The 67,543-nt window shown below is 56.1% G+C and overlaps 4 protein-coding genes across 16 annotated transcripts in view; 3 read left to right on the forward strand and 1 right to left on the reverse strand.

Moving 5' to 3' along the window:
- The first annotated feature begins 1,627 nt into the window (after positions 1-1,627).
- RAD9A (RAD9 checkpoint clamp component A) lies at positions 1,628-8,550 on the forward strand. Of its 8 annotated transcripts, none has more exons than XM_050956334.1 (12): positions 1,628-1,727; positions 3,733-3,936; positions 4,196-4,266; positions 4,576-4,710; positions 5,197-5,311; positions 5,790-5,889; positions 6,617-6,726; positions 6,997-7,103; positions 7,207-7,271; positions 7,526-7,648; positions 7,892-8,111; positions 8,273-8,550. In XM_050956334.1, the coding sequence occupies exons 2-12, from the start codon at positions 3,903-3,905 to the stop codon at positions 8,375-8,377; spliced, it is 1,185 nt and encodes a 394-aa protein (XP_050812291.1). In that variant the 5' UTR covers positions 1,628-1,727; positions 3,733-3,902; the 3' UTR covers positions 8,378-8,550. The 8 variants fall into 8 exon arrangements, with proteins under 8 accessions (XP_050812291.1, XP_050812298.1, XP_050812299.1 ...); XM_050956338.1 differs by having other exon boundaries at positions 1,682-1,706; XM_050956337.1 differs by lacking the exon at positions 1,628-1,727 and adding an exon at positions 1,735-1,759.
- Positions 8,551-9,751: 1,201 nt separating this feature from the next.
- Positions 9,752-16,717, reverse strand: PPP1CA (protein phosphatase 1 catalytic subunit alpha). The gene is made up of 7 exons (XM_050956380.1): positions 16,625-16,717; positions 15,031-15,162; positions 14,528-14,758; positions 13,847-13,951; positions 11,644-11,867; positions 10,649-10,783; positions 9,752-10,180 (listed from the first exon to the last, which is right to left on the reverse strand). The coding sequence occupies exons 1-7, from the start codon at positions 16,677-16,679 to the stop codon at positions 10,070-10,072; spliced, it is 993 nt and encodes a 330-aa protein (XP_050812337.1). The 5' UTR covers positions 16,680-16,717; the 3' UTR covers positions 9,752-10,069.
- A 133-nt stretch (positions 16,718-16,850) lies between these two features.
- On the forward strand, positions 16,851-33,599 carry TBC1D10C (TBC1 domain family member 10C). 4 transcript variants are annotated; one of them, XM_050956218.1, is made up of 11 exons: positions 16,851-16,932; positions 17,494-17,670; positions 18,963-19,183; positions 24,578-24,677; positions 25,051-25,158; positions 26,635-26,741; positions 27,563-27,677; positions 28,263-28,328; positions 28,622-28,811; positions 31,793-31,947; positions 32,462-33,599. In XM_050956218.1, the coding sequence occupies exons 1-11, from the start codon at positions 16,930-16,932 to the stop codon at positions 32,954-32,956; spliced, it is 1,737 nt and encodes a 578-aa protein (XP_050812175.1). In that variant the 5' UTR covers positions 16,851-16,929; the 3' UTR covers positions 32,957-33,599. The 4 variants fall into 4 exon arrangements, with proteins under 4 accessions (XP_050812175.1, XP_050812174.1, XP_050812172.1 ...); XM_050956217.1 differs by lacking the exon at positions 16,851-16,932 and having other exon boundaries at positions 17,274-17,670; positions 18,966-19,183; XM_050956215.1 differs by lacking the exon at positions 16,851-16,932 and having other exon boundaries at positions 17,276-17,670.
- A 13,421-nt stretch (positions 33,600-47,020) lies between these two features.
- The window catches only part of CARNS1 (carnosine synthase 1), a 25,422-nt gene continuing 4,899 nt past the window's right edge, over positions 47,021-67,543 (forward strand). The window contains exons 1-9 of one of the 3 annotated variants that reach the window (XM_050956111.1): positions 47,021-47,110; positions 54,436-54,454; positions 55,796-56,048; positions 56,483-56,572; positions 62,340-62,827; positions 63,215-63,413; positions 64,081-64,166; positions 65,029-65,260; positions 66,748-67,019. In XM_050956111.1, the coding sequence (XP_050812068.1) occupies positions 54,452-54,454; positions 55,796-56,048; positions 56,483-56,572; positions 62,340-62,827; positions 63,215-63,413; positions 64,081-64,166; positions 65,029-65,260; positions 66,748-67,019 (1,623 nt within the window). In that variant the 5' untranslated portion in view covers positions 47,021-47,110; positions 54,436-54,451. Of the gene's footprint in view, positions 47,111-48,682; positions 48,894-54,435; positions 54,455-55,795; positions 56,049-56,482; positions 56,573-62,339; positions 62,828-63,214; positions 63,414-64,080; positions 64,167-65,028; positions 65,261-66,747; positions 67,020-67,543 lie in introns of those variants that run through there. The other 2 variants (XM_050956109.1, XM_050956112.1) reach the window with 2 other exon arrangements.

Genomic DNA, 67,543 nt, shown 5'->3' on the forward strand with positions numbered 1-67,543 from the left:
GCACTCCCAGAGTCTGGAAATGCTGAAAGCCAAGGGGCTGCTCAGCTAAAGGGAATCTTCATGTAGAGCTGCTGAGAGGGGGTATGGGATTACCAGGGCCCCAGAAGCCTGGCATCACAGAAAGGAGGGAAGAGATGTCAGCTCCATTTACCAGTTGCAGTTAGCAAAAGTACCTCTGGCATAACAGTCCCTTTGTGCTGCACAGAATGCCCGTTGGAGGTAACAGTCAGAGCTTCTGTTTCTCAGGGAAACAAAACTTCCTGTTAGCCCCATAGACTCAGCCCAGTGACAGGAGAAGGAATCAGAGGCTAGTCTGGCTCACACATCACCAGTAGGATGGTTAGATGAGCCAAGTGCTCTTGGTTATGCTTGAGCAATCTAATGAAGGTGAGGAGGGGGAGGGGAATGTGGCTGCACATTACTCACCTGAGGGTGTGTCCCAAAAGTCACAGGACAGTTTGGGTGGGGACCGCACAGAAGTCAGGATATGGCCTGCCGAATCATTCTTGCTGGTGATGCTACAAGGCGGGGAAGACCTTAGCATGGGTCCTAGCTTCTGGGGAGTTTGAGGCATTTGTGTCACTGAGATGATAAGTACAGGGCCTCACAAGGTGGGTTTGACAGTCACTCACCAAAACAGAGCTGCGCAGTGAATCATCATTCCCCTGTGCTGTGATGGGGAGGCTGTGAGGTCCTGCTCAGCTGGGGCACAGGGATGGTGCTTCAGCCCCTGACCTGACAGAGGATCCTGAGTTGGGAAGAGGCTAGGAAAGCCCTTGCAAAGGCTCCTCCTGGCCCCTTTGCTTCTTGTCCTCATCCTCGGCACGAGCAGCTTGTACCCAGATGAGGTGCCAGATGGGCTGCCACCTGGATCGTGTGCCACAAAGAGGCAGACTGTGGTTGCCCATGGAGACCACAGCTTCCAGCAAACCTGGGGTGGCAAGTTTGGAACCTGGGGAGGGAACTTGAGCCCAAAGTCTGCAAGAAGAGAATGATGGCAGCCCAGGGGGAGGGAAAGAGTTTGGACTCAGGGGAGGAGACTCGGGGGGGTGGGGGGAGGTGTGTGTTTGAATGGGGGCCAGAGAGACAGCCTTGGCCTCAGGGGATGGGATATCTCTGAGATGGGCAGAGAAAGGAGCCTGCGCCTAGTGAGGTGTGTTTCTGGGCTTGGGAGTGGGTCTCCGGGAGGAGAGTGGGTGACCGAGCTCGGGTGGGGGCTGTCTGGGCCCCAGGGAAGGTCTGTGAGGGCAGGCAGGCAGGGGCAGGACCTGAGCTGGGGAGGGGCCAGGAGCCTGCGCTGGGGGGGTTCTAAGGGGCACTCTGGGGAGTAGAGGAAGGAGCCTAAGTCGGGGTGAGGCTCTGGGCAGACCCCGACATTCTACCGCCTACATTCGAGGCCCGATTGTCTGGTAGTTCTGTCCCTCTGCCGTCCCAGCCAATCAGCGTCATTCGGCTCCTCCAACGGCAGGAGGAGACGAGCCCACCCGGCGAAGAGGTCTGGCTGACGCGAAGACGGCCAGACGAGGCTCCACCCAGGAAGCTCACGTGCTCGCTAGCCGGGCCAGCGCGGCTCCTCTCCGGAGACTTTGTCACGTGAAGAGAAGGCGACCCCCCCCCCTCCACGTAATCCATGAGCCAATAGGACGGGCTAAGAGGCGGCACCGAGGCAGGGCTCGGCCAATGGGAAGACGGCCGGGGCAGGGGAGGTGGGTTGTTCCAGAAGCAGGGTAAGGAGTGGGGCCGGGCGCGGCCATTGGGGGTGAGTGGCGGGGGTGCTGGACGAGACCATCAGGAAGAGGTGCTGTCTCTCCAGCAGCCCCGGCGCCCCGTGTCCGGGAGCCGCCCGGCGAGTGGGGGAGGGCGGGACGCTCCGCTCTGCGCTGGTAACCGGGCAGCACCGAGCATGAACGGGGATCGCTGCCCGGGGACATGTGTGATGGGGCGGGGCTAAGGTGGGCGGGGCGCGGTGGATGGGCGGGGCTAAGAGAGGTTGGGAGGGCGCTGGCAGGCATGGTGGCCCATGCATGGGGTGGCTTGGGATAGGATTTGGCAGGGCAGGGTGAAGGTAGGGGTAGGGCGTAATGCGGGGCCGGCAGGGTGGAGGGAAGGAGAGGGGAGGGGTACGACTGGGTGCAGCTGGATAGTGTGTGGTATGGGGATCGGATGGGTAAGGACTAGGGGAGCAGCATGGAATATGGGAGGTGGGATGGTGTGGGAGTGTGACAGGAAAGGGGTGGGGGACGGGGTAGGGTGCTGGAGATGGTGTAGAGGTCTGGTAGTGTGTAGTACATGGGTGGGGCAGGACAGGTTGCTGGGGGACAGTGTGTGGTCAGCAGGGACAGGACAGGTACCAAGGGGGGGTAGTGTGTGGTGGGAAGGACTGGGTGCTGCAGAGTCTGTTGATGCCCCCAGCAGTGGCACAACTGCACTGACAACAGCATCTGCCCCTTCAGCTTCTGTTTTCTTGGCTGAAAGGCTGCTCTTGTGTTGACATGATCAATAGGCCCTTCAGACCCATTTGGATGGGGATACAGATGGAGAGTAGCAAAAACTGACAGTAGGGCTGCAGGCTCCATGCTAACAAAGAGAGCTGTAGGGAGGGTTGGGCTGGGACCCTCATCATCTGTCTCCAATCCCAACCTCAGGCATCCCAGTTGAGTATGGCCTTGGTGACCAGTGTGGTTAGTGATCTGGACCATGTCCAGTCTAGGATTTAGGAAAAGGATGGTTTAAATGGCATTAGATTAGCTCAGTCTCACAAACCCAGGCATTACATTGACTGGCTCAGCGCATGCTAAACGTCTAAAGTACAGTTTATTTGCTCTTGGCTGGGTGTTTAGATGGCTAAATAACAGTGACTAAACCATCTCCCTACCCTGGTGTGGCCAGAGCCCAGGAAGAGGGCGCACCCAGCTCACTAAGGAGACCGGTGGCTGCTGTGAAAATGGCAGGAGTTGCAATCAGCACAGGACAGAAAGGCTCCCTGGGGAAGAAGGGGGCTGACTAAAAGAAGGGGAGAGGTTAGGAATGTGGGCAGTGACTTGCAAAATGAGGCGCTGAATGGGCAGGTGCAGCTGAGACACCTGGGAGGGGTGATCTGCCAGCCAGAACCTGGCTGGGAGATGGGACAGCCAGAGTGGCCAGAAGGGGCAGATGGCAAAGGAGACCACCTGGGTCTGTGATAGGATGTGGCTGCAGGAAAGGCTGGTGCAGGTTGATGCTATGTATGTGTCTACCACAGCAGGAATGAGCCTTGTTCTGTGCAAAGCTGAGGCAGTTGGGATGTTGTGTTTAGGATCTGGGCCTCTCGGAACCAGAAACGAATTGACAAACCCCAGGGCATGTGCAGGGGGCGGGAGGGGGAGACTCCAGGGAAGGTGGTTGGAGGAGGTAATTGGCCTAAGGGCAAGGGAATGAGGGAGGAAGAGGGGTAACATGCAGGGCAGGGGCAAGATTAGGAGCTCCAGCAGGGGACTAAGAAAGTGAATCTACTTCCCTTGATTCTTCTTGGAGCTTCAGTCTGACAGGGTTTCTCCTTCATTTTCTGCTAAGCACTCCTGTGTGGCTGTTCAACAGCTGCCCAGCCCCACCCCAGCAGTGGCTGCATGTTAGTGCTGGGTGAGGGATCCCTGTGCATACAGGGGAAGTGCTTTGGGATCCTTCAGGGGAAAGGAGTTGGAGATGTGTTGAGTTGATTATCTAGGGTGTGGTCTGTCTCCCGTTTCTTCCCAGCATGTTGTACTGATTAGACCCTGGCAGAGGACCCAGTGCAGCACCGAAGGCACAGACTCTCCCCACCACAGGGCTGGATTATCTCGGGGTTCACAGTGCTCTGACCGGGGTTGGGATTTGACACACCCCCCCCAAGAGTGGGGAGAGCCCAGCTGCATTACTCTGTGGCCATGAGGTGCCTTGTTACCGGGGGCAATGTCAAAGGTGCGTGCCGGGCTACCAGCTGGGCATGGGGGTGGGGAATAGGATGTGAGGCCTCTCCCCCAAGGGTCATTGGCTCCCATCTGGTCCCAGGGCAGAGGGACTGGGCTCAGCAGGGTGGGGAATGGGACACAGGACCATTCGCCTCTAGGGGGTGCAGCCTCCAAATGGCTGTTTTTCCTGCCTCAGAGAGCAGGAGTTGAGGGGAGTGGGGGTGGAATGGGTCTGGCCCTGGATCACTGTCTCTTTCCTTCCCCCCTAGTCATAGGGAAGGCCGTGCACTCTCTGTCCCGCATCGGAGACGAGCTCTACGTAGAGCCCACAGAGGATGGGGTAAGGGGGGGGTGTTGTTTTAACTGGGGGGGCACCCTTCTGATCTGAGGGGGGGGAGAACTGAAGGGGGTTGTCAGCAGAGAAAGGGGGGGTGGGTTTCCAAACAGGGTTTTGGAGCTATCATTGAGCTCCAAGAGGAGCAAGTTGGGTCACACCCTGGTTGGTGACGGGGCTGGCTCTCCCATGGGGGAGGCAGAGGGACTGGCTCTCCTGCCAGGGGGCTGGTCAATGATGGGTCTGGCTCTCCTGGGCGGGGGGGGGGGGACAGAGGGGGCTGGTCAGTGATGGGGCTGGCTTTCCTCTCCACAGCTCTCCCTGCGTGCTGTGAACTCTTCCCGCTCAGCCTATGCCTGCTTCCTGTTCGCCCCGCTCTTCTTCCAGCTTTATGAGGAGGGGAGCCTGGACCCCGATGGGGAGACCTTCCGCTGCAAGGTCCTCATGAAGGTGAGATTGCTGTGCCGGGGCGTCCAGGGTGGGCCTCAGAGGGATGCCCCAGGGCCCAGGGATATCTGGGATATGGGAAGCCAAGCAGAAGGCCCTGGCGCTATGGTGTGGGGTGGAGGGTGAAGAGGGGAGAGCTGGGCTCAGGGATGTATCTCTGGCTGCACCCTGGCCTGTGCTGTCTCCTCGCAGCCTATGTGCCCAGTCCCTGTGTCCCAGGGGCTCCCCTGCAGGGGGCAGGAGCTTGTGGCTTTCTTTTCCCTGGACAGTGAGTGTAGCTGGCACGGGGGTGGGGGGGATCAGGGCTTGGGACCACCCTGTTCCATGAGAAAGAATCTTGGTGTGAATCTGCAGGACTCTTGGGTTCCCTCCCTGGCTCTGGGAGGGGAATAGGCGTCTTGTGGTTACAGCAGGGGAGCTGGGAGCCATTTTCCTAGCTGCGTGATAGGAGGTGCAGGTGGTGACGAGGTGGTGTCTGTGGCCCCCTAGTCCTTCCTGGGTGTGTTCCGCTCGCTGCCCTCCCTGGAGAAGATGGTGGAGAAGTGTCTGATTTCCCTGAACCCCCGGGCCAGCCGGCTGGTCGTGCAGCTGCACTGCAAGTACGGTGAGTGCACTGCTGCTGGGGAGCCCCCTAGTGGGGCGGGAGGCGAGGATCTGGGTGGTCCTGCTGGGGCAAGAAGGGGCATCAAGGGAGCCCTATTAGCAGGGTGGAGGAGGGAGATTGGAAGGCTCCCTAATGGCAGGAGGCACCTCAGGGGTCCAGCAAAGGTAGCAGGGGCCTTGGATGGAGTGAGTTGGGTTGGAGGGCTGGGGCAGAGCTGGGAGCCAGGTGGGCAGAGGGGGCCCTGCAGTGAATGATACTGGAAAGCAGAAGAGGGGGAGGCGAGGGATGAGTGAAGCTGGGGGGGGGGGTGCAGTTTCCAAGGGTCAGACCCCCAGCCTGGTTCCATATTGAACATAGGGCCAGGCTGGTGAGGTGTACTGGGGAGGATCTGCAGGGGTGGGTCCTGGGCTGGTGATGGTCCTGATGCAGGGGCAAAGGCGGCCCCGGCCCTGAGCTGCTGTCCTGATGCCCTTAGCAGGAGTCACCAAGACCCACAACTTGTCATTCCAAGAGTGTGAGTTGCTGCAGGCTGTTTTCGACAAGGAGCTGTGTGCCAACACGCTGCGCGCCCCTGCCCGGTGAGTGAGCTTTGCAGAGTTGGGGGAGAGGAAGCAAAGCATGAAGTATAGCTGAGGAGTTCTCAGCTCATTTCTTCCTGAGGCCTCCCTGCATGCTATAAAAACTCCAGGGCCCAGTGGGGAGGCCTCCAGTCTTCAGCTGCCCGAGCAGGGGCTTCTTGTGGGTGGGAGAAACATTAGCCCTGTGGGGCTGGAGCTCAGGGGCTTCAGCTGCAGTGTGTGTGGGACCTTGGGACTCTGGGCTTCAGCCACTGGATGGGAAGAGGGGTTCAGGGGGGTTCTGCCTCATGGGGTGCCAGGGCTTGGGGCGCCAGGCTTCAGTCCTGCAGCTTCGCTTCTGGCTTCAGCCCCGTGGGGGAAAGGGACTTGAGGTTCCGGGCTTCAGCTCCAGGGCCCCATGGACTTTTGTAGACCCTTAATTGAGAACCATAGGTATAGATGAGGGGAGTGTGGACATATGCTGGCTCCCTTGGTTGCTAGTTTGGCATGGAGGGGGTGGGAAGATCAATGGGGCAGAAGCTGTCTCTCTGGGGTGCTAGGTTGGCACAGAAGAGGTGGGAGGATCGGGGGCACAGCTGGCTCTCTGGGGCACTAGGTTGGCGCACAGGGGGTGAGAGGATCGAGGGCACAGCTAGCTCTCTGGGGCACTGGATTGGCACAGAGGGGGTGGGAGGATGCAGCTGTATCTGTAGGGTGGGGCTTACAGCTCTCTCACCTCTGGTGGCAGGGTGCTGGTGGACGCTGTGGTCCATTTCCCGGTGACGCTGGCTGAGGTGACGCTGGGGGTCAGCCCTGCCGGGAAGGTGAGCTTCCGCAATTACCTGGATGAGGAGACAGGTGAGCCAGCTCCTCCCTCCATGGGCCTCATCCCAAAGAGACACAGCATGGGTCAGTCCCCCTGCCATGGGGCTGGATTGGAGCTGACACCCCCTAGAGGGGAAGGGCCCCATATCCCACTCGACAAGCTTTGGGGTCTGGGTTGGCTGGCATCTCTGAGGCGGGAGGTTTTCGCAGCAGTTTATAGAGAGTGGCCAGTAGGTCCTGGGGAATGGCTTGGCAGTGTGGGGACACCGGGGAGCTGATGCTTAGATCCCTCTCTGTCCCCAGAACCCAGCAGGACAATGGTGACCGAGCTGTGCCTCTCCGAGGACGAGTTCCAGGACGTCCAGGTGCAGCAGCAGTCCCATGTCACCTTCTGCCTCAAGGAGTTCAGGGTGAGCGAACAGAGCCAACCTGCCCCCCCACCCGTCCCCCCCAGCTCTTCTGCTCTAGGCCGAGGGTGGGGCTGCCTCACTGACCCTGTTTGTCTGCCCCTAGGGTCTCCTGAGCTTCGCCGAGTCCTCCAACCTGCCCCTCAACATCTACTTCGATTCCCCCGGCAGGTATGTCCAGGCCAGCCCCTTGTGAGGTGGGGATGCTCCCTTTACCTCAGTGTCCTGAGCTGGCTCTCCCCAGATGAGATCATGTGCTCACACTCCCTGGCCCTGGCTCTGACCCTCTGGATTGGTTGGGGTCCCATGTGGACTCCCTAGCCCTCTGCTGCAACTCTCTCTCTCTGTACACACCCTGTGCCGTCCTTGTAGAGTCCTGGACCTCCCCTCCCCATCTGTCTCATTCTCCTGTGATATCCCTGCAGGCCAGCCATCTTCACTCTGTCAGACCCCCTGCTGGAAGTGCACCTGGTCCTCGCCACCCTGTCAGACCCCAACAGCAGCTCACAAGTCCACTCCACAACCTTGCAGGCCCGTCCAGCCAATGGGTAAGCAGAGGCCTGAGAGTTTGACAGTTGCACTCACAGTTGTCATTAGAGGTCAGAGTGAACAGCTCCATTGGACTGGCTGGCTGCCACCTCCCTAATGGGCTGCTGTTGCAGGCTGTCTGCAGACTCAGGCAGCAGCAGCTTCTGTGGGATACTGGGCTGGCCACAGCGGGGAGGGGTAAGGACCCCATCTCCAGAGGCAGGTTTGACTCTGGCCCCAGCCCTGCTCCCTTCTTCCCACAGTGCCTTTCCCACGGCTACCCCTGATGATGACTTCACAGGTGATGACATTGACTCCTACATGATTGCCATGGAGACCACCTGTGAAGAGAGGCCAGGGCTGCCCTCCAGCCCCACCTTTCCCCAGAGACACCCCCATCCAGGCGCTGCCCTGGAGTCACAGAGCAGTGCCATGGAGAGTGACCTGGAGGGGGCTGTGCCAGGGACCCCCCCACAGAAAAAGGTATGTGCCGGGTGTGCGGGGAGAGGAGCTGTGTGGATTCCCAGCTGATGGTGGGGGATGGCAGGGCCTGTATTGAAACCTGAAGGGATTGGGACCATGTGGGTGGAGAGAGAAGCTGGGGAATTCTCCCCTCCTCCCACATCCTGCTGCATTTCTTTCAGTTCCGCTCCTTGTTCTTTGGGTCGGTGCTGACCCCATCTCAGGCTGGGACCCATCCAGGGCCCAGCCAGGATGTGCTGGCTGAGGACAGCGAGGGAGAGTCCTGAGAGGTCACCTTCTGCAGCCTGGCTCCAAGCCCCCTGCCCCCCAAGAGCCTGTGTGGAGAAGCTGGACTTTACAACCCTCTCAACTCTGCTGGAGCAGGGCAGGAAGAATAGGTGGGGCTGCTGCTTCTGAGCCACTGTGAATAAACATGGCCCAGTAAATAAAGCTTTTATAATAAGTCTGCTGCCTGCAGAGCTGCTGCTGGGGCTGGAGAAGCAGCTCAGCTCCCCCATCTCCCTGGGCAGAACACCCCCAGCCAGTTGGGGGGGGAAGGGGTGCTGCAGGCAGGATCCTTTCCCTCATGCACCTTGCATAGGCAGGGCCAGGAGTGGGAGGCAGGCTATTCCATCCCCCAAATGCCTCTTACTGTAGCCAAGCTCCCCGGGCTGGTGGGTTTGAGGCTGGGGCAGGGGGTGTATCTATCTCCCCCAGCTTGCCCTGTGGGGACTGTCCTCACTCAGAGTGAATTCCTGGGAACTGCTGGAGTTAGATATGGAGCTGGACTAGCAATGGCTGCAGGCTGAGTGGCTGGGGCACACAGTAACCCTCTTACTGCCCCAGGAGCACAATCCCACCCAGCCCTGAGGCCCAGTAACCAGTCGTCTCCCCCTCACCCCTTTTCCTTTGCTAGAGGCCAGGAAATCTGCAGCTGCCAGTGCTCAGGGCACCTACCTCAGCTGAGGGAAGCTGCCAGATTGTCCCCCTCTGCAGGGTGCACAAACTAGGCAGAGTGGGGGGCTGGGTCCCGCTCCTGGGCACCTGGCTGGTATCAGCCCTGCTGCTTCCCAGCCACACTGGAGGCAGGAAGAGCACCCCCCCCCCCTTGTAATGGCTGTGATACCCCCTCCCAGGCAGCTGAGTTCACCCCGAGGTCCTCTGCTACAGTGACCCCCACATTGCTGCCTCCTTCTCCCATCTTAAAGAGGGGGCAGTCTGGGCTCAGCTGCCTCTGACACCCTCAACATCCCCTTCCTGTCAGGGGCCCCTTAGCTCCTGGAGCCATCAAGGTCCCTGCAGGGGCTGTGGCCCCCTGCTCTCCTCCATCATACCAGGAAGGTAGATCACAGCATAGTTCAGGGCCCCACCATAACACTCCTCACTCATGGTGTAGGGGAAGTACAGCTCTCCCCAGAAGTGGCTGCACATCAGCACTTTGCCCCAGGTGGGGTCAGGAGATACTGGGGGCTGGAAGGCATGTGCCCAGGGCTAGGTCCCTGCTCACACGTCAGGCAGGAGTCTCCTGTGGCATTGGCTGCTGCAGGCAGGGGCTATGGGGAAATACCATTCCCCACTCCCAGGAGTATTAGAGCCTCAGCATGAGGCAGGACAGGGTATTCCCTGCATAGCCACAGGCTGGGGACAGGGAGGCAGCAGGGTAAGAATTTCTGGTAAATATTTATTCAAAAAGAAATCATCTCAGCATTAGGGGGGAGGGGTGGGGGGCTCAACTGGCAAAATAGACTTGATCCAAAAAGATTAAACCCACTCCCCCAAAATCAAGAGCCCTCCCTGGCCCCCTCTCCCCAGAGCAGGATTTTTGGTATCAAACTCCAGGAGTTTAAAAATAATAATTCAGCTCTGCCCCAGGCAGGCAGGGCAGGCACTGGACAGCAGAGACCCTCTGTGCAGAGAGCCAGGGGCAGGGCAGTGAGGGGGACCCCCAGTCCACGGGGTAGGGCAGGGGGAGTAGCCAGTTACTTCTTGGCCTTGGCCGAGTTGCGCGGGGGTGTGACAGGGCGGCCGCCAGGGTTCAGGCCGCTGAACTGCCCATACTTGCCCTTGTTCTTATCAGCCGGTTTCAGGATCTGCAGGAGGAGAGGCAGGTTGGATGTGCCGAAGGGGGACCCAGCCTGCTGTGCCCTGCCCTGACAAGAGCTGGGCCAGGGCCCATGCCAGCCCCCACAGCCCAGGGGCTGCTCTACTGCTCTTGAAATCAGAGCCCCGCCCCCTGTCTGAAGAAATGGCTGCCATGGGGACACCCCCCAGCTCCCCACACTCCTTCAGCCCCACGGAGCCCAGACTTGGGATCCCCACAGCTCCTCTAAGGCCCAGACCCTTCCCCATCTGGGCTGTTACTGGAATGGGGGTTGTCCTCTGCAGGAGGTTTCCTCCCCCACTTGCCATTATCCCATCTGAGGTCTAACACCCCTCTTAGCTTCCCCCACGTTCCCCCTGGCAGGCAGCTCAGGCTGCAGGGCCAGGGCTGCCCCATGGTGCTGGCTCCGCATGCCCTCTGCCCCAGCAGCCTGGGCACAGCACTGCCCTGGGCTCACCTGGAAGGAGCACATGAGCGTCTCGTCCACACTCATCATGGCTCCTGCGTTGTCAAACTCGCCGCAGTAGTTGGGGGCTGAGAAGAGCGTCACCAGCTGGCGCTTGGCAAAAAACTCGTAACCATCCTCCACCACCTGGGGCAGGGAGACAGGAGGTAGAGTCTGGCCCTACCCACCCCAGGCACCCCACTCCATGCCCCCAGCTCTGCCAGACACTGCCATCCCCAAACAGGCACAGCCTGGTACCACAGACTAACCCCTCTCTGTCACCCACATGGGACGCAGGGGTGTGGGAGGAGGTGCGGTCAGGGGCGGCTCCAGGCACCAGCATGCCAAGGGCGTGCCTACGGCGGCAAGCCACGGGGGGGGGGGCGCTCTGCCAGTCGCTGTGAGGGCAGCAGGCAGGTTGCCTTCGACAGCCTGCCTGCCGAGGGTCTGCTGGTCCCACGGCTTCGGCGAACCTCCCGGAGGCATGCCACTGAATCCGCGGGACCGGGGACCTCCCGCAGGCAAGCCGCCGAAGGCAGCCTGCCTGCCGTGCTTGGGGCAGCAAAATACCTAGAGCTGCTCCTGCGTGCGGTGTGCAGGAAGGGGCTCAGGGCAAGAGGGTGGGGTGCAGGAGGGGATGCGGAGTATGGGAGGGGTGCAGCAGGGGGTTGGGGTACAGGATGGGTGCGGCAGGGGGCTCAGGGCAAGGGGTTGGGGCACAGGAGGGGTGTGGGATGTACAAAGGGGCTCAGGGCAGGGGTGTGGGCTGGAGTGCAGGAAAGACTGACCCAAACAATGCAAACTACCCCCAGCCAGCAGGTTCCTGTACCTCAGCCAGGGGAACCCCACCAGCAGAGCACCCCACACAGCTCTGACGATGCCCTCCATCCAGACCCACAACCCCACCCATCCACTCTGACGATGCTTTAACATGACGACCCCCAGCTATCCCAGCCCTTCTGATGCCTCCCAGTCCCCCTAGTGCTGGGCTCCCCCCAGGCTGGTACCTGGTGTGCCCGACAGATAAGGTCCAGGTCGTGTTTGTGCAGGAATTTGGCGACCACCTCAGAGCCAAAGGTGAAGGAGACGCCGCGATCATTCTCGCCCCAGCCCTGGACATCCTTGTCGGGGTCGGACCAGAGGAGGTCGCACAGCAGGCCCTGATCTGGCACGTCCGTGGGGCGCATGATCCTGCGGATCTGCTCCATCGACTGCAGGTCTGGTGAGAGTCCTGAGGGGAGGAAGGAAATCAGTCTGTTAGATTCCGCCCCTCACAGAAGCTCCACCCGCTGTGGTAGCATATTAATAGGGCCCTTCGTTTTCAGTTTTTCTTTTATTTAATTTTCACCAGGAATTTATCAGTGTTTATTACCACAACAACGAAACCAGGTGAAAATCAGTGCAAAAATAATTTTTCTGGGTAAATATCGGTTTTATTTTGGTGGATGGAAGGATGGGGGGAAAGTATTAGTAGATTAATGCTGTGAATTCCATTCATCAATGTGGTTTGCTGTAGAACTAAAACAGAACTCAAAACACAATGCCACCTCTGAGTTTAAGAAAACAATTCTCTCTAATCCCCAAATAAAGCTTTTCATTCTAACAAACAGTTTACTGGTGTAGACTTGGAACTATTAACCTATAAATATTTATTTTTAATAATTGGGCCACGCAATTTGCAGCGCATACACTCAACTTCATCCTTTTCTCCTGTTTTTACTTTTGAAAACTTTTGAATACTTCTTTGTGTTCCAAAATGTATTCTGATACAGATTTTCATTTTCTTCCCATTTTACCGTCTCAGATCTTTAAACCGTTATTTGCTAACATCTTGAAACGTATACATGGTGAGCATGAGATTCATCAGTATGTTCAGATGTGCACACACTTCAGAGCTTGCATGCTGCCTGTTCGTTTCTTGTGTGTATCTTCTAGACCAGGGGTGGGCAAACTTTTTGGCCTGAGGGCCACATCTGGCTGGGGAAATTACATGCAGGGCCATGAATGTAGGGCTGGGGCAGGCGGTTGGGGTGTGGGACGGAATTCAGGGTGTGAGAGGGGCTCATCAGGGGGTTGGGGCGCAGGAGGGAGTGCGGAGTGTGGGAGGGGGCTCAGGTCAGGGACTGGGGTGCAGGAGGGGGTGCGGCAGAGGGTTGGAGCGCAGGATGTACAAGGGGGCTCAGGACAGGGGGTTGCGGTGCGGGCTCCGTCCTGGCGCTGTTTACCTGGAGCAGCTCCGGGATGGCAGCGGCACACAGTGAGGCTCAGGCAGGCTCCCTGCCTGCCCTGGCCCTGTGCCGCACCACTCCCAGAAGTGGCCGGCACCACATCCCAGCAGCCCCGGGGGGGAGGAGGCGGGGTGTCGGGGGGTAGAGGGCTCTGTGCACTGCCCTCCCCTGCAGGTACCTCCCCCGAAGCTCCCATTGGCCATGGTTCCCTGTTCCCAGCCAATGGGAGCTGCGGGGGGCGGTGCCTGGAGGCAAGGGCAGCGCACAGAGCCCTCTGCCCCCCCCCCCCCCCCCCCCCCCCCCCCCCCCGGGGCTGCAGGGACATGGTGCCGGACGCTTCCAGCAATGGCATCGGGCCTGTGGCGCCACGGGGGTGGCAATCTCGCGGGCCAGATCCAAAGCCCTGACAGGCCAGATCCAGCCCACGAGCCATAGTTTGCCCATCCCTGTTGTAGACCAAGAAATAGCCTTAGTTCAACAGGCAGCTTTGCATATACACACAGACTAATGTATTATCGTGATACATATAGCTCATGCAAAGCTTTGTATTTTACTAATCAAACAAGTTTTGTTATATATATTTGAATGATACAAAAAGTAGGGTGAAAATCTGAAAAAGAATACTTTTTGTAAAACCTAGGGATTTTTTGGTAAATCCCACCATACACAGCCCCTATAGCAACTCCCTGCCCCACCAATTTCTGCCTTGCAGCACCCCACCCCAGATGTGTCCTCCACAGCCCTCCCAGCATCCATTAGCCCTGCCCCAGCACCCCCTCATCCAATCCCCAGGACAACACCCTGTCCTGATCAAGTGCCCACAGCCCCATGATGCCTAGCACCCTCTGCCTTCCGCAGCAGCGCCCTCTACTGGACAAAGCCCACACTGGAATTCCTGAAACACCCCACTATGCTGTCTCCCTCCTTCCTGGGGACAGGGTCACAGAGCACTGGCCACCACACCCTGCGGCTCCTCCCAAACCTCCATGGCCGCAGAAGATCTTCTCGTCCACAATAGCGGCAATGGGCAGGCAGTTGAAGCAGTCAGTGAACGTCTTCCACAGCTTGATGTTGTAGCGCCTCTTGCCTGTGGGACACAATGGTGGGGGATGGGGGCCCAGCCACTGAGGGAGACACGTGAGAGGGGCCCGCCTCCAAGGCTGGGCCCTGACCTGCTGGGAGAGACCCAGGCCATATAGGGAGCCAAGTGAACTGTGCAGCAACAGCACACACGGCCTTCCTTTGTAGGGGGCGCCAGTCTGACTTTAGGGTTAGCTACTGGGCACATGGGATATGGAGCAGAGGCTGCTCTCTGCCATGGACACTGGCGCACTCATGGTTGGGCTGTAGGGGATATAGTGGTCAGGGCAGAGGGGATACAAGAGTATAGATGTGGGGCAGAGGAGGACATGGAGAGTACGCGGCAGAGCAATGCAGGCACATTCATCATAGAAGCCATAGATGTGGTTGATGCTGGCGCATTCGTGGTAGGGGTGAGAAGCAGGGTGGAGGGAGATTCGGGGGGCCAGGCGGTGGGCATTCGGGCAGGACCACACTCACTCTCATTGTAGAAGCTGTAGATGCGGTTGATGCTGGCGCCCTCATGGTAAGGGTGAGGGGAGCAGGGTTGGGGGGACTCGGGGCCGGGCGGGGGCACACTCACACTCATCATAGAAGCCGTAGATGCGGTTGATGCTGGCACACTCATGATTGCCGCGCAGCAGGAAGAAGTTCTCGGGGTACTTGATCTTGTAGGCCAGCAGGAGGCAGATGGTCTCCAGCGACTGCTTCCCCCGGTCCACATAGTCGCCCAGGAAGAGGTAGTTGCTCTCAGGTGGGAAGCCGCCGTACTCGAAGAGCCGCAGCAGGTCATAGTACTGCCCATGGATGTCACCTGGAGAGGGCGGGAGGTGAGTACAGTAGCTACCACAGCCAAGCCTAACCCACCTCCCCCACAGAACCAGGGTCCTCCCCGCACAGGCCCAGGAATCCCTCCCACCTCCGGAAACAGCCAGCAAGGGGGCCACAGAACCACTCCTGGCCTCTCCACCCAGTCTGAGCCAACGAACCCCCCCCAGAGTGAACAAGGGGTGCAGGGAATTCCCCCAGCCTCTCCCCCATGGCCACTGGGAGGAAGGTTCCAACCCCCTGACCTTGCTCACTCACCGCAGATCTTCAGTGGTGCTTCCAGTTCCAGCAGGATAGGCTGGCTCAGAAAGATCTCCCGTGACTTGAGGCAGAGGCCCCTGATCTCACTCTCTGTCAACTGCACATTCTTGCCAGGTCGGGACCCTTGCACTGCAACACAGAACAGTGGGCATCTCTGCCGGGCTGTGGTCATAGCCCCTGCACTGCTCACAGACCCACCCACAGCTCAGGGCAAGGCCCTGGCTCCAGCTAGAATGCTCCAAGGGGCTACAGGGCTGAACTGCCTGAGGCTTTTCTGGGCAGCCTGTGTACTACCACCACCCCTCCACCCACAAGGGCAGGTTAACAGGTGACTAAAGACCAGCAAAGGGGGAGGAGGCACCAAGCAGCCCTGGCCCAGCCTAGGTCCTCACCCGCTCTGTGCAGCTGGCTCAAGAGGCGCAGTGAGGCTGGACCTAGACCCAGCACAGACATCTCACACAGGACCTTTGGCTAGAACCCAGATGGGATCTTCAGACACTTTGCCAGTCAGAGGAGAGGTGGCACCCCCTACAGAGGAAAGGCCCCGCGTCCCATTCCCTCACCCCTCTCAGACAGCCAGTCCCCCCACCCTGGGGCAGGATTGGACCCACCACCCCTAGTGGAGAAAGACACCATGTCCCATTCCCTCATCCCTCTGAGCCAGCCAGTTCTCCCACCCTGGGGCAGGATCAGAGCTGGTGCCCACTAGGGGGAAAGGTCCTGTATCCCATTCCCCACCCCCCTGGCTCCTGGTCATACTAGAGTCCTTTTCAACATTGCAGGATGCAGAATACACATGCTTTAAGAAGCAGCGTGGCCTAGCAGCTGATACTGGACTGTTAGATCGGGCACCTGGGTTCTTTCCCCAGCTCTGAACTGTTCTGTAATCTTGGGCCACTCCCTTCCTCTGTGCCTCAATTTCCCCATATGATACACAGAACTGATGCTTTTGCTTTCCCTTTGTGATACACTGGGATGTGAGACCAGATAATCTGCCGCTCAGCAACTGCTCCCGTCCAGGGTTCAGCCCCAGGGGTCAACTACTCCCTAGAAAGCATAGCTAGGGTCGCCCCCCCAAACACCCCTAGTATTAGAAGTGTGCAGGGAAGTAACAGTTAATCTCCCCCTCTCTTTTGTTAGCAGCACTGGGAGAGCAGAGTTCACACTAGGACGACTGGGTCTCCCCTTCCAGCTGAGATCAAGTCCCCACCACGCCCCCGGGAATGGGAGAGTCCCTAGCTCCTCCCTGGGGCCTACGAACAGCGCGTCCCACCCGGGTTTGCCATGAAATGTACAAGCCCTGGGCCCGGCCGGCGTGGGGCGAGCAGCAAGCGGCCGGGCCGCTACCAGAGCCCGGGTCCCCCCGACCGCATAGGGCCAGCCCCGACCCCCGCCCAGGAGCGCGCTGCAGGCAGGGAGACCCGAGCGAAAACAAAGGAACCCAGAAAGTCAACACGGAACTTCCCGGAGCGCTCGCCCCCCGCCCCAGCCCAGCCTGTGCGGGAGGAGGGGGTAGGAGCCTCGCCCCCCGCCCCAGCACCACCACGCGCCCTCAGCTGTTCCCGCTCGGGCCCGGCCCGGCCCCCCGCACCTTCCAGCAGCCGCCCGATGATGGAGTCCAAGTTGAGTTTCTCGCCCTCCGACATGGCGGCTCTGCAGGGGGGAGACCCGGACTCCTGGGTTCCTCACGCTGCACTCTCCCCCCGCCCGCCTGCTTGGCTCCGCGAGGTCCGGCCCGAGAGCCTGGCTCTGACTGACTCACTGCCGCTTTCAGCCAGGAGGCGGGTCGCGAGCGCAGGCCCTCTAGAGGAGTGGAGGGATCATTAGCAGCCACCCGCCTAGAGCCCCGAGGGAGGGCGCGGCTCCGCAGCGCGGCATCTGCCAGCAGGGGGCGCTATGGTGAGCAGGGTGGGGGCACTGGCTGTGGGGGGAGCTCCCGGCTACTCCGGCCCCAGCCTCTCCCAGCAGGAGGCGCTATGGTGAGCAGGGTGGGGGCACTGGCTGTGGGGGGAGCTCCCGGCTACTCCGGCCCCAGCCTCTCCCAGCAGGGGGCGCTATGGTGAGCAGGGTGGGGGCACTGGCTGTAGGGGAAGCTCCTGGCTACTCCAGCCCCAGCCTCTCCCAGCAGGGGGCGCTATGGTGAGCAGGGTGGGGGCACTGGCTGTAGGGGAAGCTCCTGGCTACTCCAGCCCCAGCCTCTCCCAGCAGGGGGCGCTATGGTGAGCAGGGTGGGGGCACTGGCTGTGGGGGAAGCTCCCGGCTACTCCAGCCTCAGCCTCTCCCAGCAGGGGGCGCTATGGTGAGCAGGGTGGGGGCACTGGCTGTGGGGGGAGCTCCCGGATACTCCAGCCCCAGCCTCTCCTAGCAGGGGGGGCTGCAGGGAGCAGGGTGTCAGCGCTGCCCCACAAACACTCCCCATGGCCTCAGGCTGCCTTCCCCTCCCCCCGCATGCTGCCTCAGCCATCAGGTGCAAAAGGAAATGACAGCAAAGAGGAAATAAGTTTGCAGCGCCCATGGGGAGCGCGCTGGACTGAGGTGTTGGCAAGGGACGAATGCGCGACTGTACCACTTGGGCACTGCTCCATTGGGAATGGCCCCAGCACAGTACACAAGCTAAGAGGATTGGGCACATTGAAGGTGAGTGGGAACAAGGGAACGGAGCACAGGGAGGGCTGCTTGGGGGCCATGTGGGGAAATTTCCTAGGAACCCCCCTGAGCTATGCCGGGGGGCCAGGCTTAGAGACAAGGGCTGCACAAAGTTACCCCCAGGATGGACACAAGAGCATTGGGGTGGGAGGCTCTGTGTGAGGGTGTTACACTCCCTGACCAGAAACCAGGCGCCCATGGATTCCTCTCCCTAGTACACCTGGGGATGGAGGAGCTGGGCCCCGGGGCAGGGGAATGGAGGTGTGGTTCCCTGGGCTAGAGGTGGGGGGCCCTGGACTGGAAGCAAAGATGGTGGGGAGGAGCCCTGGGCGGGGCAGACCCTGAGGGATGGAGATGTGGGGCACTGGGTGGTACAGTTCCTGAGGGGATGTGAGTGTGGGGTTTTGGTTGGGGCAGATCCTGGGGAAGATGGGGGTGAGGGGCCTGGGCTCGGCAAACCCTATGGGGATGGAGGTGCAAGGCCCTGGGCTAGGCAGACACTAGCGGGAAGGGCTCGGGGGTGGGGGGGAGGCAGACCCTGGGAGGGATGGGGGTGAGGGGCCTTGAAGCCTTGGCCTGGGCAGACTGGAGGGAATGGGGGTTTGTAGCCCTGGCTGGGGAGAGCCTGGGTGAGAATGGGTTTGTGGCCCTGGGCAGGTCAGCCCCTGGGGTGGATGGGGTTGTGGGCCCTGGGCTGGGTAGACCCTGGCGGGATGGAAGTGCGGAGCTTTGGTAGAGGCAGACCCTGGGGGGAATGGAGGTGAGGGGCCCTGGGCCGGGTAGACTGGGGGTAGGGGGGGGCGGAGGGGTGAGGGGCCCCGGGTGGAGCAAACCCTAGGGGGAGATGAGAATTTGGAGCTCTGGTAGAGGCAGACCCTGGGGGCAATGGGGATGAGGGGCCCTGGGCGGGGCAGACCCTGGGGGGATGAGGTTATGGGGCCCTGGGCGGGGCAGACTCTGGGGCGATGGGGGTTAGGGGCCCTGGGCGGGTCAGACCCTGAGGCGATGGGGGTTAGGGACCCTGGGAGGGTCAGCCCCAGGGGGGATGAGGTTGTGTGGCCCTGGGCAGGGAAGACCTTGGAGTGATAGGGGTTAGGGCCCTGGGCTGAGCAGACTCTAGTGGGGAGGGGATGAGGGGCCCCGGGGGGCAGGTCCTAGGGGAAATGGGGATGCGGGGCCCTGGGCAGGTCAGCCTCTGAGGTTGTCTCCTGGAGTGTTCAGTTCTGGCCTGACCATGCTGGGCACTCACTGAGGGCAACCTCTCCCTGCCCTCCCTCCCCCAGCAGGGTGCTGGACTTGTGGGCATGGCGTCCGGCCCCATGTCCTCCGCCGACTCCTCCAGCCTCAGTACCTTGGAGGAGCTGTCCGACGCCTTCGATTCAGCCCTGGGGTGCCCTCATGATGACTCCAGCTCACTGGGCTCCGACTCTGAGCTGAACGGGGCCGCCCCCTATCGTCAGACCGACCGCTATGGCTTCCTCGGGGCTGGTGGCACCCAGGATGGGTGAGTGGGGCAGGCCTGGGCATGGGAGTGCTCAAAGGGGGCATTGCAGAGGGAGTGCGGGTGCCGCAAAGGGTGTTTCTGTGTCCCCTAGGGTGAGTACCCTGCACGGCTGACCCGGATGCCTGGCTCCCATTCCTTGTCCTGATCTCTTGCTCCCTGGAGCCATTGTGGGTGCTGGGCTGATACCCACATTCCGAGTCCTGCAGGGCAATCCCCTGGGCTCTGAGCCTGGAACCAGCATCTCCCCACTCTGTGAGCTGAGGATATAGGGTGCTCAGGCCCATAGAATGGACATACACAGAGAAGCTGAGCCCCTGGCCTGGGGACTGGGGAATCAACCCACACCCAAGTGTACCAGTTTGTGGTTGTGGCCCTGCCCCCCCACCTCTCTCCTAGTCCTGTTGCCCCTCGGGGGTGGGGAAGAAGCAGGGAAGAGGCAGAGTTTGGGGAAGGAGGATCTCAGGCGCTGGGGGAGAGGACTGTTTGGGACTCTTGCATCAGGGCCCTGTGCACCAGCCCCATCTCTCTAACAGCCTGATGTAGGGGATCCTCCGACTCAGGGAATATCGTGGGTGCCCTCTAGAGTCTCTACAACGAAGATGTTAGTGAGGACAGGCCCTCTGCTGGGGAGGCACAATGGCCCCTGGTCACCCCGGTTCACTCTCTGTACCTTCCCTCAGCTGGCGAATCGCGAGTGGGTGTACAGCCCCAAAGCTGTATCCAGGCAGGGCCGGCCTCAGGCCATCAGCCTCATGGCTGGGTCAGCTGAGGTTTCTGGAGCTTTCAGGGCGGGGTTCAGAAGAGCCCATGCCACCCTGGTGTCAGTGTGCCATGCTGCCGCCACGCTCCCTGCATAACAGTGTCCTGTGTGCCCCCCTCCCTAGAGGCAGCCACAGCCCCATAACTGTCTATGTCTAGGATCACAATAACACCTAGCTCTTCCAGAGCACCTGCCATCCCATCTCCTATTGGATGGGAGAGGTGCATTGTTGGTGTCCTACTCCCCATTGAACAGATAGGGAAACTGAGGCACCAAGCAGGGCAGGTGACCTGCCCCAGCTCACACAACCAGCATTGACTGCAAAGTGCTGCAGGATGAAAGATGCTATGTTACTATAACATCCTCTCCTGCTTCCTTGGGACCTGGCTTATTGGGATGTCTCCCTGGACACTGGGCTAGCTGATGGTGATAACAAACGTGAGGGCTAAGCTTAGCTAGTGCCAAGGGATTTAGTGGTGGTTATCCAGCATGGCAAAGCTAAGGTTTGTGTAGTTGTTGTTGTTTAAATGCACAGTGTGCTGAAGGTAGATGACAGGGTGGGGTTTTCTAACTACTGGCTCAGTCAGGGTTCCAGGGTCCTCCCTTGGAGCGGGAGCATGTTTAGGTAGGGTCTAACCAAACAGGTCTCAGTTCTAAAATCTGCAAGGTGCATCTGCAAAGCAGCAGAGCTCGAGAACACCAGAGATGGAAGCTCTGTCTTTGGATGGGATTTTCCTTCCCTTTTCTTACTGTTTGTTACAAAAATTGTAGGAAATTAAATACAAACTATGACGTCAATGCAATGCACGGAGGCATGGGAAGGCTCCTGAATTCCTGGTTGGAAAGCCAGAAGGGGCTGTTCTGATCATCTGGTCTAGTGGTTTTGAACCTTTTTTCATTTGCAGACCTCCCAAAAATTTCAAATGGAGGTGCGGGCCCCTTTGGAAATCTTAAACATGATCTGCAGACCCCACAGGCGTCTGCGGACCACAGATTGAAACCACTGGTCTAGTCTGATCTCCTGCGGAGCCCTGGGGTGACTCCTGCACTGATCCCAGAACTTGTGATGAGCTAGAGCGGGTCTTTAGGGATGTCCCCTTAGGGCTGCCAGGCACTGAGGCCTGGAGAATGCTCCAGCCCTGGGGGAAGCTGGGGAGCTCTGCCGCAGTATCATGCAGAGATCCTGCAAAGGACATGAGCTCAGAAGCTATGGTTTCCTTCTGGGCTGCTCACACCTGTCCATGGCTCTAGCCTTTCTTGGGGTTCTGAGGGGGACGTGTGGTAATGAGGGGTGTGAGGCCCACGTCAGCCAGAGCCCCTCACACCTCTGGGAAGGTCTCCGAGCACTGTTGGTGCTGGGCCAAGGGAGGGGAGCACCCTGCACCCCTCCACCCGCATGAACTAACACTTCCTGTTTCAGCAGCTCATGGCTTGGCCACATCCTGTCCCCGTCTCCATGGCGATGTGCACACCGTGCTTGCAGCAGTGTGTGGTCAGGGACGTCAGCGCCCCAGCCTCCCCCACCTCACCCCACCGAGCGGCTCAGGGTATGAACAGGCCCAGGAGAGAAGAGAGAACAGTCCTGTTCAGCCCCAACCCTGTTTTCCCTGGGATCCTTTCCTACAGCCTCATCTCAGGGATCTGCTCTGTGCTGCTGGGAAGATCACTTGTAATGAGGCTGCCAACCTGCCCCCGAAGGCACTTCCCCTGCCCAACAGACCCCTCGCTGCCCACACCCATCTCCTGATAAGAGTATGAGAGGGAAGCTCTGTAGGTTAAAGCACTGATAGTATTATTCCATCTTTATTCAGTGTTTATTTGCTCATTATTCAGTATCTGCTCACTCATTACTCAGTGTTTACATGCTCATTACTCAGTGTTTATTCACTCATTACTCAGTGTTTTCATGGACATTTCTCAGAGTTTATTCACTCATTGCTCGGTGTTTATATGTGGACATTACTCGACGTTTACTCACATATTACTCAGTGTTTACTTATTGGTTACTCAGTGTTGACTTGCTCTTTACTCAGTGTTTACACACTCATTACCCAGTGTTTAGGTTCTCATTACTCGTTACAACAAAAATGATTAGGGGTATGGAACAGCTTTTACATGTGGAGAGATTAAAAAGACTGGGACCGTTCAGCTTGAAAAAGAGACGACTAAGGGGGGCTATGGTAGTGGTCTATAAAATCATGACTGGTGTGAAGAAAGCAAATAAAGAAATGTTATTTACCCCTTCACATAACACAAGAACCCGGGGTCACCTGATGAAATTAACAAGCAGCAGGTTTAAAACAAACAAAAGGAAGTATTTCTTCACATAACACACAGTCAGCCTGTGGAACTCGTTTCCAGGGGATGTTGTGATGGTGAAAAGTATAGTTGATTTCAAGAAAGAATTAGATAAGTTCATGGAGAATAGGTCCATCAATGACTATTAGTCAAGATGGTCAGGGACACAACCCCATACTCTGGATGACCCTACATCTCTGACTGCCAGATGCTGGGAGTGAATGACATGGGATGGATCACTCAAACTTGCCCTGTTCTGTTCATTCCCTCTGAAATACCTAGCATTGGTCACTGTCAGAAGACAGAATACTGGACTAGAGGGATCATTGGTCTGAGCCAGTATGGCCTCTCTTATGTTCTTAGTATTTACTCGCTCGTTACTCCATGTTGTTTACTCACTCATTACTTTGCTTTTGCATGTTCATTACTCAATATTTATTTGTTCCTCAATGTTTACTGGCTCGTTACTCAATGTTTACTCACTCATTACTCAGCGTATGTCTACACAAGAAGCACCACAGCAGCACCGCTGCAGCAGCACCACTATAGTGTAGACACTTGCTATGGTGAGGGAAGGCATTTTTCCGTCACCGTAGTAAATCCACCCCCCTTGAGAGGCAGTAGCTAGGCCAATAGAAGAATTCTTCCACCAACCTAGCTGCATCTGCAGTCAGGGTTATGTTGCACAGGGCGTGATGTTTTTCACAGTCCTGACTGAGGTAGCTAGGTTGACCTAAGTTTTATGTGTAGACCAGGCCACAGTGTTTACTCACTCATTACTCAGTTGTTACATAGGCCCAGATGGAGGGCAGGCAGTCTGTAGCAGGAGCCAGTTCTGCCCTCCTCACAGGCTACAACAACCCTTGGGGCTGCTTCAACTAGTGCCTCTGCTGCGGTGGACCAATGGAGCTTTGCACAGAACAGTCAGAGAACAGTCAGAGACAGTGCAGCACCTCGCCCTAGTGTGTCCTCGTGAGGTTATTAAATGGGGGGTTGCGAGCTGTCAGCCTCCACTCCAAAACTCGCTTTGCCTCAAGCATTTATAATGGTGTTAAATATATAAAAAAGTGTTTTTAATTTATAAGGGCATCACACTCAGAGGCTTGCTAGGTGAAAGGGGTCACCAGTACAAAAATTTGAGAACCACTGCCCTAGGGCAACAGGGAGTTGAGCTCTTGGTATTTGTTAGGTCATTACTCAGCCATGACTTCGTGTTTAGTTGCTTATTATTCAAATGCCACTCGGTGTTTGCTTAGCCATTGCTCAGTTTTTAGTCAGTATTTACTCAGTCATTAGTCAGGGTTTACTCCGTGGTTCTGAAGGCATTGTGTGGTGGTCATTTAGTCATTACTCGGTAGTCAGGGTTTACTAAATTGTTACTAAGTGTTTATTGAGTCATTATTTGGTGTTTACCTGGCCATTACTCATAGTTTACTCAGTTGTTACTTGATCACTCCTTTGCCGTTACTCAGGTTTATGTAGTCATTATCCAGGCATTACTTGATACTTACTCAGACGCTACTCAGTGATTACTTGCTCATCTCAGTGTTTATTCACTTGTTACTCAGGGATTACTAAGTATTTACTCAGACAATACTCACTTGTTAGTTGTTAATTATTATTCCTTGCTTACTTGGTGTTACTCAAACTCGTGGTCTCCATGGCAGAAGGAATACATCCAGATGTGGTTGCTCAGAATGTGCCCCATGAATTTACAAACCCAGTAAACAAGAGATCTGTGCTTCTGGTGGGAGGGTGGGAATTGTGAGGTGTCTCCGGAGCACATGGAGGGTGAAAAGCCATGTTCTGGGTCTCTAAACAATAACAGACGGTTAAGCCAGTGCTCCCTCAGCATGCAGAATGTGAGGGTGATGCCGGAGGGCAGCTGTGTGGCTCATCTGGGGATAGAGTTGGCAGGGTGATGGTGCCAGCAGCCTGTAGCTTGGGTTAAGCAGGAGAGAGGTCAGAGTTAAGGTGATGTTGGAACATCCTGATTTGCCCAGTGTTTAGTTCTCACATTCCCAGGTCCTGCCTCCCCCTGCCCAGCCCCAGGGTAGGGCAGGGGTACAGGAAGCTGAGGCAGCAGTACCTGGAGAAGAAGGAGCAGACAGGGGATGTGCAATGAGGAGGCTGTGCTCTCTTCTCAGAGTAGTGCCCCAGGAGGGGAGCCTCATGTGACTACTGAATGAGGAAGCAGAGAAGGCACAAGGAAGAGGTAAGAGGGAATGAGAGATAGAAGGAGTGCACCAGGGGGACAAAGAGATGGGAGGAATGCAGGCACTGGGCGAGGAGGAGATGGCCTTTGGCCTGATACCCATTCTCTTCCCCTCATCCAGCCTGGGCCAGCCCCCAGTAGAGCTCATCCGGCACCGGGAAGCCAGATGGCTGGAGATGACATTGCACTGGGAGAAGGCCATGGCCAGGAGGTACAAGAAGGTGAGGAGGAGCCACAGAAAAATCCCAACCCCTCTATGGGGCCATGCTGATTGCCCAATAGGCCACTCAGCCCTCCCATGGGGCACCCCAAAGGGCCATGCTAATCCTCCCAGGGAGCAACCGGTTTCCCCATAGGGCACCCCAGTGTGCTCCACTCCCCCAAGGAATCAGCTGCTGCCAGGGCTTCCCCCATTATATCTCCTGACAGTGTAATGCGACACAGCTGAGCCCCCTGGAGCTAGGATCTCCCTGCCCTTGAAGCCCATGTCCCAGGGCCCTGGCTCTCTCTAGTGTGGCACCATGCTGGGCCCCCTCTCCCTGGCCCTGCCCTGTGGTGGGTTGTGCTGTGATTGATGCAGTTCTCTGGCTCCAGGTGAAGGTCCTGTGCCGTAAAGGGATCCCCTCATCCATGCGTGCCCGCTGCTGGCCCCTGCTGTGTGGAGGGCAGACCAGCATGGACCGCAACCATGGCAAGTACAAGGTAATCAGCTCCTCCTGCCTCCCTCGCGGCTCCCACTCTCCCTCGACATCCTATGCCCCCGACCCACCCACTTTGCCCCACCCGCATCCTTGCCGATGCCCCCAAGCTCTGAGTCAGCTGCCTCCCAGACTTTCGCATTCCTGGCTCTAGGAGCTGGATATGCACAAGGCTACCCTGTATTGGCTAGTGTGCAGAGAGGATAACATCCCAGATACCACTTCTGCTAGAGGAGCACTCCTTTAGCTCTTGCAGCAGACACCTGCATTCAGGGGTAGCTCCAGGCTCCAGCACACCAATCGCATGCTCGGGGCAGCATGCTGCAGGGGGCGCTCTGCCGGTCGCTGAGAGGGCGGCAGGCAGCTCCGGTGGACCTCCTGCAGGCGTGCCTGCAGAGGGTCCACTGGTCCTGAGGCTCTGGTGGGAGGTGCACCGGAGCCGCCTGCCACACTCCCGGCAACCGGCAGAGCGCCCCGTGGCATGCCGCCCTGTTTGGGGCAGCGAAACGTCTAGAGCCGCCTCTGCCTGCATTGCTGCAGTGGCAAGAGGGAGCGCTCAGCTCCCCAGGGCCAGAGGACAGGGGGTTAACATACAGGGTGAAAGAGCCCAATCTTGTTCTCCCTGACCCTGCTGACTGCCATGGGGGTGATTGGCAGGAGAACAGCATCTGGCCCCATGGTGAGTCATCGTCAGTGGTAGAATAGAACATCTTGAGGCACGGATCCACTGGATATGTGCTATGACTCAGCTTATAAATGGTGTGTGGTGGTACTCTTCAATGTACCAGTCTCCCAAGGGCCGGCCACAAGGCCTCAATGCCCCCGAGACACAGCCGCTGGACTCCAGCCCTTTTGCTTTGTGCCATGAGCTCTGCCCTGTGAGTCCCAACTGAGCCAGACGCCTGGTCAGAGATATTCACCCTCTCTAGGGCCCTGGGCACCCCAGCCAGTGTTTGCAGTGACACAGGGCAGCTTTTCCAACCAGAGCAGGGTTTGTTAGCCCGCTGGCACATGGCACGGGGAGTCCTGAGTGGAGGAACGGAGGGACAAAGGTTAAGACACCATCCATCCTGACCTGCACCAGGGCTCCGTGAGCCATGCTGCTGCTTTGAGAGCCGTGCAGTTTCCTTTCTCTGTCCCTGTCCCTTTGTCCCTCAGTCCCAGGTGAGAGACCACAACTGAGTTCACATGCTCAGCGTGCTGGGAGCCCTTGCTGATAGGTGATAGTCACTGGGGTTTCCATTGCTCTGGGTTGATCCCAGCCAGAGCCAAAGGACCCGCATCCAGTTGGGCTGAGTCCGGCATGCTCTGGCACTCCTCCTGGCCCACACTACACCTGCAAACACAACCACCATGCAGGGAGCTGCTAACACCCACCCCAGGCCCTGATCTCTTGCTGCTAACCCTAAACCCCTGCCCCAGGGATAGAGTGGTGTGGCCCACTTCGTTGCCATGGTCACCCGTTGCCATGTCACTGTAGGAACTGGAACAGTCACCTGGTGACCCGCAGTGGTTGGAGACCATTGAGAAGGACATCCACCGCCAGTTTCCCTTCCACGAGATGTTCCTGTCGCCTGAGGGACATGGGTAAGGGAGCGGCGGGGGCACTGCCAAATGCTGGGGGAGCAGAGGGGAAGCCCTGCTGGGGCTGATGCCTGAGTTGTCCCTGCAGCCGGAGCAGGATGCTGTGTCCTGCACCCGGCCCAGGACATTCCTCCCAGCTGGGCAGCGCTGCTGTAGTGGGCCTGTGATTCCCATTCCAGGCACTCGCCACTGAGTGGTGCTGTCTTCCCACTGACACCAGCTCCCAGCGGCTCCAGTTAGAGAGCAGGGATTGTCCAAGGGGCAGGGGGAACGCGGCTGGGGTCCATGACATTGAGTCGCACTGTCCGGGGCACCACTTGGGCATGTGAGCCAGAGTCATTTCCCCACACTGGTGCAACCTGCAACTGAACGGTGCCCCCTGGGGAGTGCCCATCTGGGCAGTAGAGTTACCCCCAAACCCCTGGGAAGGGGGGAGTGTGTGACTCATCTATCGATCCCCATGCACACTCCTTCTTTCTTCTATCTATCCCTCCCTCCCTCCATCCCCATCCACACCTATCCCTCCTTCCATCCCTATCCATACTCCTCTCTCCCTCTCTCCACCCATCCACTTAACCATCCACCCAGTAGACTCCCCGCTAGGTATCTATTTAGAGAATTCTATATATATGTAGCCTCGTGGACTCAGGACACCTGGGTTCTCTTCCCAAAGGTCTGATCTGACATGGGATGGGGTATGGGTGGGGTCAGAGGATGATACTGGGCTACTTGGGCCCAGTGTTCTGGTCCTGTATGGGGAGGGAGCTCTGCACCGTGCGCCCCATATCCTGGCCGAACTCTAACATTCAGACCCATCCGTGCAGGCAGCGAGGGCTCATGCAGCTCCTGAAGGCCTACACCGTATATCGGCCCCATGAGGGCTACTGCCAGGCCCAGGGCCCTGTGGCTGCAGTGCTGCTCATGCACATGCCTGCTGAGGTGAGTCATGCCCAGTAGCTACTGGGAACTATGCCCTCCCCCATGGGGCACCCCCCAACTGCACTACCCCCACCTCACTGCCGTGGCACCGGACCTCACTGCTCTGCCCCTGCCCCACTGCCTAGCACCTGTCTTCACTGCCCTCCCCGTCCCTGCAGGTCACCCGCCCTCACTGTCCTGCCCCGCCCCCATTGCCCTGTCCCTGTCCCCACTATCCTGAACCCACACCAGGCACCTGCCCTCTCTGTCCTGCTCTACCCTGTCGAGCACTCACCCCCACTGTTCTGCTGCCCTGTAATATAACCCCATCCTCTCATGGGCACTGACCCCCACTGGCCTCCCGCATGGAGCAGCCAGCTCCCATCCCTTCACAGGCCACCATCACCAACCCCACTCCCAGCCCTCATTAACCACCACCCTCAGGCCCCTTTGCATGCCAGGGCAGCCAGTTCCCCTCCTCCCCACACAAGATACACACCTTCCCCCTCGCATAAACCCTGTGCCCCTCTTCTATTCACTCCCCCTTGCCATGTGCTCCAGGGACCCTGATATCTCCCCTGGCTAATGTTTCCCCGTTCTCTACAGCAAGCCTTCTGGTGCCTGGTGCAGATCAGTGAGCGGTACCTGCCTGGTTACTACAGCCCTGAGATGGTGAGAACCCCCCTGCACCCTTTTCACAGGTTGGGAATTCTACAGGGTCATGGACCCTTATGAGATGCAACCAGGAGTCAGCAAGGCAGGGGGAAGAGCCTGCAGCTGCCTGGCCACACCGTCCCCAGCAGGGGGTGCTGGGACACCAGGGAGGGGGAGGAGCCTGGACTGCCCAGCCCTGCCCTCCCCAGCAGGGGAGTAGGAGAGGGCTGTGGGGCTGGAGCCTGCATGCTTGGCAGCAGCGTGGTGCTGTGCAATGGGCAGATTTGATGGGCTCTCGGTTGCCCCTGCAGGAGGCAGTGCTGCTGGACGGTGAGGTCTTCGTGGCACTGCTGCGGCGCGTCTGCCCCAAGGCCTACAAGCACCTGCAGAAGCACAGTGTGGGGCCGCTGCTCTACGTCACCGAGTGGTTCCTGTGCCTCTACAGCCGCACCCTGCCTTTCCCCACCGTGCTGCGCATCTGGGATACCTTCCTCAGCGAGGGTGCGTGATGTACTGGCTCAGCCCAGAGCTCCACCAGCCACCAGCCAGAGCCAGGGCCGTCCTTAGCTATAGGCAGAACAGGCAGCCACCTAGAGCACCACTAGGTCTGGGGACACCACTCTGCTGGGAGCCCGGACAGACGGGAAGCAGTGGAGCATGTAAGAGCAGGGCTGCTGGGTTCTAGAGAGAGATGAATGCAGCACAGTCTGAGGGAGAGGATTGGCTGCTAGGGTCTCTGGGAAGGGGTGGGGGAAGGAACTCGACCTGTAGGGTGACCAGATGTCCTGATTTTTTAGGGACAATCCTGATTTTTGGGTCTTTTTCTTATATAGGCTCCTATTCGCGCCCCACCCCCCCCCGGTCCGGGTTTTTCACACTTGCTGTCTGGACACCCTAGGTGGGGGTAATTGGTACCTATATAAGACAAAGCCCCAAATATCGGGACTGGCCCTATAAAATCAGGACATCTGGATCTGGTCACCCTAGCTGGGGAGCGCGTCTCTCCCCCAGGCTGGCAGTGATCCATCTCATCTGGGGGGAGCTGCACAGGGCAGGATGAGCTGCTGTGGCTTCAGGGTGCCCCGTCCCTGAGATCAGATGCTGTGCTAACTTCACCATGGTCCTTTGGGCTGGCGTGTGATCGGACCTGAGGGTTTGCTGCTGCTGTTGCCACTCTGCATCCCAAGTGGTGGATTTTGGGGTCCTGCAGTTTTCCACCTATCTCCTCCTCTACTGCAGCTGTCGGACCAGCAGGCTGTGGAGTGAGCCAAGTATGAAAGCAGTGCTGTGTTGCCATTTAGATTGTCATTTAACAAATTTGGTCCCCAAAAATGCTTGCTAACAATCCTGAATTCAATTTCAATATATGTTTTTAAATCAATATCTTAGCCAAAAACAGAAAATTAAGTTGTTGACAATTATTTGTGACAAGTTTGGTATGGGGAAGGGAGTGGGCCAGTTTTCATCAGAGAAACAAAAAATGTTGACTGACTTTCCTATAGCCCTGTTACTGCTAAATAGAGCCCTCCAACAACTGTAATATGCTCATCTCCTTACTAATGTATAGAGAAGGGGTTGGCAACCTACGGCACACGTGCCAAAGGTGGGATGCGAGCTGATTTTTGATGGCACGCAGTGGCGGGCTGAGCACACACGCCGCTGCTCTGGAGTTCTGGCTGCTGCCCCGTTGCCACCCGGGGTCCTGGCCACTGGCCCCACTCAGCACCCACTGCTGGCCTGGGGACCCCCAAGGAACCCCAGGCTGGCAGCGGGCTGAGCAGGCCGGCAGCTGATACCCTGGCTAAGCCACTCAATCCGCTGTCTGCCTGGGGTTCCATTCACTCAGCTGGTAGTGGGCTGAGCAGGACTAAATTCAACGAAATAGGAAAACAAGAGCAACTAATGACAAAGTGCAAGAACCTAGAGCAGTGGTCCCTGGTCTTTTTCATCTGGCGCCCACCAGACAAAGGACCGTGGCAGTGGACGAGCATCCGCCAAAATTTGGCGGCATTTCAGCAGCGACGCTTCTGGATGACACTGCTTATCAGCGGCAAGTGGCGTCATCAAGAGGCATCACTGCCGAAATGCTGCCGAATTTTGCTGGCATTTCAGCAAATGCTTGTCTGCCAGCCAATACGCAGGTGCACTGAGAGTCCCCTGCGGGCACTATGGCACCCACGGGCACCGCGTTGGGGACGCCTGACCTAGAGAGCCTCCTGAAGCATGGCGATCGTTTTGATTTAAATGGACTTGAACTGTATGAAGAATTGAGTACACTGTCATCAATGTTGCCACATGCAAAATCGATAATGGACATTGTACAGTTTACTCATAACAGCAAACTTGTTGACATATATCCTAACATGTACATTGCCACTCATATTCTACTGACAATTCCTGTAACAGTAGCATCAGGAGAACGGAGTTTTTCAAAACTAAATCTCATTAAAAACTATCTCCGCTCTACAATGAGTCAGGAACACTTGACTAGTCTTGCTATTTTTGCAATCAAACAAGACATCACTTTGTCTTTGTCATACGATGACATTATTCCTGATTTTGCAGCCAAAAAGGCCAGAAAGATTGCTTTTAATTAAAAACAAATCCTTGTGTCAATACCTCTTCATATAAATTTCCAATAAAAAGTTGACAAATTAAAAAATTATATTATTTGCATCATTCTGTCAAATCAGAAATTTTTCTATAGTGCTACTTCTTTAGTGCTAGTCCATCAGCATTACAGTGTGCTTAACTATGTTAAACTGGTTTTAATAACATGCATGTGGCAAGTTTTCCAATAGTGTAAGCTTATGTTCGTGTTGCTAAAAGCAAGACAGGCACAGGGGCACCAGTTTAATAATCCCGCCTAGGGCACCATAAATCCTAAGGACGGCCCTGGCCAGGGCTGTAATGGGGGCATGGTCCTGCATAATTTATGGCTCCCCCAGGGCTGAGACATCCTGGCTGCCCTGGACTAGGAGGGGTGGGGCCAGGTCATGTTGTCTTGGTGGTTTCACAGCTCTCCACAAGCCTGCTGCCTGTTTCATGGCTCCACCTTCCCCAGCTCCACTGGCAGCTTCATTCCTCCCCTTGCAGGTCCCCTGGCTGTTTCATGGCTCACCCACCCATCTCTTGGCTCCTCCTTCCAGGGGCCTTTGACTGTTTCAAGGCTCCTGCCGCCAGCTCACCTGGCTGTTTCATGGTGTCCCCTCCACACAGCTCCCCTGGCTGGTTCATGTCTCCCTGCATAGGTCCCCCTGGTTGTTTCACATTCTCTCTCTCTCTCTCTCTCTCACTCACACAGAGCTCCCCTGACAGTTTCATGGCTCCCCCTCTCAGGTGCCTTTGACTGTTTCATGGCTCCCTCCTAGGTACCCCTGGCTGTTTCAGCCCCTCCACCCCCCGGTCTCCTGGCTGTTTCAGGGCTGCCCCAGCACCCCCTCCTGCTGGCTTGGGGTCTGACAGCTGCTGTCTCCCTGCAGGGGTGAAGGTGCTGTTCCGGGTGGGGCTAGTGCTGGTGCGCCTGGCGCTGGGCTCCTCAGAGAATCTGCGGGACTGCACAGGCGTGGTGGAAACACTGGAAAAGCTGCGCAGCATCCCAGCCCGCCTGCTGCAGGAGGACACGTTCATGGCCGAGGTGAGGTGCAGGGTGGGGACTAGGCTGGGCTTCTGCTGCAGAGATAGGAACCTTCACCAGCCTCAGGCGGGGCCAGGCCCCCCTCCCCTATTCAGCCCCCACCAGGACAGGCCTCCCCAGCTCCTTCCTCCCCCAGTCTCCTGCCTCTCCCCAGCTCATTCCCTTGGGGACAGGACTCCCTAGCTCTGTCCTGCTCCCTTCTTCTGCCCCCAGTCCCCAACTCAGCTCCTGAGGGCCATGCCTCCCCAGCTCTGATCTGCCCCCTTGCCCTGTCCTGCCCCCTCCCCAGTTCAGCCCCCTGAGGGGCTTACGGTACAGTGCTCCCTGCTGGGAAGGGCAGGGCTGGGCAGCTGCAGGCTCCTCCCACCCAATGTCATGGTGCCCTCTGCTGTTTCTCTCCTCTGCACACACCAAGCTGAGGTGTCTCACACTAGTGCACGTGGGATCCCTTTGCACAGGGGGCTCCCCACAAGACACAGACCCCATGATGTCCCTCCACCCCCATCTCCTGCAGGTTCACAACATGGCCGTCTCAGACCGCGACGTGGAGCGTGAGTGCCGGACCCAGCTAGCCAAGCTGCGCAAGGTCCGGCCTGATTTCGGGTACCACCCGGAGCAGCGCCTGCCCAATGCCAAAGCCGTCTTCGATGCCCAGCAGCTGGAGGATGCACAGCAGCCCAGGAAGGGCAGGCACCCAGCACCCACCTTCCTCATCCCTGAGATTGTGGTGGACCCTCCCCCACTCCTCCCCAAGGAGCAGCGCCGGCTGGAGAGGGAGCAGCTGAAGGAGCAGCGCCGGCAGGAGCAGGAGCGGCGCCGGCAGGAGGAGGCGGCCGAGAAGCAGGCTCGGAAGAAGAAGCCCCCAGGCAGGAAGAAACCAGACACACGTGGCAAGACTTTCCACGTGACCCAGCGCCCCTTGCTCAGCCTAGCGCAAGAGGGTGGGGAGGAGGAGGAGCCTGGCCCCGCCAAGAGAAACTCTGCCCCCTACCTGGAGACCTATTTCTGAATGGGTGGGGCGGAGCCTGCCCTAGCAAGAGAGACTCCGCCCCTTGCTGGAGGCCTGTTTTGAATGGCAGGGGTAGAGCCTGCCCCACCAAGAGAGACTCCACCCCCTACCTGCTCAATGGAGGAGAGGAGACAGTGTGGGGCATCGCGTTGAAGGGGGAAGGGGTCTTGGGCTTAGAGGGTTGAGACTCCCCTGCATCCTGTGGTGCCGATCAGCAAGGCCTGATTCTCCCACAGCCCCCGTCAGTATTCACACTGGAGCCCACTGAGTGGAGAACCTGCTCACTGCGATCTGGCCACTGGTGTCAGCAACACGGACAGTCCGGCCCCTGCCTGGGCCTTGCTCACTCCTTTGGAGCCCTGACAGAGTAGTCAGTGCCCAGGTTCCATGGGCACACAACTCATTGCCTGAGATCCAGGCCCCTGGGTACCTCAGCAGCCGCCCTGTGAATACTGCAGCCTATGATCCGACTGGGGGGGGGGCAGATTGAAAACATAAAGGGAAATGAAACTTCCTTCTGGGGTCCCTCCCCCAACCCCCGAGCTGTGGCCAGGCTGGGGCATGGGGCTGATGAGCCACTGCTTGGCAGCTTGTCTGTGTAGATGGTATTAAAAGTTCATCTGGGGGCAAAGGCCGATCACAAGTGTTGAATCAGGAGCCTGTTTGTTCTGGAGACCACGCTAGGAGAAGGAAATAGCCCCAGCCCTCTACGCAGCTCTCACCTGGCAAACAACAGGAATCATTGTGGGAAGGAAATATGCCCCAGGGCAGGAATGGCAGGAGACTGCTCTGGCCTGGGTCATGCTGTGGGTCGGGCGAGAGGATCCCCCAGTGGCTTTCTACCTGGAAGCCAGCTGGGCTAGAAACCTGGACCGCCATCAGCGAAGGCGCCCTACCCCCAGTGGTGGTCAAATTGGGGTGGGACTAAGGACCTTCCCCATCGCCCAGAGGGGTTAGCCTCCCGGTGGGGTTAGTGCTAGGTAGCAGCCCAAGGCTGTATGATCCAGTCACAGCAGGGCTGGTAATTTTTCCACAAAGGGATTACACTGCCATATATAGACAGGCAGCCACACACCTGCACAGCCCTCCCCCATGCTAATCTGGGCCCGCAGGCTGGCTCTCGACACCTGCGTCCCCAGACAGCATTAACTCTCCACTGGGATTAGGCCCTGGCCCTGCCAGGTGCAGGAGGCTCACGGAACTGGAAGCAGTGGGCCCCTGCAGAGCCTGAGCTGTGTGCTGGGGAAGGGGGAGAAAGTGCCCCACTCCAGGGGGAAAGGAACAGAAACCTTGGGCAAGTCCAGCTGAGATCCCTTATTGTTTTGGAGCTTGGAACCAGATTGGAGTCTGTGCCCCCTAGAAGGGAAAGGCTCCGTGTCCCATTCCCAACCCCCGCTGGCCTGGAGCAGCTGGCTGCCCTATGGGTCCATGTTCCCTGTGTGCTTTGCCCAGGCTGTGGGGATTTTGGTTGCTCCTCGGGCACCTGGCACTGGACTCCTGGCACTTCCCCCTGCAGCACACACACACTCAGGGTGCAACCTGCCACCTCCCTCCCCAGCGATAAGATTAGACTTTATCGTCCCAGCTATGTTAATCTAAGGTGGAGGCACTGATATGTGGGGCCACATTACTCCATGTGGGCCCATGACCTCTCATCCAGAACTTATGCCAGCCCAGGGGAGAGATGAGGCAATGGGACAGGGGAAACTTTGCATGCTGCTGCCTCCATCTCTGCGCTGCCCACAGGGCTGGAGTGGAGCCCTGAGCCAGGCAGGGGGGGCTGTTATAGCAACCTCATGAGGGCTACTGCAAGGCCCAGGGCCCTGTGGCTGCCAGTGGGTCAGAGGGGGAGCCCACAGCAGGGTCTGGTAAGGTGAGCAGGTGGCTAAGATTGAGAAACTGAGACACAGAGAGGGAAAGCCTCCTGCCTGGGGTCATGGCCCCATTCTTGTCTCATCCTTGGTTTGCCCCCAACTCTGGAATCAGCCATGCCTTATAGAACAAGCCCCTAAGTCCTGATCTCCCTTGGATAGCAGCTCAGAGGCTGAGGGCTCACTCCCCCTCCCTTAGGGCATAACCCTATAGAATTCTCTGTCTCCTATAGAATCCCATAGGCTGGATCCAGAAGCCTCCAGAAAAATTCATTCTCCAGTCTGGTGTCCTTGTATAGGCCCCCTATGCCATGTCTGGCTGGTTTCACCTCCTGTGGAATTCCGTAGAGACTAAGGAGGAATAAACGAGATCTTCCCCTGAACGAGCCCAGAGATTTCTGATAAATCCGGCTTGCTGCTGTGTCAGTGGGGATCCTGACCACAACACACTGACATGGGTTCTGGCTGAGCTGCAGCCAGATCAGGGCCGACTGCCCCCGGGCTACTTCCGGACTCCCCCTTGTAGGTACCTGGGTTAGGGCAGTGTCCTCGGAGGTTTCCAACACATCAGTTCCGGTAGCGGGTGAGAGGTAGGCTTGGCTGCTCCTCGCGGTAGCTGGCCATGGGTAGGCTGGCCTGGCCTGGCCTGGCCAGTCTTCATGTCAGCGGCAGCCTGCTGGAACATCCCAACCCGGAGCTAGGCCATCGGCATCTGACTGGCTTCCAAGTGAGCTCTGCAGTTGCTCTTTTCTACTTCCTGTCCTGTGCCCTGCCCTCTGGGGGTGGGCGCAGGACACGCTGGCTCCGCCCACATTGGTGCTAGGGGAGGCTCATCCCTCCGTGGGGCTGTGGGGGATCCCACCGCCTTGCTACAGGGTGAAACAAGGTAAAGCACTGGTGCTGCCGGGTGCAGAGTTCACCCAGTGGTTGAGGGGGAAAGCCGGGCCTCATCCTCAGCACCACAGCATTGCTCTGGGTGCAAGGCAGTAACTGGGGGAAGTGGCAGCTGATCCCTGCCAGCATCACAGGGAATGTGCTACATCTAGGGGCAGAGCTCTAGTGAGCTGGAAGACAGCTAAAAAACTGAGTGTGGGGGGACCCCCAGAGCCCCGGGTGCCTGATTAACCATGGCCTCTTTCACCTCTCCAATTGTCTGTTGGTTAAACAACTGGTTGATGGTACCAGTTAACACCTGCCAGCATAACACAAGCCCCTCTCCCATGTTGACAATGTTTCCCTGCCAAAGGGTTGGAAGAAAAGGAGTGTATGGGGGGAACATGGGGATGTGCATATCACCCTGGCATGGGGGAAAATGGGGGACCCTGGTACAGGGGAGGGGAGAAGGAGATACACAGGGTCCCTCAATGGAGAGAAGCTGGGGAAGGGGGGCAGACAGAGTCCCTGGCATGGGGCAAACTTGGGGCCCTGATATGGGGGGAGTGGCACACAGAGCTGCTGGCATTGGAGGATAATAGGAGAACCTGGTACAGAGTGGAGGGGAGAGGGGTGTACACAGAGCTCCTGCCATGAGGGGAGAATGGGGGACATACAGAAGCCTTAGTGTGAGGAACACTGGGGCCCTGCCATGGAGGCAGAGGGACTGAGGCACTAAACGATTTGATCAGTGTTACGCGAGAAGAGCTGGGAATTGAACCCAGTCTTCCAGCACTCTAACCACTGGACTGTCCTGCCTCTTTCTCCATCCCTCCTTCTCTTCGCACTCAAGGCTCTTCTGTCCCTGCCTCTGTGATGCAGCTCCTCTGCAGCCCCTTCTCTGTGTCTGTGCAGCGTCTGGCATGATGAGGCCTTCCATCTCGGTGACTCTGACCAGCAGCCAGCGTGATGAGGCCCTGATCTCAGCTGAGGCCTCTGGGTACAGCCGTAAAATACACACATTAGAGACCCGTTCAGAGAGGGTTTCAGAACATTTCCCCGCCTCCCGCCTTAAGACCCTAGCAAGGATATGGGGGTGATAACAAAGTGACCCAGTGGAACAGCAGAGACAACCATGATGTCATCTCGTGAGCTCTTTTTGGCTGAGCAGTACCCTGGTGGCTTGGGAAAGCTACCCAGTGGCTTGCAGGTGGCAACACACAGTGTGTCAGGGATGCAGCTGACACCTGCCTGGCACAACTGCGAGTGACATTGCCTGTCCCATCAGACCTGCTCCAGCTTGTCTCCATGACAACCTGGCAGGCTGGTCCATCACTGAGATCAGGTAACTGGAGACACACTTCACTGTGCTGATGGGAACATCAGCGTAGGACTCCTGGGTTCTACCCCAGCTCTAAGAGCGGAGTGGGATCTCATGAGCAGAGTAAGGGGGGCTGGGAGCCAGGACTGCTGGCTACTACTCCCAGCTCTGGTAGGGGAGTGGTGTCTAGTGTTTAGTGCTGGGAGCCAGGACCCTGGGTTCTATTCCTGTTTTGCCACTGATTGTCTCTGAGGTCTGATTTCCATGGACACCCACGTGAACTTGTTAAGGTGCTAATGGCTCGTTTTGTCCCAAGTGCTTTGTTGCTTTGGGAGCTCTAGGCATGAGATCAGCACTGATTTTTATCTGTCCCATAAGCCTGGGCATCAGGGACAGAGAGGCTGGGGAAGAGGGAGCAGAATGAGAGTGATGGATGAAGATATGACCTGATGGCAGCCCCATAGCAGAAAGGTGGGTGTTGACGGTTCCCATTGATTGAGGAAGGAGGAAAGGAGAAGAGGACGTGATGGGTTCTACCTCATGTTTACCCAGCCAATGAGAGTCTGGGACCAGAGGTGGGCAGTGGGGATGAGGGGGCATGAGCCAGTGTCAGACACAAGGGGCAGAGAACAAGGACAAGGTAGCTGTGGGATTCAGGAGTTGTTCCCACAACCCCCACATGCTTTGGGCTTATCAAACATCCCTGATTGTTCTGTACTCGTGGGCATGGCACTGGCCTGGCTTTACACACGCCAGTCACACATGGCCACTGAGCTAGCTGTCCCATGATTCCTTGGGTCTAGCCCATGTTTGCTCCAGGCCTGGAAGCTGAGTGCCTGGTTAAAGGTTCGCTCTGTCCCCCTGGAGGACAGTCCCTCAAGGGAGCTGATGCCACACTCTGCAGCAGGGCAGGATAAGTACCCAGAAGCCTCTGGGGTGAACATATGTCATTTAGGGGCTGAGTCAGTTCTAGCAAAGGGACGTCTAGACTCTTGAAAGGTGAGGAGCCATTAGCCAATCAGAGAGCAGCTGTCCTGGACCCTACATCACAAGAGCAGACCACCCTGGCACTCCTGAAAGACCCTACAATAATACACCAAAGGGTGGAGCCTTGATACTCATGGGAGACACCTGCCATCACAAATCAGCAGGAGCTGCCCCTGAGTGACCCTACAATAACATACCAGGGCACCGTTGTGGGAGATGGGAGGCATTAGCTGCTGGGAGGCAGGGAGAAACACTTCTAGCAGGGGGGAGTCAGCCACTGGGAGCCCCCCAGAAGGGACACATTCCCTCTACTACTCTAGGCATTGCCAGAATGTGGGGGGTGGCTGGGGGGCAGGCAAGGGAAGAGAGACTGGAAAGGTTAAAGCCATTGCAGAACTGGCAAGGGCCAGGGTGGCTGTTGAGAACTGTTTGAGTGTGTGTGTAGTGTCTCCTGTGTGTGCGAGTGGACTCTGTGTGTGTGTTTTAGGGATGGGGCTCTGTCTTATGGCTAGTGACACGTTAGTCAGGGCATTTTACAGCCTGCACTATTCCTAGAGCTCCTGGGGCACTCCTTCCCGCAGGCTCTGCCACCATCCCATAGGCCCCTGCTCCGCTTTGGCTCAGGGCAGGGCTGGCCACTCACACATTTGAGCTGGTTTAGTAAACCATTGCACGGACCCTGTGTGCTCCCATACTGCAGCATGAGTGGCTTAGCCTGACTCCTCACTGACCCAATAATAACCCCAGTTCAACTGAAACCAGAGCAGCCACATGGCCTTCTGCAGGAGTCTGGCCATGTCACTTTCAAATCACAGCCCTGGTCCTGTCTGCACACAGCTGCTGTAACCCTCCTGGGCCAGTTAAAGTGGTACAATCCCCACACCCACTGTGGATGCAGTGACAATGGTACAGTCCCCCTTTCCAGCATGGGTGCAGGTCCAGTGGTACAAACCCCCAATCCAAGTGTGGATGCAGTGACAGTGGTACAATCCCCCCTGCCCAATGTGGATGCAGAGCCAGTGGAACAATGCTGACAGTGGTACAATGAGGGGCTGGACATGAGGCATTGATTTGTTATTGGAGGATCAGTAGAGTTCTGGGGTTGGCTGCTCTGGTTTGTTGTTGTATAGTCACTGGGGCTGTGTGTGCTGGTTTGGCATTGTAGGGTCACTCAAGCTGGTTTGTAAAAGCAGCAAAGAGTCCTGTGGCATCTTATAGACTAACAGACGTTTTGGAGCATGAACTTTCGTGGGTGAATACCCACTTTGTCAGATGCATCTGACGAAGTGGGTATTCACCCACGAAAGCTCATGCTCCAAAACATTTGTTAGTCTATAAGGTGCACACAGGACTCTTTGCTGCTTTTACAGATCCAGACTAACACGGCTACCCCTCGGATACTTGACATCAAGCTGGTTTGTTACTATAGGGCTGGTTGAAATCACTGAGGCTGTGCATGCTAGTGTGTTATTGTAGGGTCACTCAGGCATGTTGGGCTGCTTCATTTCAAATGGGAACACTATTCTGGAGTCCTTGAGATCCACCAGAGAGGCCTGGAATGCCCCTGTTCCCAGTTAATCAGAGACCTCTAGTGCGTGCTAGAAACCTCAGTACCTACATTGTCTTAGGTCAGGGCTTCAAAATTCCCACAGCCCCTGGCTTTCCCCTTGGTAGCGGAGTTAGGGAGATGGCCAAAGGGGAAATGGCCAGTTACAAACTGGGCTCCATTGGGTAACTCTCCTTGCACAAATAGGGTTCCCAATTTTAGTTGGATGTATCCCTGGAGGGTTCATCACATACATAATCTTTAATTAAAAAATCATTTTTAATTCCTAGAGACTTCAGGACAATCCTGGAGGTCTGACAACCCTATGCCCAAAGCTCTTGGCAGGGTTACAGCCGGAGGGGGTTTAGCTGCTGGATAAACCCATCAGCTTTGTTCAGTGATTGTAGTAAGCACACCCCAATGTACAGCCTAGCACAGGGTCCCCTTTGTGCTGCCAGACTGCAGGAAGAGAGGGAGTCAAAGTCTCAGGACAGAATCTGCCTTTCAGGCATGTCAAATCTCAACTTAATTTGGAATCAGCTGCTTTGATACAATTCCCGTAGAGTGGGTTTGGAAACTCCAGTGGAGCACTGGCCAATTCACACCAGCTAGGATCTGGCCCGTTGATTCCCATGGAGCTATGTTGGTTCACACTAGCTGAGGATCTGGCCTAAGGCTTGGGTGTTGGCCCCAGGGGCAGGAGTCAAAGGAGATGGGGTCCCAGCACAGACCAAACCAACTTAGGGCCATGTGAGGAGTGGGGTGAGCCCAGGGCCTGAGGGTTAGCAGGCCCCACTTGCAAAGCGTGGGGGTAGTATCGGGGCGGCTCTAAGCATTTTGCTGCCCCAAGCATGGCAGGCAGGCTGCCTTCGGCGGCTTGCCTGCGGAGGGTCCGCTGGTCCCATGGACCCTCCTCAGGCACGCCTGCGAGAGGTCCGCCAAAGCCGCGGGACCAGAGGACCCTCCACAGGCAAGCCGCCGAGGGCAGCTTTGATTGTTATAGTAGTGTTAGCAGCATTTAATAGTGTTATGATAGTGTATATTAAAATCAGAGAGTGAGCCTCAGGTGAGTTAGTAATTAATTATTTTCCTTACTCTTTATATGTTAGTATGATTGAGGCCTATGGCCTTGATGTAATTATTAGCTTGATCAAGACCCGGCTTTTGGGCCTGGGGTTAGTTTTCTTTATCAGGGCAGTGCTGGCCACTCACACATTTGAGCTGGTTTAGTTTGAGCTGGTTTAGTAGCACCTCCCGCAGCTTGCCGCCCCCACTTGGCATGCTGAGGCCTGGAGCCGCCCCTGGGTAGTATTTGAGGGAAGGGACTTGAGGCAAAATGGAGTGGGCCCATTTGGTTGCTGCTGGGCTGAGCAATGGGGAACTGCCAGGCTGGTTGGGGGACAGGATAACGTCTTCAAAGAGACACCCTCTGCTGCCTGGGGATGGTCTGTACCACTGGGGACTCTGCCTGGAGGAGATCTGTGTAATGGGGGGCTCACTGGTACTTGGGGGTATCTGTATAATGGGGGGCTGCCTGGGGGATCTGTAGAAAGGGAGATCTCCCTGGAGCCTGGGAGATCTGTATAGTGCAGGGCAGGGTCTCACTGAGGCCTGGAGGGGATCTGTATAATGGTGGGGGGCTCACTGATACTTGGGGGGATTTTTATACTGGGGGGGCTCACTGGGGCCTGAGGGGATTCTGTGTCATGCGGGGTTGGCTTCTCTCCACTCTGTTGTTTACAAACGCTTGGAGCTGGCGAGGCGCTGGCACCCAGGGGCTCAGGCCAGTGGCAGGAGGGACCTGCCAGAACAAACTGCAAGTGTTTCCTGGGAACAAAGGATAAGGGAGCACGGAGCAGCGGGGCCAACAGAGGGGCCTTTGTGTGCCAGCCCTCAGGTGCCCCCATGCCGCACTGCCTGCTGGGAGTGGGGCCAGGGAGCCTGTCAAGGCTGATTCCCCACTCTGGCACTTCGAGTGCAGAAGGTGGGGGCCCGCAAGGATTCTAAAAATTAACACTGACCACTCCAGGTTGGTATTAAACTCCCAAGGTTACAGCTTTTCTCTGACCTTGGATCGGTAAACGCTGCTACCACCCAAGTGCAGAACCCCTTTGAGAGCCCAGGAAGGTGCCCTTAGGAATTTCTTCCTGTGGGGAACCCTCAAGCCCTTTCACCCCACCTCCAGGGAAGAGTTGAGAAAGAAAAAACAAAGGAAATCAACTTTTGCCACCAGCTAATTAAACAATGTGCACAAACCTCTTAAGACACAAAAATCTAATTATTTTCTTTAAAAAGATAAATTTTATTAATAAAAAAGAAAGAAAATACATCTGTGAACTCAGGCTATTGCAAGTTTTTAAAAGAGCAACTATAAGGATTAAGCACCAAGAACAGCTTTCTTGAGATCCAGCTTAAAGGTTAAAAGCAAAACAAAAGTATCTGGGGTTAGCACAAAGGTTAGCATAAGAACATAACAGACCAAAGGTCCATCCTGCCCAGTATCCTTTCTACCAACAGTGGCCAAAGCCAGGTGCCCCAGAGGAAGTGAACCTAACAGGTAATAATCAAGTGATCTCTCTCCTGCCATCCATCTCCACCCTTTGACAAACAGAGGCTAGGGACACCATTCCTTACCCATCCTGGCTAATAACCATTAATGGACTTAACCTCCATGAACGTATCCAGTTCTCTTTTAAAACCTGGTATAGTCCTAGCCTTCACAACCTCCTCAGCCATAAAGAAATAAAAAGAGATAAACCTAATCGTATCTGCCTAGACATTTCCTGATCTACTTACATAGCTGGGGTTTCAAATGAGTAGTTTTTAGATATGATACTGAGGATTTTTCATACCTGGCCCCAAGCTTCTTACAGCATAGCTCTGCGGTGTCCACCTCTCCCCCAGAGAACAACAATAGACAGACAAAAGCAGAGTCTTTGTTTCAATGTTAAAAGGTTCTAGACTTCCCATTGGCTCTTTTGGCCAGGTGATCACTCACTTCCTTTTACCTATGCATAGCAGTGAGACTTTTTAACCCTTTACAGGTAGAGCAATTAGAGAACAGCTACTAAGAGGGATTTTATAGCTACTGGCTGGCTGGGTGTCCATAAAAGAAAGCTACTCTCTTCCCTTCATTTATCTCAGAGCAGCAGACCTGCAGGGAGGAGGGAGGCAACAGGGAGAGTGGTGGTTGCGCTGCTGGAACATCCCCCGCCCATGGATGTACTCAGCAGCCTTGTGGTCCTGCCTGGTGTGGCAGCCTTTGGGATCTGTAACTTGGGTGTGGTTCCAGGCAGTGGGTCCCAGGTGGCCCCCGAGGGGGGAGTGAGACTGCTGGCATCCCCCAGGTCGGCTGTCACCACCAGGCCTGGCCATGGTGGGACTAGAACAGGGTCCCATTCAGGATGTGGGGGCTCTGGGGCCATGGCGCTGAGACAGGCTATGGGGGGTTCCCTGTGTGGGACTGAGGTGACCCCAGCTGCCCTGATGGGACAAATGGGGATACACAGCTCAGTCCCAAAGAGAGTGGGAATCTCATTCCTGGGCTCCACTCCATCTAGTTCCTGAGCAGAGAAAACAATACCAGGAAAAGGGATGGAAGATGGATTATGTGAAATTAAAGGAGGGGCAGAGACAGCTCTTCCCAAGGACAGAACTGAGTGGTCCTGGGGGGCAGAGAAGGCCCAAGAGGGACTGGTGGAGAGGGGGAGGGACAGAAAGGGTCTTGGGGGGTGCCAAGGGGCTGAAGGATGGGGTGGAGCAGGCCAAGGAGGAGGTGGATCTAATGGGTGGAGTGGTGTGAGAAGAGCAGAGATGCCCCCTCCCAGGGTGGGGTGGGACAGAGGGAAGTCAGGCAGAGATGGTCCCTTGTGGCATGGGACAGAAGGGGCTGGAGGTTGTTGGGCAGCCTCAGTAGAGTCTCAGTGCTGCTTGGATCAGACTGGCCAACTCACCACCACCCCGAGGGGTCCTGCAAGGCACTCTGTGTGGGGCAGAGGTCACTGCTCCCCTGTTATTACCCAGGCTGCCCTCCCCAATGCATTCAGTCTGACGAAACCTCTTTCGGCCTGTGGTTGGGGGGATCTGCACAGGCCCCCTGGGGGCTTGGACACAGGGGCACTCTTGGGCTTCCCAAGGGCTCCTTCACTTAGGAGTAGCAGCAGCCCAGTGGATGGCTGCCCCCACCCCCTGAAGTGCCAGGGGAGCTCATTATACTGGCAGCTTCTGATGCTGTTGCTCCTGGCAATGGTGGTTGCCATGACGCTGTTTCCAAGCCTGCAGGATCCCAAAGGAATTTCCATCCCCTGGGGTGGCTCCTGCTCTGCTGCCACCCCAGCCCATTCTGCAGGCCTGTGGCCCCACCCCTGGGCACCTCTAGTCCTGTCCCACACCCCCATCTCTTTCCCTTTCCCTAACTGGGTGGACCATGCTCAGCTGCATGGCAGCCGGGCTCCACAGGTCCCCATGCGTCTCTCCAGATCTGCATCCCACAATGGGGTGGGATGGGAGAAATGGGATGTTCCAATGCCAAAGAGCCACCCCCTGCCCTGCTGCTGAAAAGCAGCATTGTCCCAGCATTTTTAGTGCCTGCCTGTTTTCCCTGCGGTGGTTCCTGCACCTTCTGGGCACTGGAGTACTGGAGAGCTGTCTAGTGGTTAGACCAGATAGGCTGAGAGCCAGGGCTCCTGGGTTCTGTTCCTGGAGAGGGGAGGGGGTGTAGTGGTTAGAGCAGGGGGAACCAGGAGTCAGGACTCCTGGGTTCTATTGCAGCTCTGGGAGGGGAGTGGGGTCTATTGGTTGGAGCTGGGAGTCAGGATTCCTGGGTTCTGCTCCAGGCTTTGGGAGGGGCATGGTGTCTAGTGGATAGAGCAGGAGGCGAAACAGAGCCAATGAAAGAGGGGCCTTCGCTTGTGGCCTGACTGCTGGCCCCTTGCAGGGCTGGGTGAATAGCTCCCATCTGGCTTTTGGGGGCTGTGGAGGAGCCAGTTACTGAGCAGCTGAGCAAGTCCCCTTTGGCTGGTGACAGGGAGTGAGTGCCCCTGCCCCCTTGGCTAGCTGCTGGCATCCCAGGCATCTTGGCCACATCATGAAGCAGGATTAGTGAGCTTCGCAGTGCCAATGGGGTCCTGCTGCCCAGCCCCACCCACTGTATATGGAGCTACCCGCCTGGGCGCCCTTGCCTGGGCAGATTGATGAGCTCTAGGGCCTCTATCTGTAGAGCAGGTCTGAGTGGCTTTCTCACCCACTTGCTCCTGCCAGCTTGCCTGAGCCCTGACCTGGTGGGGACCCCTGCTGGGCAGCTGGCAGCCCCTGATCCAGACCAGAGCTGGAGCCTGGCAGCTGGAGAGACTCTTAGGGACCTCAGTGCCTAGACCAGGGGTAGGCAACCTATGGCATGTGTGCCGAAGGCGGCATGTGAGCTGAATTTCAGCGGCACTCACACTTCTCGGGTCCTGGCCACCGGTCAAGGAGGCTCTGCATTTTAATTTAATTTTAAAAGAAGCTTGTTAAACATTTTAAAAAAATTATTTACTTTACATACAACAATAGTTTAGTTATATATTATAGATTTAGAGAAAGAGACCATCTAAAAACGTTAACATGTATGACTGGCACGCAAAACCTTAAATTAGAGTGAATAAATGAAGACTCGGCACAGCACTTCTGAAAGGTTGCCGACCCCTGGCCTAGGCAGACATTCAGAAACTTCATTCACAGACAAACAGCCTTTTTGGACAGACAAAAAGCTATTTCCCACCAGGTTAGAATCCCTCTCCCCCTGGTCATAGTATAATGGGTTAAACACAGAAAAGTGCTCAGAGTAATACAACATCCCAACATTGTTATAAACATGACTTTCAAGAGGATACAGTTTCTGCTGTTCTACCATTGCTTTTTTGACTTGGAGCTTAAGTCTGGCAGTTTCTTGTTGCATCTGGTAAACCCTCTCCTCAGAAGCCATCAGTTCCATACACTCCCTGCAAGCTTCTTTTTTCAGCTGGGCCAAGGCTTGCTTCTCTCTCATTCAAATTCCTGCCAGTTTTTGATAATGTTCAAATTGCAGGCTGTCTCTCAAGACCTGCAATTTCATTGCTTCTGCTGATGCTTTTTAACTCATGGTCACTGATCTTTAACCCAACAAAACTCTCATTCCCAAAATTCAAATTTGGATAGCATGGGGTCCTGATCCAAGCTTAATTGACTTGGTTCTGTGGATCCTAGCATGACTATGCCACTATAATGATGCAGCCTTTGGCAGTTCATGTCAACAATGTCAGTCACTCAGCTAAACCACCTGCTCCTCAGAGAACTTGAGGGCCACTTAAAGGTAGAAACCTGAGCAAAGCATCTCACTTGTCAATTTTCCAAACTATTTCTCTCTCCAGCCTAACACCAGGGTGACGGGCACCCTGCTGGACAGATGAGTGTGTACAGGGATGGATGCACGGAAGCAGAAAGAGCGGTGACAGGATGGATGGAATCATGGACTGCTTAAGGGGTGGATGGAAGCAGAAACAGACAGGCAGATGGAGCAAACTGCTTAAGAGGTCATTGAATCAGAAATGTAGGGCTGGAAGGGACCTCGAGAATTCATCAAATCCAGCCCCCTGTGTTGAGGCAGGACCAAGTAAATCTAGACCATCCCTGATGGGTTTGTCCCACCTGTTCTTGAAAACCTCCAGAGATGGAGATTCCACAGCCTCCTTTGGTGACCTGTTCCAGAGTTGAACTACTTTTATAGTTGGAAAGTTTCCCCTAATATCTAATTTAAATCTCTCCTGCTACAGATTAAACCCATTAGTTCTTGTTCTACCTTTAGTGGACATGGAGAACAATTGATCCCCATCCTCTTTATAATGGCCCTTACTGGATCTGAAGACTGTTGTCAGGTCCCCCCATCTCAGTCTTCTTTCCTCAACACTAAACATGTCCAGTTTTTTTTAACCTTTCCTAATAGGTCAGGTTATCTACACCTTTTATCATTTTTGTTGCTCTCCCCAGCATCTCTCCAATTTGTCCACATCTTTTCCAAAGCGTGGGACCCAGAACTGGATACAGCAAACCAGCGGAGGCCTCAGCAGTGTTCTACAGCAGAGTAGAGGAGACAGTGTCCTAATATAACATTCCTCTTAATACGCTCCAGAATATTAGCCTTTTTGACATGGCATCACACTCTTGACTCATATTCGAGCTGTGATCCACTGTAACCACCAGATCCTTTTCAGCAACACCACTGACTAGCCAGTTATTTCCTATTTTGTAGTTGTGCATCTGATTTTTCCTTCCTAAGTGACATACTTTGCACTTGTCCTTATTAAGTTTCATCTTGTTGATTTCAGACCAATTCTCCGATTTGTCCAGGTCATTTTGAATTCTAATCCTGCCCTCCAAAGTGCTTGCAGCCCCTCCTAGCCTGGTATCAGCTGCACATTTTATGAGTGTGCTCTCCTCCCCGTGGATGGATGGATAAGAGCAGAAATGGAGGGAGTGTCTCTTATCGTTGCAGAACATCCGCTGCACCTACATTTATTCCACTGACAGCAGGAAATTCTGAGGTAAGGTAAACCCCAGCTCCGCCCCCCAACCTTAACTCTGCTCCTCAGTGCTGTGGCAAGAGGTAGTGGGGTCATGGACAGTCAGTGTGGTGCGGCCAGGAGGACTGTCTGAGGAGATGTGCCACTCTGTGCGGTGTGCTGTGTCTCACAGAACTGTATTCTCGTTCATCTGCATGCACCACAGCTGCTCTACACTGTACTAGGGGCAGCTGGATATGCGAGAGGGGCATGCCCCACCACTCATTTCTGGGCTGAGCTCGGGGGGCTGTGCAAGGAAAGGAGCACAATGGTCTCTTCTTGCTGGGGGACTCTGAAGTACAGATGCCAGAGCTCAGGGCAGGTGATGGTCCAAAGGGAATCCTTAGGTCAAGGAGTGGGACCACCTGGCAGCTCTGGGGTGGCCAATGCAGTGGCTGGGGATAGCTGGGGTAGCCAGCTGATGTTCATTAAACCCACCCTAAATGAGATTCTTCCCTTAGCGAAGACATGGTCTGTCAGTTTATCCTGCTCTCTGTGTGTGGCCTACCCAGGCAGTGCCCCATCTCAGCTGAAGGGAAGAGTATGCCAAGTCTGTGGGGGATGGGTTAGGGCATCATTCACAGAGGACAGAGTTAAGGAAGGGGTGGTGTTTGTCCCGTGGGGCTCCTCCAAAGCTGATTTTTTGAGGGGTCCTACCAGTGACCTTGCACAGATAGTGCATGTGAAGTCACGCTGTGTGGAGGGTGACATTTTGAGCCCTGTATGGCACTGAGCAGGACGGAGCAACTCATGCCCAGCGGGCAGCATCTTGGTCTCATGGGGGGGGGTCCTCGCTGCCTCAGGGCCCCCTACGATTGCATGAGTTGCAAGCATCTGACGCTGCCCCTGAGTTAAGGTAGCAGGACTGGATGTTCCTTAGTCCTGCAGTGGTTTCAACAGAAGTGGATTTGATGTTCTGGAGGAGTGCAGGGCACTACTCAGCACCTTATCCCTGTGGTGGTAAAGCTTTTGGGCGGTGACTGCCCTGTGTTTATCAAGGACGCAGTGGCAGGGAAGGGGGCATGATGGGGGTGGGGTGTGGGCAGGTCCAGGCTTGCCTCATGCCCCTCTTGCACACTCATTTCCTGGGACTCACTCTGCCCTCCTTGCAAACTCGCTCCCAGAGACTCTTACTCTGCCCCCGCACACACTCCCAGAGACTCACACTCTGCCCCTTCTTTGCACACTCCTTCCCTGGGACTCACACTCTGCCCCCTTGAACACTCACTCCCAGAGACACACTGTCCCCTTCCTTGCACACTCCTTCCCAGAGACTCACACTCTGCCTCCTTGAACACTCACTCCCAGATAGTATCAGAGGGGTAGCCGTGTTAGTCTGGATCTGTAAAAGCAGCAAAGAATCCTGTGGCACCTGATAGACTAACAGAGGTTTTGGAGCATGAGCTTTCGTGGGTATTCACGAAATCTGAAGAAGTGGGTATTCACCCACGAAAGCTCATGCTCCAAAACTTCTGTTAGTCTATAAGGTGCCACAGGATTCTTTGCCGCTTTCATTCCCTGATAGTCCCACTCTGCCCCCTTGCTCACTCCTTTCTTGGGACTCAGCTCCAGCCCCGCACTTACAGCCCGCGCTCCGTGGCAATAGCCTGCGCGGCCCCCCGGCACCCTCGCTCCCCACTCCCCAGCCGGGCGCTCCGCACTGGGCATGCCCCAGCTAAGTTGCTATATAAAGCCCGCCTGCCTTCATCTCTAGACGTCGCCAGCCTCCTCATTCCTGCCGCCAGCCAGACGCTGCTGCCCGGGGGTAGGTCAGAGCCTCCGGCCCGGCCCTGGGGAGTCCGAGCACCGCACCCGGGGAGAGGCACCGGCCGGAGCCGCTTTGTCTGGGGGTCGCGGTGCCCCGGCTGCTGGGCTGGGGGCTGAGAGGAGCCGGGAGGGTTGAGGGGGCTGGGGGCAGCGGGGAGGAGCTGGGCTGGGGGCTGCGGGGAGCCGGGGTGGGCTAGGGGCTGCGGTAGCAGGCAGCATCCCGGCACGGAGCTGCCCGGGCCGCCTCCCTAGCCCAGCCTGTTGCAAGACTGGCCGGGTGGCGGGGCGCAGGGCAGACGCAGGGCCAGGGAGTCGGGGCTCCTGCGCTGGCCGCGCCGGGAGCAGGTGCAGGGCCACGCCGGGGCTGGCGGGAGCAGTGAGCCCGGGGACTTGCGGCCTGGCAGCTTCCCAGGCCCCTTGCTGCATCCCCGGGAGCTTCCCCTCCCGCAACATCGCCACACTGATTCCTGGGGCTGCGCTGGGATCGCTGGGTCCGATCCCCAGCTGGAGCGGAGATTCTGCCAGGCTGGGCCGTTTCTGGGGGGTTCTGCTCTCTCTGTGAGGTCACCGTGCACCTCCCCTGAGCCAGGTGCATGGTTGACACGGAAATCAGCACAGATTCCAATGGCGCCTTGGTGATTGACACCAGGTGGGGATCCGCCCGTGCCCATAGGGGTCTGTGTCGCATCCAGTCACTGTGTTCCTTGCTTGTCTTTCGGTGGCTCTCTATAATAACAGCACCAGAGCTGCACATAGGTGCAGATTGCATCTGGCTGAAGATGTCAGGGTAGGACAGAGGCTAGGGACAGGTCCTGGCCCCAATTCTGCCATGAGCTCTGGTCTGCCAGATCTCTTCCCCTGCCTCAGAGCTCTACCCATGCAGAGGAGATTGTGGTTGTGGGATGGGCGTACAAACCATTACCTGGCACCACTCAGCTCCACACCTGTGCGTTGGCTCTGGGATCGCTGAGTCACCTCCATCTCCACTGGGCTGCTAAATGTAAACACATCTCTGATCCTCAGGGGCAGCCCTGGTGTGAAGAGTGACCCCGACTGACTGGGCAGTGTATTAATGAGGGATTCACTTGTAGAGCCCAGAATGGGGCTGGAAGATGCAGGCAGACAGGCCTTGGGTGGAAAACAAATCAGTGTAGCCACACAGCACTTTTCATTACTCTCCTTGCCTTAAATCAGTGTTACCCAGATGCTGCAAGCAGGAAGCTGCCACAAAAGGATCAACATTGAAAGTGTCCTCTGAGTTAGCAACTCCTGAAATGACTGGGACATGACATGCCTCTCGGAGTTACTGTCTGCAGATTCAGGCAAACGCTGCTGCATCAGTCACACTGGGGGTGGTTCACACAGTTTAGGGCTATTGTCTCAGGCTCTGTGCAGACTCGGGTAAACATTGCTGCATAGGTCACACTGGGGCAGTTTGCAGTTGTCAGAGCTACTGTCTCCGGCTCTGTGCAAACTCAGGCAGTTACTAAGTGTCGTTTCTCCTCAGATCACATTTTAGAGTCTTTCTTCTCACCCACAGCAGTTGGAGACGTCTATTTAAATTAATTTTGGGACACTGGGGAACAGTTGAGGTCTGTCATAACCCTCCCCCTGCCCACACTCTGGGCTCCTGGTTAGTTCTCTGTGCTCTCCCATAAAGTGCGCTCCTGTCCCTGAGAAACACTGCCTTAAATTATGATGCCTAAGCATTATCCCCTCTGTTGGAATTTGGGAAATCTTTATAACCCTAAAGGGCGATGGACTCACAGCCATTTCTTCCTAGCCCTTGGCATCAGGGTTTGTGATGATAGAAAAGGAGCTTGTTTTGAAGTCAAGCTTGTGGTTTCCAAAGCTGACTAATGTCTTTAGCCATCCAGCTCCCAGGAAGCTCTCAGAAGTTATGAGGCTTATTCCTGGCTTGACTTTCAACATCTCAAACTCCAGTTCTAAATTGGATGTTCTTTAAAGTAAGGTGTTGGTTCCAATTTGATCCCCAATGCAAATTTTCTTTACAGAACAAACAAAATGCTTTTCTATGTCAATGTATTATTTGTATGATGCTAGCGCGTATGTGCTTCAACCAAGATTGGGCCCCTGTCGTGTCAGGTGCTGCACACGGACGTAGAGTCAATGAGGTTGGGGCTCTGTTGTCACACCGGGCACTGCACAGGCACAAAATGAGAGACAACACCTGCCCTGAAGTGCTTACAATTTAAATAAAGGATCATTATCCCTGTGTTACAGATGGGGAAACAGAGGCATGACCATTCAGGGGCTTGCTCAAGGTCATACGGAGGAGACAGTGACAGAGCTGGGCATTGAACCCAGGTGTCCAGTGTCCTTACCCCTTCAGCACAAACCCGTCCTTCCCTGCCAGAATAATGTGTCTTGTTTCCTATAATTAAACTCCAGTTCCACCAGTTATGTGAGATGAATTTGTAATTCCCTGCCCTCCTACTGCCTTGCAACTCAAACGCTTCAGCACAGGGAAGCAGGGAGGGAAAGGGATTCTAGACAAAGGGGAAAGTGTCATTGTTGCAGCGCTGGGTGACCACAGATTGGAGGGGTGGGGGAGGGGAGCCCACACACTTGCATCCTGGGAGTGATTCCAGGTGGCATCGGTGACACGGGAGCGGGTTTGTTTGTTTGTAACATGTGGGACCAGAGAGTCAGCTGCTGCAAGTGGGCACAGACTCAAGTGGAGTGATGCTGCTTTTGATGCCAGCTGGGGATCTGTCTCAATTGGCTCCGGTGGACTGATGTTGATTGGCACCACACCATCACTGGCTCATGGGGCTCTGCACAGATCAAGGCTGCCCGGGACTCTGATTCCAGAGCGAGAGGCACTTTAACATCCCAGCTGCTGTTGGGCAGAACCCCATGCGGCTTCACGGGCATGGCAAGCTGTGCCAGGGCCTGCCCAAATGTCACTGGGTTGGGCCTCTGTCCAGCGAGGGAGGGCACAACCTGCCCAGGATGGGGTGTCACTGGCCCCCCGTGATCCACTTATTGGTGGCACCTGCTCTCGCTTGGCTGGCAGGGGCTTCCTGGTGCTGTGGCACTTGGCATGGGAGTGATTGGAAGTGAGGGAAAGGCACATGGTAGGACTGAGGGACTGCACAGGCAGAGGGGCCTGTCCTGCCTGCACAGATAGAGCCAGACTGGGAATGCGTAGAGGTGGCTGTGTGCTGGAGGGATCCTCCTGATTCCAGGCCCTCCCTCTTACTTCAATGTTGTTAAGCCAGGTGGGGGTTGGGGCCGGGGCATGCTATTCTGGCTCAGGGGTTCCCATACTGTCAGAGCAATCCCTGCTCCCAAGGTGCTTTGCCTGAAGCTTCCCCCAGAGCCCTGGCCTCTCACAGGCCCCAGGGAGTAAGGATGGGGAACGTAGGGCCCGGCTAGGGATGCCATGTCCATCTGGCCAGGAATCCGTCCATCCACATCTTGCCCTTGCTGCACTAACTGGCTCCATGGGCCCTGTAGGGGAGAGAGGTAATATCCTGCCTCCCTCCCCCCCACCAATCCTGTCCAGTTCCAGGGAGTGGACGTCTCTGCCCTGATCCTCTCTGTTCTGCTCTGACCCCCAGTGTCCCCTCAGCCCCTTCCTGGGCAGGGGCTGTCTCTGCCCCGCATTTAATTTCACGTAATCCATTTTTCATCCCTTTCCCCGGTGATTGTTTTCTTGGGCAGGGAGCAAGGGAATGAGACAGATGGAGGGAGGGAGGGAGTGCCCAGTAATGGGATTCCCACCCTCCCCTAGCAGAGCTGCATGTCCCTGTTAATCCACTGGGGGTGGAAGGGTCACCTCGGGCATGCCTGTGCCCCTGCGGGAAGCTCCGGCTGTAACTTCACCCCCTTACACCCTCTGAGGTGTGCTGTGAGTATGGCAGGGGTCCCTCACTAGGTGCTGCGGTGCAGCCATCTCTAGGATGAAGCCTGGCAGCTGTGTATAGAGGGAATGCCTTACCCTGTGCTGAGGTGCAGCTGCATCTGGAGTGGGGCCTGGCACTGATTAACACCCCACAGTGCCACTGCACACCTGTGCAGAAGACGCAGTGAGGAGAGACCATCTGGGACTGGTTCTGGGGGGGATTGATAAGAGTCCTGTGGCACCTTCTAGACTAACAGACGTATTGGAGCATGAGCTTTCGTGGGTGAATACGCACTTTGTTGGATGCATAACTCACGAAAGCTCATGCTCCAATACGTCTGTTAGTCTATAAGGTGCCACAGGACTCTTTGCTGCTTTTACAGATCCAGACTAACACGGCTGCCTCTCTGATACTTGTGTCCAAATGGGACCTTTGACCACCAGGGGACAGGGCTGTGGTATATGTCCAAAAGGAAGCATCTCATGGCACAGTGCCTCCTAGTGCTGCACTGGGGCATTGGGGGCTGGCACTGCCTGCGAGGGGATAGCAACTCCTACTGTATCCGCCGCCCCATTCTCTGCAGCAAAGCACCCCCCACAGTGTCCCAGCTCCAGCCCAGAGCCCTGGGGGTGGTGCCTGGTGGGTGAAGGGCAGGGACTGTCTGAGAAGAGCCCCACAGTGACCAGTCAGTTGGCCCAGGAGCTACCCTTGACAGCTCACCTTACCCTCACCGCCAGAGGCAGGAGGGAGTGTGGGGGAGAAGTTTGCCCTGGAATAGCTTTGCTGGGAAGGGCAAGGGAATGGCAGCTGCTGGAGAAAAGATAAGAAAGGAGGGATGGGCTGATGGGCAAGGCTTGGGACTCCTGGGTTGTGTTCCTGGCTCAGGAAAATGAGGGACGTGCTATAAATTCAGCCTCTCATTCTCACGGTTCCTCTGCCCTGTCCCAAGGGAAGAGCTGAAGCCCCGGCCCAGCCCTGCTCCCATGAGGAACGATCCTGCCTTGTCAGCTGGGTGTGACACCGGCCTTGGACTCCTGTGTTCTTGGGATCCTGGGGTCTGGGGATACTGGTTCCTCAGCAGCATCCCAGGGGCAGAGAGCTCTGAGCCAGTGGGGTTAGGGAGGGGGGCCCTGTAGCCCCTGCTGAGCCAGCAGTAGGGGTTTGGGGGAATTAGCTTAATCAGACTCTGTCCTCGGAATGTCTCAGCTCAGTGGCTAGGAGGAACTGCACAGCAAGCAGCCAGGACATGGGCCCAGACAGGAGGGCGCCCCCTCCGCCTCGGGCAAACTGTCCACATCACTGACAATCAGAGCAGGGGCAGCTCAGCTAAAATGCTCAGGGGTCACAAAGCTCACCTCTTTGCCACTGTCCCTTAATTCTGATCCACAGCCCCTGCTATCCCAGCCCTGGGCTCCTCCCACAGAGCAATGCTGGTGCCCCTCAATCCTGATCCACAGCCCCTGCTATCCTAGTGGTATTCAGGAGTGGGCGCAGGAGCCTGACACTGGAACTACCCCAGCTTTGTAGGTACAGTGAATGCTGGATGAGGGCTGAGCAGTGCATGCAACTGGTACCCCCTGTGGGTGGAAGATGGGGTGACAAGCTGCTCCCCCTTGCCCATGGAAACCTGCAACTGGTGCCTTTCTCTCTTTTTTTTTTCTCTTGCAGCTTCTTTGCTGGCAGGATGGTGAGTTTGTCCTGCTCCTCTTCCCCATCCAGCCCCCGCCCTGCCTCACATCACCAAAAACCACGTCTGGGCCCTATAGTCCTGAGTAGGAACCAGTGTTCTCAGCCCCAGGAGCTTAGCAGAAGGATTTGGAGGCAGGGAAGTGTGTGTGTGGGGGGGGTCCAGCTGGGGAGGAGGGAGGTCTGAGGCAGGCCCTGCTGTACCAGTGCTAATAAAGGGGAAAATGGTGTCTGATTCCCTCAGACATGGGGAGACTCCTGCAAATTACCATAACAGTGTGGGAGTCTTCTAGCCATACTGATGGCTGGGCACTGCTGTGGGGAAGACCGCAGCACCAGGAATCAAGGGGTCACTTCCAGGGCACTGCTATGGGGAAGACTGCAGCACCAGAAATCCCGGGGCACTGCTGTGGGGAAGCTCACAGCACTGGGGCTCTGGCTGGGCACCGCTGTGGGGAAGAACACAGCACTGAAGCCCCAGCTGTGCTGTGCCAGGGCACTGTTGCACAACAGCTCTGGGGAGGTCTTGCACTGGGTGTGGGTGGAGAAAGAGAGGAGTGACGTGTCCCAGCAGGAATCAGAAATCTCTCCCCTTCTCCCTACTTCTCTTTCAGCCTCCCTCCCCCAGCTCACTGACCCAGGCAGATTGATCTGTTTACAGCCTTGTTCCTCAAGCCGCTTAGCTCCAGCTCCATGTGACCCGCCCCCTTTGGGGAGGAAAAAGAGATGCTTTGTTTGTAAACCCACCCCTGCCATGGCCTCTGCTGCCTCCGGGCAGCTGGCACCTGCCTCACCACCCTGTGGGGATTTACTCCCAGCCAGAGCCATGCTGCTCCTAAGCGGAATCCATGCCCTGGGGCACCAGCACCAGCATTCACGCTCCCAGCGCTGCCCCCAGGGGGATCCACGCACTGGGGCACTAGCACCAGCATTCACACTCCCAGCCCTGCCCCCAGGGGGATCCACACACTGGGGCACCAGCACCAGCATTCACGCTCCCAGCCCTGCCCCCAGGGGGATCCACGCACTGGGGCACCAGCAACAGCATTCACACTCCCAGCCGCTGCCCAGCAGGATCCATGCCCCTGAGGCACCAGAACCAGCATTCACACACCTATCCCCAGGGGGATCCATGCCCTGGGGCACCAGGATTAACACTCCCATCCCCTCCCCCAGGGGAATCCATGCCCTGGGGAGCCAGGATTAACACTCCCAGCCCCGTCCCTGGGGGGATCCATGCCCTGGGCACCAGGATTAACACTCTCAGCCTGGACTCCGGGGGGATCTGTGTCCCAGGGCACTAGTGCCAGGATTCACACTCCCATCCCCATCTCTTTTGCAGCTGGCTCTGGATCAGATCAATGCGGATCAGCCCCTGATCCTGAAGGAGCTGGACTGGGCTGAGCAGGAGCTTCTGCCATCTCTCAGCCCCCCGTGTCCCTCCTGGCGCCAGGATGTGTCTCTGGACTGCAAGTTCTCTCCGGAGGACACCCAGGCACACGCCTGGACCACCTACTACTACGACCTGCTGCAATGCACCCTGCAGCAGGAGGGGCTGCCGGAGACAGTCGACCGCACCAAGGAGCCCAGAACAGGTGCATGCCATTCCACCCAGGATGCCACCACTCGCATGCTGGGACCACAGCACTGCCCTACAGAAACCCCTCCTGTGGCACCAACCCAGGGGGATCTGGGAGCACAGCTCCCCCTAGTGCTGGGCTGAGAGGTGGGGCATGGTCAGGGTAAGGATGGCAGCATCACAGCAACTCCTAGCACCAGGCTGGGAGATGGGGCATGGCTGGGGTATGAAGGGCAGCCGCATGGTACCCCTTAGTCCGTGGCTTTGTAAATCCTGTATATGAGGGGCAACCCCTAGTTCCAGCAGCACTGCCCTTAGCACCAGGCTAGGAGATGGAGCATGGCTGGGTATGGAGGGCAGCCACATGGCACCCCTTAGCACCAAAGCCTAAAGGGCAGCACAGTGTCGTTGGCGGGAATAAGTGGTTAATTTCTCTCCTGTATCTCTTAGGGTTCAGCTCAGGGGATGTAACCATCTGCATCCTGGGATCCCCGACCTCGTACCTGTCTGTGCTGCTGGAGGGCAGCTCCCAGTGCCCAGGTGAGTGCCACATCCTGTATCCCTGCCCTGCCCATGCGCTGTGAGTTTCCCCCTTCCCTTAAATCAAGGAATGGGTGGGAATTCAGTGCCTCATTTGCCCTGAATACCCAGGCTGACGTGCTCAGTTGGGACCAACTTTGGCACAGCCATGGGACTGTAATAAAACATAGGATGTTATGGTGTTAAACCCAAAATAATAGTAGAATTATAGAAGTGTAGGACTGGAAGGGACGTCAGTAGATCATCTAGACTAGGTCCCTGCACTCACAGCAAGACTAATAGCTAGACCGTTCCTGACAGGTGTTTGTTTAACCTGCTTTTAAAAACCTCCAGTGATGGAGATTCCTCCACCTCCCTAGGCAATTTGTTCCAGTGCTTAACTACCCTGACAGTTAGGAACTTTTTCCTAAACCGCCCTTGCTGCAATTTAAGACCATTGCTTCTTGTCCTATCCAAGATTAAGGAGAATGTTTGTTTGTTTTTTTTCACTCTCCTTCTTGTAACAACCTATTATGTACTTGAAAATGTCAGTGTGACGGGTCCCCCCCGCCCTGCCCCATTCGGGGTGCCATCTGATGTACTGGGTACTACTGAGCTTGCCCGACCCACCAGCCTGGGCTCCGTTACTGTCCTGCTGAGCCAGGCCCTGAAGCCTCCTCCAGCACACACACACACACATACACAAGGAAGGACACGCCCAGCTGCACAAAAACAGACACTGAGATCAGCTCTGCATGGGAAAGCTCAGCGAGGGAATTGCCCAGCACTCAAGTGCACACCCCCAATGGAGTGTAAACCCAAAATTGTATCGTGTGCTGCACACAGAACTATGCAACATAAGTGTAATGCTAACAGATCCCAGTCATCAGCAGACAGGATCAAACTTGGGACCTTTGGCGCTTAGTGCACAAGCCTCTACTGCATAAACTAAACTGGCTGTTAAGCAGACTCATTAATTGCTCTCTAAGTGGTCTCAAGTGCCACTACAGAACACCACACCCAGGAGGTGTGTGGGTTACATAAGCTCATTGAAATTTGCCCCCTCCCTCACTGTGGAGAAAGATCTGCACAGCGTCCCTCCGCCACCCCCCGCCCCGTATGAATTCAACAAACTGGTTTCAGAGAAAACAAAAGCAAGTTTATTAACTACAAAAGAGAGATTTTAAGTGATTATAAGGGATAGCAAACAGATCAAAGCAGATTACCAAGCAAATAAAACAAACATGCAAGCTAAGCTTAAATTACTAAACTGGTTACAAGTAATAATTTCTCACCAAGTATCAGGGGGCTAGTGGTGTTAGTCTGTATCCACAAAAACAAGGTGGAGTCCAGTGTCACCTTAAATACCATATTTACTTGGGCATAAGCTTTTGTGGGTAAAAGCCCACTCCATGCATCTGAAGAATGTTGTTTTAGGCAGATTGCAGACATTCTTGAAGGTGCTCTTGCTTGCACCTTAAAACTCCAGGTATTTCTTTCACAAGCCAGACACCTTTTCAGCCTGGGCTCAGTCCTTCTCCCCCACTCAGTCTTTTCTTCTTAGATCTTACCAGCAGTCATCCTGGGCAGGAATTCAGTGAAGAACCACCCTGAATATATCACTCCCCTGCCTTAAATAGGTTTTACATATGGCGGGAATCTCCCACCCCCAGTGGAAAAATACTGGTATTCTATCATGGAATCCAGTACCAGATGACTTGATCACATGACCCTGCAGTGTCAAAGCAGCCATGAGTCAGAGGTTGTTTGTAGTGTCCCCAGGAAGACTTTTCTGTGGGTGATTAACATCTTCTGAGACCTGTTGTTCTTTCTAATGGCTTTTCCTCACAGGGAGCCAGCTAGACTGATTGTATTCTGTCTAGTGGGCATTCCCCAGCTGCAAACACTTTTGTAGTACAGATGTATAGTCAATATTCCTAACTTTCTATAAAAAAATGATACTTGCATACAAATAGGATAATCATATGCAGTCCATCATAACCTTTCCAGTGATATCTCACATGACCCATCTTGCATATAACACATTTTAGTTATGCCATACCCATACCATAACAATATCTCTGTGAAGAATATGGGGTGCAGTGTCACAGTCAGAATTCAGCTCAGTTTCTAGCATCACATCCTGACCACCATCCCCTGATCCTAACTCTGCCCCTTATAAACCTGCTTGCTAACCCCCAATCTACATTGGGAGCAGAGTCAAGATATAGGGACAGTAACACAATAACCAAGACATTTATGAATTGACTTTTTGATGTATTCCTTGAACCTTCCAATTTCCTGACTTTCCAACTTAAAAAAAAATTGAACTATGATGTTCTAATTACACCATTTAAATCAACTGGAGCTATTTACCATCCAAATTCTGGATTAGCAACATTTTTTTTTAATCTAGGAATTTCCTTATTTGTTGTTTGGTTTATGAAAGGAAACAAAGGCTCTTCATTAGCGCTGTGGGAATAACACGTTTTTCCATTTGCTGGCTGGTCTGGAAAAAAAGTTTGAAACATTCAATAAACTAAAATATATATATAAAAAAATTTAGTTTGGGGCTGAATGAAACATTTAATTTGAGTTTGAACATTTTTAAGAAAATCAAAGTACGTTTCTGAGCAAAAAGTGATTTAATAAAAAAAATCAAAACATTTTGATTATTTTGGAATTTTGAGCAGGGGAGGGAAATTTTTTTGACCAAAACAATTAGGTAAATTTAACACATCTGCAAAATGTCGACCCAAATCAAATTTTTTCAGCCAAAAATGCAGCAGCCGAAAGAGTTTGTCCAGTTCTACTCTTAAGCGTTACACATTTTGTTAGGCAGCAGCAGAAATAAGCACCAATGTGTGTGGGGTAGTGCACTTAGGATAAATGCCAAAGGAAAAATATATATTACCCTTTATAACTGGGCATATAAACCAGTATGTGCATGTACACACATACATGGGTAGATTAGGGTGTAAAAATCAGTTCAGAAAAAAGTCATGGATTTACTGTTTGCGAGGTGAGGGGTTCTAGGAAAATATAAACAGGAGAGGTATGCAAATAGATGCTCTATCTCTTAACTGCAATTTGCAAACTATGCGAGCCTTGAGGAGAGTTTATCCCCTCGAGAGGGGAATTCTGACTCCAGCTCCTCTGCCTGTCCCTATGGAGCTTATAGACTCTGCAGGTCCAGAGAGGCTGCAAAGGGGAAGCACTGAATGCCAGGATCTCTCTATTCAAATGGCACTTCTGAGTCAGCAAGGACCTATTCCAGGGGTGCATCCACAGCCCTCAGAGATACATGTTAATCTGCCTGAGAAAATAGTCCCATTGGCTGCTCAGGGCAGCTCCTCCTCCACCCTTGGGTGCCTCACTTCCTGATTCCCCTCCCTCCCCTCAAGCAGGGCCCAGTGATCTGGGTGGTGAGGAGGGTTACTAGCCGTGGAGGCACTGCAAACAGGGACATGGCTGGATCAGATCTGCTCTCCATCTGAGCTGGGGCAGCCGCTCTACATGAGACGCAGCCAAGGGCCCTGGAGCAAGTAGCACTTGCCTATAAAGTTTGCCTGATACTTTCCATTCTAAGACCCTGTTTTCAGTTGCAGAACTCTTCCATGCTGGGAGTCTGATTCAGGCTGGTTTTTTGGGGGGAAATTTCAGCCCAAATGGTTTAGCCATTTCTAAGGGGGGGGGGAACAAGTTGTGAAAAAATAATTCTCTGAAATGCTCTAGTCCCTCACCCCCAGCTTTGGAGCTTGGACTAGAAATTTGGTGGGCGGGAGGGGCAGGGGGCAGGTTGCCCTGGTGTCAGGGACTTGCCTTTTGCTGGCCTTATGGGAAGGCAACCAAATTTGGCTAAATTATCAGCCTTTGAAAAATCGGAGTGTGCACATGCTTGGGAAGATGTGGGCAGCTAAATCCTCTGTGGACTCCGTCCTCACTTAGCATCCCTATCCCATCCATTCCGCCAGGCTGTACATGTGTCAGTCCCACAGAGTGACTGGCCATGCTCCAGCCTGGGGATGCAGGGGCAGAGCGGGGCTTTCCCAGCCATTGCTGCTTCCAGCTGTGGTGGTGCCAGGCACCAGAACTGAGAGTAGGGGGACTCTCTCTTCTGTGCTCTCAATGACTAACCCTGCCCCTCCTGCCCCCCCCCACCCCCAGTAGCAGGGGAGGAGGAAACTGACTGGAATCAAAGTGGGGAGGAGCAGGGCAATGGCAGCATAGGGGGAGAGGTGGTCAGAGGAACCAGAGGATGTCTAGGATCAGAGGTTGCTGGTGGGTATATAGGCCAACGGGTGGGGGGTAATGGATAGGAGCAAAGGGGGGGTGGACATGGGCAGGGGGTGGATAAGGGTAGATGGGGAGTAGTCTGTGTATGTGGGTGGATAGAGGGAGGGGGAGGGTTTAATATGAGAGGTGGGTAGGAGGAGAGGCTAGTGTGTGTGTGGTGGAGACAGATCGGGGGGTAGGGGCTGGTATGTGGGGGATGGGGGAGGAGCCAGCGTGTATGTGGGGTGGATGGAGCAGGGATGGTGTATGGGAAGGGAGAGGGGCTGATATGTGGGGGCTGAGTGGGTGGAGGAGCTGGTGTGTGTGGGGGGTGGATTGTAGCAGAGGGGAATGGGGAAGCAGGAGCAAGTGTAACCCTGGTCTGGCCGCCCCTAGCTCTTTGTGTAGGCTGAAGATTGTTGTTACACCCCTGACCGGCTCTGGCTCTGCGCTTGGGACTGTCCCGGCCTCTCCTCTCAGCTGTAACCTTGTCCTAGCAAGGTCCCTGGGCTGAAGGACTCCAGCCTGGGCCCAAGTGGAGGGCTGCCAGCTGTTGTTCCACATTCCTAGCACTCGCCTGCCTAGTCTCCCTCGCTGGATGCTGGGAACTGGAGCCAAGCAGCTCAAGTTTCCCTTTGGCCCCAGGATGATTCCTGCCTTTGTTAAAGCCGCTTACCCTTGACAGGAAGCCGGAGCCCGGGGTGGGAGCTCTGTGGGGAAATACAATTAGCAGCTCAGCTCCATCAGTCATTGATAAGAAAGTGCTCCAAGGACCTTCTTTCCTCGCTGGGGAGAATCCAGCTGCTTGACACATGCTGTCCAGGGGGTCCCTCTCATGGCCCTGCAGTGCAGCCACCTGTGGGGTCTGGCAGTTGTTGAGCCACCCCACAGCAGGACAAGAGCCACAGGGGAAGCCTAGAATGCAATGAAGGGAGTTTGACTCTTCCACATATCCGAGCACCACAAGTGGTTAAAGATCTTGGTTTGTGTCTCTTATTTAAGGTGGCACCAGGAGCACAGTGCCCCCTAGTGGGAGTTAGTGCTGAGTACAAGGGGAGAGTGCCCCCCACGCTCTACAGTATAGTGCCCCCTAGTTCTGCACTGGGGCATTGGGGGCATAGACTGCAAAGGCAGACCGCCCCCTATTGAGCACCCTGCCCTGCTTCATGCGGCATAGTGCCCCATGATACTATGCTGGGGGGCACTGGAGCATTGGGGAAAGCAGTGAGTACTTGGGGAGAGCACCCCCTACTGAACTCCCAAGTACAAAACAGGCCAGCACCTTCCTACCTTGTGAAGTGTAGGGAGAGGAGAGGAAAGTCAGTTAATTGATGTATAAATAGCAGCTCTCTCGCTTTCTGATTGGCTGCTGGTGATGTAATGGTAACAGACTGTCCTCCTCTCTACCCACTCCTCTTTGCCCTTCCCCCTCCTTCACCGCGGACCTCCCCCTTCCATTTCTCTGTATTCCCTTGCCCGTCCCCATCTCTCCACATCTCTTCCCCCATCCCAGGTAACATGCTGCTGTGCCTGTCGCCCAGCTGGCTGGCCAAGGTGCCCTCTGAGCAGCACCCCGGCGAGTCGTCCTTGCTGGTTTCCAAGGCTGTCTCCTTCGAGCTGGGTGGGCGCACATGCCTGGACGAGTTCTTGCCCCCGCGCCGTGTCACCTACTTCATGGGCTCCTTTGGGCCATGCAAGGAGCACGGGCAGTCAGCAGGGGAGCTGGCGCGCGACCTGGATTGCCCCACGGGGGGCTCGGGGGAGCTGGCCCGCCTGCTGGAGGACAAGCTGCTGACACGCCAGCTGCTGGACCAGCGGGCCAAAGTGGAGGTGCCACCCACGCTGGCCTTCACCTTCAAGCGGCTGCGCCCACTGCGGGACGTCACCACTGAGCGCTCTGTCTGCATGGTGGAGCTCAGCGGCAAGGAGGGCCAGGAGAACCTCATCCAGGAGGAGATCGAGGCCTTCCTGCAGGGTAGCGCCATGGCGCCCTATAGCCAGGTGAGCCTGCTGGGATGGATGGGGGGCAGGGCTCTGCAGCCAGGTAAGTCTGCTGGGTTGGGAGGGGGCTGCAGTCAGGTGAGCCTGCTGGGGGCGAGGGAAGGGGGCAGGGCCCTACATCCAGATAAGTGTGTTGGGGGTGGAGCATACAGCCAGGAGTTGGGGAAACCCCTACAGTCAGGTGAGCCTGTGGGGAGGCGGGACCCACAGCCAGAAGGGGAGGTCTATGGGGGGCCCTTCAGCTGAGGAAGGGGCACTGTAAGAGGGTGAGATTCACGGGAAGGGTGAGAGGGAAGCCCTTTGGGTATGGATGGGGGGGGCCTAGTGCTGGGGGCACTGGCTGTGCCTGGTTGGCCCCACTGAGCAGTGTGCTGTCGCCCCCTGCAGGTGGTGGTGAAGCCATCGGGCTGGCGCTGGAGTGGGGCCCATGCTGTGACCTTCCATGCCAAGGTGGAGCAGGCAGCCGTGCTCCAAGCTGTGCTGGCACTGCTGGAGACCCTGGAGGAGGAGGAGAGCGCCCTGCTGGAGGCCTTCATCCCCACTGCCCGCCTCACCCAGCCCGAATCCCCCAACAGCACCTCCCCAAGTAAGGGACCCCCCTGGCCAGAGAGGCTCACACCTCATCACCTGTCCCTGCTGTCGTCATGATGCACTTAGCCCACCCCCAATCCGCACCCTGGCCCAGACTTTGGAGATGGTGTCATGGGGCAAGATCTGGGAAAAAGCAGAATGCAGTTGGGTTAGCTTGGGACATGAGGAGGGAAGGGGCGTGTGCTATATTGGGAATCCCACAATCCCCTGGGGTGGCTGTCACTGCCATATTGCCCCGGGGCAGGGGGAACCACTGTCATATTGAAATCCCAGAATCCCTTTGGGCACTGGGGGAGAGCTGCCATACATTCAGTGGGTGGTGGCCCTACCGGAATCCCAGAATCCCTCAGGATGGAGGGCACCACTCTGTGCAGCTGATTTGCATGAATCTCGATGCCATTTCTTTCTCTGCTCCCCTTGCTGCTTCTTTCCATCTCCTTCCACCCCCCTCCATTCCTCCACCATTCATTTTTCTCTTCTGTCCCCTCCATACCTTCCCTTTGTTTTCTCCACCCCATCTCTTTTTTCTCCCCTCTCTCCATCCCCCCATTTCTTTCTCCATCTCTCTCTCTGTCCTCCATTTCCCTATCTATCTGTCTTTCTCTCCCCTCTCTCCCTTTCCTTTCCTACCCCTCTGACCCTCCTCACCTCACCCCTCCCAGGCAGCACATCTCCGAGGCCTGACCTGGCGATCCGGATCTGCACTGTCGTCTGCAGATCCTGGGGTGACCAGCCTCTGCTGAGCCAGGTAATGGGGCAGCCGTGAATACGTGCCCCTCACCCCGCCCTGCCAATGCAGCTGGCTGGGTCCCATGCCCCCACTTAGCCTCAGAATACGGCAATGGTTGATACGGTGAGAAGCTGGTGATCACTCCTGCCCTGACAGAGACAAATACAGCAGCATCCCTGGGTGTAAGCAAATGTAGTATGGGGCCTTTCCCCTCTAGGGGGTGCCAGCTCTGATCCAGGCCAAAGAGGGTGGGACTGGCTAGCTGGGAAGGGCAAGAAATGGGATATGATATTTTTCACCTCTAGGGGGCACCATCTCCAATCTGGTCCAAGGTTGGGGGGATGCCTGTCTCAGAAGTCAGGGAATGGGGCATGGGGCCTTTCTTCTTTAGGGGGTGCTGGCTCTGATCTGGCCCAGGTGGGCGACTGGCTGGCTCAGGGCAATGGGTAAAGTTATATGGAACCTTTCATGACTAACTTGGTCCAAAAAACAATGTATTTAATATGACGGGCAAAAATCTCAAAATGAAAAACCTTATCATCATTGTCACTTGTGACCTTTGAATCCAGGCCAGGTGGGGGTCAAAGGTGAGAAGCTCACCTTTATCCTCCTGTCTGCAGAGTGTGCCGCTGGCTTTGGGCTGGGTTTATTTTGTCTCATGTTCCCCCTGCACCCACCCTTGCACATGGTACATTCCATTTCCTGAGTGGGAGGAAAGAGCCTCAGCCAATCAGGGCTCTTGGAACAGTGAGGCAAGCAAAGGATCTGGTTGGTTAGCACCAATCTTGTTCACGAGATGACCTCACAGTCACCTCCCACTGCATGTGGTGGCAGGGGGGAGGTGTGGGGTTTTCATGGCGTTGGGTTTTGTTCCCCCCAGGTGGTGTGCGGCGGGGGACGGGCTGATAAGCCCCTGAAGCACCAGGCCATGGTGCCCCAGAGCCTGGAGAGCGGCCTGCGGCAGCAGGGGATGACAGATGAGGCCCAGCTTGCGGCCATCCGTGCCCAGGTCAAGCACAAGGCCGAGGCCGCCATGACGGCCTTCCTGGAGATGGAGGCGGGGCTGTCGGTGGAGCAGCGGGGCGGGCGACAGGCCCAGACTGATGTGATTGGTGAGCTGCCTTGTTAATCGTTGCCATTAACTATTTAGGGGGAGTCACAGATTCACAGGGACTGGATCATTATTCATCCGGCCAGAGAGGATCCAGAGCAGGGGCTCCTTCCCAGTGCATCCCACAATGGGCGGTGTAGGGTGAAGCTGGCTGTGTTGCCTCAGCCCCAGCAGAGACCCTCCCCTTCGCAGGCCAAAGTTGCCCTCGACTGCCCCAGCACGAAGAGCCTGGCTGGGCTAGGGACCTGGCCCTAGTTCTTTGGCCCATGGTCTGTTAAAGGGTCAGGGCGTTGCTGCCCTTGGCAGGACCAGGGGAGGATGGCACCTTCACAGGCAGGGATTCACTGACCAGTTGGGACCTTCAGAAAGGCCTGTAGCCACACGTGCATGTCCAGAGCAGGGGCCCATCTAGCCTGGTTTCCCGTCTCTGAGAATACCCATGCACCTTGCCATGAAGCAGCCGGAGAAGGAGCCTCCCAGGGCAGTGGTTCTCAACTAGGGGGCCGTGAGCAGATTTCAGGGGGTTCACCAAGACAACCAGCATTAGACTTGTTAGGGCCCAGGGCAGAAAGCTGAAGTCTTGCTGCATGGGACTGCAGTCTGGGGCACCAAGCCCCACCACCCAGGGCTGAAGCCAAAGCCTGAGCAGCTTAGCTTTACAGTGCCCTCTGTGGTGTGGGGCCCCAGGCAATTGCCCTGCTTGCTACCCCCTAACGTCAGTCCTGGCTTTGATATACAGAAAAACAATTGTTGTGGCACAGCTGGGCTGTGGAGTTTTTATGGCATTGGGAGCAGGGGCTCAGAAAGAAAAAGGATGAGAACCCCTGTCCTAGGGAGTGTTCTGGAATAACCCACCCCTGTGAAACTTTCTAAGGAGTTAGACTTTAAAATTTTCCTTTTAACATAACTCTGGATGGTATCCTCAGCCAGGTAAATGTCCAAGCCTCTTTCTAAAAATCCTGCTAAGATTGGATACACTGAGACCTTGTGGCAATGAGTCCCACAGGGCAATTGAGAATGAGTATTTCCTTGGATCAGTTATGAATTTGCCACCTTTCAGGTTCATCGATCTGTCCCTGTATAATGAGAGGGGGGAAAGAAGAGGTTCCCTGACCTGTCTTCTCTACCCCCTTTATTTTCATAGAATTTAAGGCCAAAAGACACCCTACCCAGGGCTGTGGTGGATTCTCCATTGCTGGCAATTTTTAAATCAAGATTGGATGTTTCTCTGAAAGATCCACTCTCATTCTAACAGGAATTAGCTCAGGGAAGCTCTGTGGCCTGTGCTGTACTAGAGGTCAAACTAGATGATCACAGGGATCCCTTTTGATCTTGGAATCAATGAATTTGCTTGATCCAGCACCTCCTGCAATTCCTGTGGTGGTCTGGTCAGGGTCTCTGAATTCGTGTTGAGCTCTCCAGTTGGGCCTGACTGCTATTGCACACCCATCCTGGCTGTTTCCTTGACTTGACTGTTCCACATTGCAGGTGTGGATTTCCTCCTGACCTCGTCAGAGCAGGTGCTGCAGCTGATGGCTCTGGAGATGAATTCACAGCTGTGCCTGGAGACCTGCGCATTCTTCGAGTCCATGGGTCAGGCAGTGGGGATGCCGGCAGGCAAGTCCTCACGTCCTCTGGTGGAGACGATGCTGCGGCGTACACAGTGTCACCTCATGGAGGGCAAGCACGTGTTGGTGATCGGGGCCGGAGGAGTCAGCAAAAAGTTCGTCTGGGAGGCGGCCAGGGCCTACGGGCTAAAAGTAAGATGCGGAAACCGGGCCCCAGGCTGCCCAGCGCAGCCCCTGCTCTTCGCCATGGAGCGGAGCCGAGGGAGATAGCTCTCCATAGCCATGGGTCCGACCCAACATGGCATGGCCTGCATCAGGGAAGACAGAGCCAATGGAGGAGGGTGGGGATGTACTCTCCACACCCCAGCTGCAGGGGGGAGTCCTCTGTGCCCCTTCCCCACATCCTAGCCAGCCCCCTGCATCCCAGCCATGGGAGTGCTCCTCACTACCTCCCCTACATCCCAGCCAGCCCCCTCTGACATCCCAGCCATGGGGGGACTCCCTCGAGTCTTCCCCACATCCCAGCCACAGAGGAGCTCCCCCCTGCATCCCAGCTGAAGAGAAACCGCACCTCAGCCTCTGCCATGGGGCTGCTGCAGCACAGCCCAGGTCACAAGTGGATGGGAAAGTGCTTGTCCAAGGGTGAGCCGGGGATTATCGTCCTGTCCATCCTGACCCTTGTCAGGGTATGTGCTGGAGGTCCGGCACTAGGGTAA

Source organism: Gopherus flavomarginatus, chromosome 5 (genome assembly GCF_025201925.1).
Source record: "Gopherus flavomarginatus isolate rGopFla2 chromosome 5, rGopFla2.mat.asm, whole genome shotgun sequence".
NCBI classification, from domain to species: domain Eukaryota; kingdom Metazoa; phylum Chordata; order Testudines; family Testudinidae; genus Gopherus; species Gopherus flavomarginatus.

What these genes read in the sequence shown, in the direction of transcription:
- RAD9A (XM_050956334.1), top strand. Translation starts at nt 3,903, where the DNA reads ATGAGGTGCCTTGTTACCGGGGGCAATGTCAAAG. An exon ending in TCTGCCTCAAGGAGTTCAGG is followed by an intron (nt 7,104 to 7,206) that starts GTGAGCGAACAG and finishes GTCTGCCCCTAG; the next exon opens with GGTCTCCTGAGCTTCGCCGA. An exon ending in TACTTCGATTCCCCCGGCAG is followed by an intron (nt 7,272 to 7,525) that starts GTATGTCCAGGC and finishes ATATCCCTGCAG; the next exon opens with GCCAGCCATCTTCACTCTGT.
- PPP1CA (XM_050956380.1), bottom strand. Translation starts at nt 16,679, where the DNA reads ATGTCGGAGGGCGAGAAACTCAACTTGGACTCCATCATCGGGCGGCTG. An exon ending in AGCACCACTGAAGATCTGCG is followed by an intron (nt 14,759 to 15,030) that starts GTGAGTGAGCAA and finishes CGCCCTCTCCAG; the next exon opens with GTGACATCCATGGGCAGTAC. An exon ending in CGCTCATGTGCTCCTTCCAG is followed by an intron (nt 10,181 to 10,648) that starts GTGAGCCCAGGG and finishes CTCCTCCTGCAG; the next exon opens with ATCCTGAAACCGGCTGATAA.
- TBC1D10C (XM_050956215.1), top strand. Translation starts at nt 17,482, where the DNA reads ATGCTGCCTCAGCCATCAGGTGCAAAAGGAAATGACAGCAAAGAGGAA. An exon ending in TGGCCAGGAGGTACAAGAAG is followed by an intron (nt 24,678 to 25,050) that starts GTGAGGAGGAGC and finishes CTCTGGCTCCAG; the next exon opens with GTGAAGGTCCTGTGCCGTAA. An exon ending in AGGACACGTTCATGGCCGAG is followed by an intron (nt 31,948 to 32,461) that starts GTGAGGTGCAGG and finishes CATCTCCTGCAG; the next exon opens with GTTCACAACATGGCCGTCTC.